Source organism: Bombus flavifrons, unplaced genomic scaffold, assembly GCF_040668555.2.
Source record: "Bombus flavifrons isolate JBK064 unplaced genomic scaffold, iyBomFlav1_principal scaffold0062, whole genome shotgun sequence".
NCBI lineage: Eukaryota > Metazoa > Arthropoda > Insecta > Hymenoptera > Apidae > Bombus > Bombus flavifrons.
In genome coordinates this window covers 25,322-97,410 of record NW_027184807.1, presented here as the reverse complement: position 1 = coordinate 97,410, position 72,089 = coordinate 25,322, and the positions used below count along the sequence as shown (strand labels likewise).

At 41.6% G+C, this 72,089-nt stretch overlaps 2 protein-coding genes across 2 annotated transcripts; both read right to left on the bottom strand.

The window, feature by feature from the left end:
- Positions 1 to 20,440: 20,440 nt before the first annotated feature.
- On the bottom strand, positions 20,441 to 21,250 carry LOC138189467 (uncharacterized). The gene has a single exon (XM_069131507.1). It carries the CDS (start codon positions 21,248 to 21,250, stop codon positions 20,441 to 20,443), a length of 810 nt encoding a protein of 269 aa, XP_068987608.1.
- On the bottom strand, positions 21,250 to 25,677 carry LOC138189466 (uncharacterized). Its single transcript, XM_069131506.1, has 2 exons — positions 24,549 to 25,677; positions 21,250 to 24,170 (listed from the first exon to the last, which is right to left on the bottom strand). Exons 1-2 carry the CDS (start codon positions 25,675 to 25,677, stop codon positions 21,250 to 21,252), a joined length of 4,050 nt encoding a protein of 1,349 aa, XP_068987607.1.
- Positions 25,678 to 72,089: the final 46,412 nt, after the last annotated feature.

The window sequence follows — 72,089 nt, the reverse complement described above, 5'->3', positions numbered from 1 at the left end:
GTTCCACTTGTTCAGTTGGAGTGTGTCAAGTTGCTGGCCTATGTGCTGGATCCACGGCTGAATTACTAGTGGATCACTGGCATCATCTGTCGGCGCCATCGACCGCGACTCGTGTAAGTTTCGAACGGCGAAACAGGAATCGAGTTACGGCCAATTCTTGGGCTTTCCGTTGAACCTCGGGGTTATCTCGTGTACGGGGGTACGTCGCGTAGGTTTGTTAGTTCTTTCGAGAGATCGCGATCTCGTCCGTTTCGGGACAGTGTCAGTAGCTTCATCTTCTTCTTTTCGTTCCAAGTTAGATAAATGTGTCTTTGATACCGAATGTTGCCAGTAGGGATGCGGATTATTGTATATTTGTACTGATCGATGTAAGCGTTGTGTGGGAGATAGATGATGCGTTACGTATGCCTTGTTCTACGTTTGTAAAGATTCATGTTAGCGCTGCGTTGGAGATATGTGTTTCGCAGTTAGACTACGAAACAACTATTTCTTTACGCAGGCCCATGGTCAAGTAGTGTCAAAACTGGACATTCTGCCAATAGGTTGAATGTCGAGATCGATGTGTAGTGTTAAATAACCCATGGGCGGGTCTCGTGCGTAGTCACCTCCTCGTGGTGAGACCTGGTAATTGGCATCGTTTTCCAAAAATTAATCAGTCGATTAATCTTTGGAAAACGATACCAAGCCAAGAACTACGCAACAGTCCAGTTTGGATCACCAAAAGCCCCTAAGATCATTTTGAATGATCTACACTGGACTGCACTATTAATTTATAACATTTAAGCCATTAATTTACAATATTTACGTCATGAATTTACAACAATAAGTCACAAATTCATAACATTTAAGCTATTAATTTTTACATTTATAACAATAATTCCTAACATTCAAACTATTAATTTATAACACTTAAGCTATTTATTTATAACATTTAAGCAAATAATTAACAACGATTAAACTATTAATTTATAACAATTGAAACATTAATTGGCACATTTAAAACATTAATTTATAAGAATCAAACCATTCCACGAGGAATCAGTAAGTCTCGCGCTAATAGCCCAATACATCGATAGATTTAACGAAGAAATACGTAACCGCGATTACAGCCAATTAGATCATATTATTTGCTACATAATTAATAACTGTATCACGTACAGCGATGCAGGCGGTATTGAAGAAATAAAGCCATTTTATGTTACAACTATAACGAGTAAATTTAATCGTTTAACTTGTGATTAATTAAAAAGGTACCTGACTTCTAAATAAGCATTAAATAAGAATCTTAAATATCGCAAACAGTGATGTAGGTGTTACTCAAGAAAAAAGAACGTTTTATTTTTTAATTAGCACGAGTAAATGAACGAATATCGATAATATAATATAACGCTTAATATGAATTTTATCTGTCTGATTATTTAATAGCTTAACTTATTTCACAGTAACGTCATCCACAATTTTTGTCCAGAATTCGATGCGCGTTTTACTCCACGTATGCTCCAAATACAGCGCACTTCAGCCTGTTTGTGCTATGTCAACTCTGTGCCCTGTCAAATCTACCATAATTGCCGTTTTGGAGATTCTGCCGCAAATATTCAATTGGACGTACCTCCTTTTCCTTGGAGATATGTCGAGAGTTCGGTGCGCGTCATGCTCCACATTTGCTGCCAGATACGGTACACGTGCTCCTGTTTACATTATGTCAACTTTGGTCGGGGTCAAATCCAATGTTATTGCAGGTTTGCATATTCATGCTTCAATTATCAATTCCACTGCTATTGGTCATATGTCTACAATACGATGCGTGTTATGCTCCAAATATATTGCTAAAAACAGCGTACTTTTCTTGGTTTACTCTATGTCAACTTTAGGCCCTGTCAAATCCAGCATTATTGCATCTTAGCAGATTCAGTCTTAAATATTCAATTGAACGTATCACAGTCTCTCTTACAGATGTCTCGACCATTCGATGCGCGATATACTCCACATTTGCTGCCAAATACAGCGCACGTCGGCCGGTTTGCGCAATGTCAACTTTGTGTCCTGTCAAACCCTTTGTAGATGCAGTTTAACATTTTTAGTCTCAAATATTCAATTAACCGTATCACCGCTGCTATTGCTGGTATGACGACAAATCGATGCGCAGTGCACTCCACTTTTGCTGCCAAATACAGCGCACCTGCACCTGTCATTATGTCAACTCAGGTCGAGGTCAAATCCAATGTCATTGCAGTACTGCATACTCAGGATTCAACAATCCATTCAACGTATCTCCGTTTCCATTATATATATGTCGACAGGTCAATGCCCTTTATACCCCACGTTTTCTGAGAAATACAGTGCAAATCAACATGATTGCGCTATGTCAACCCTGGTCCCTGCCAAATCCTCTGTAGTTGCAGTTTTGCATATTTAGGCTTCAGTATTCAATTCAACGTATCTCCGCTGATATTGGTGGTATGTCTACAATTCGATGCGCGTTATACTCCTCATTTGCTGCCCAATACAGCGGACCTGCTCCTGTTTACATTATGTCAACTCGGGTCGAGGCAAATCCAATATTATTGCAGTACTACATATCCAGGCTTCAATATTCAATTGAATGTATCTCCGTTTCCATTGAAGACATGTCAACAGTACCATGCGCGTTATGCTCCACATTTGCTGACAAATACAGCTCACCTGCTCCTCTTTACATTATGTCAACTCGGGTCGAGGACAAATCCAATGTTATTGCAGTACTGCACATTCTGTATTAAATATTCAATTGAGCGTATCTCAGTTTCTATTCCTGATGTCTCGACAATTCGATGCGCGTTATACACCACATTTGCTGCTAAATACGGGGCCTATCAGCCGGAGTTCGCCTCGGGACGTCATAGGGTGAGGACGTGTTTTGGCACGCTCCTGCCAAATGGAGGGTTACTTTGTTCAGGCGTTCTTTGGTGCAGGCGTTGCGTGTTTGGGGTTGTTACATTTGAGGGTGGATGGTGTGGATGAGTGGCTCTTTTTAGAGCGAGGAGCAGTGGAGGTGTTGTATAGGGAGGTATGGGTGTGGATTTTCGATTGTCGATGAGTCGTAACGGTCTCCGATGAGACTTTGCGTTTTGTGGGGATATTGAGGCGACGATGGCTAGTGCGTCTTGTAGAACTTGAAGAATTTATTTAGTTTTGAGAGGTTTGCACTCGCGATGGCATGACGCTTGTGAAGGCCCCAAATGCGTAATATTTTTGTTATCGTAACGAGTACTGGGTGAAATGGATGTCATTGTATGGTTGACGGTTATGTGAGGCGTACGTTTGAAAAGAACGTTGAGCAGGTGAGGGGTTTCGCCGCGCAGACGTAAGGCGGCGCCACCTTGCGGGCAACGTCTGTGGGCATGTACAGTCGGCTCGATTTAGTTTACACGAGCCGAAATATGTACGTTGGAGTGGATAAATAAGTAATGGTGTGCCGTGTAATGATGAGGCTGTAGCAGTTACGTGGCGATTAGTAGGTTGGAGTATGTAGCGGTAGATGTAGTACTGCTTTAGTATTTTAATATTTTTATTTATTTTATTTATTCTTTACTCATTTATTATTTTAAATTACTTATTTGTTTGTTTATTTATCTATTTATTTAGTTATTATTATTATTATTTATTATTTTTTTTTATATTTATGCCTTATTTATTAATTCTTTGTTGGGTACTTATTTATTTATTTATTCTTTTGAGTACGCGACAATTTTATTCTTTGATTTATTTATTTATTACTGCTCATTATTTATTATATATTTTTTGTTATTTATCTATATTGTGGCGTCTTGGGCGCGCATCGTCGGGTCTTTAGCAGAATGCAGGCGTTAGACAGGTGAATTTTAGATTGCACAATATTCCTGTATTATATTATCATTTCATTGGCTTATTGTTGACGACTTGGCGATGTACATGGACTTTCGATTATTATGTTTATCGCAGATGAAAGGACATCGGAGCCTTCCCTATGGATCTTCGGGAAAATCCCTTAACACCGTAATCGAGAATCTATCATAGGCGTAATTAAACAATTGTCGTTTTTCGATCCGATTGTATTTGTACGAGATTTGTGATAATGACCTTGGGCTCGAGGCGACAGCCAGTCGCCGAACGTAGCCGCGGTCACGAGATGAACGCTTTGTCTATCAAAGGTATGAAGTAATTCTATACCTCTCCTTAAAAGAAATATTTCTGGTGACAAGCAACAGTAAACATTCCAACGGTCTGTCCCGTGTCTCGTCACACGCAGACACTATTCTTCGAGTAAGATGATTGCCAGATGTCGATGAGTCTCCGCAGTACATATTCAGCTATCCTGAGGGCCCGTTATGTATCTTAAGATTTAGTTGGCTAAAGTCCTCCTGACAGACAAACAATCTTTGTCCCAGCTACGGGAAGATAGGAGAGACCTATTTTTCAACGAACGGCGTCTCCCACGAGCAACATTCCCCCGAGGGCGGCTAGCATCTTTTTCTAACCACCGATATGGAGTTTGACCAATTAGCAGCAACGCCATTTTCCCGCACCTTCTAAACGAAGGCTATCCTCGACGAATCCAAGGATCTCGTGTCCTTAGACACACCCCATCATAGTTTTTCTGTGCAGCATCATCGCGACGGAAAGTCATTCTCTCGTGAGGTCGTATTAGCGAATTACTTAGCGTCTGCACGTTCGGTGGATATTCCACGTTTTAACAAAGAGTCCGACTTAGATTTTGCGAGCACGTTCATCCATCATCCCGTCGACCGCGGATTCGTTATTGAACCTAGGATCATTGTCATTAGTTTCTCGAGTATCTAATTACCACGGTTACTTGTCCAATTCTATGATAATCGTATCTGCACTAGTCAATCTCTTCTCTATTGCTTATCGACAATGTGTAACCCAAACGAAGATTCGTTTCACGCCCCTAACCCTATTTCCAATGTAAACCCGACATATAAGTTTAAAAAAGAATTGAAAATATTTAATTTACTACGCCAAATCTACGACTTTAATAACGTTGATTGATTTCAATGCAACCTGGATATCGCATAAAGACATTCATAGGAGAAAGTGGAAGAAACTGTTCAAAAGTTCAGAGATGTGTACACGGTTTGCTTCATGCGCTGTAAATAATGTTACGTAGTTTTGCCATCAGCGCCAGTCTGTAGCGATGGCGTTAAGTATGAGGTGGTATGTCGTGATAGGTGCATAAGGAATACTCAGATGTTTAACGAACAACAGTTTATTAAGAAACAATTTAACAGAAGAGTCAACAAATAACTATTAACTGTTAACTACCAACAATTGACACCGAGAGTTCAATCGACGCGTTTGCTACGCAATGGCACTGAGGACATTATTATTTAACGGCTCGAGACAGACTGCTTGTCCTTTTGTTCCGGATCGAACAGACTCTTCCCTTCGTTGCCCATCGATATCCCTCACTAGCGTGCGTTCATTAGATGTGCCGCCGCGGCTGGCACGTGTATGCTCTTCCGAGAATTCGGCGAAAAGAGCGTGAAGATATCGATCCCACGTTGGGCACGTCGGTGTCGCGCTTTGACAGCGTAGCGCTTTGTATCCAGAGCCGTCGGAAAGTTCCGTGACCCGTGCCGCCACAGTACCCCCTTACCAGTGATAACGTTTTTCCTTATATCTATGTCGCAGGTAGATCTAAATGTTAGCTTATCTAAGGCCTGCCTGGAAACGATCGGGAAAGCGAACTTTCCTGCCTGCGCGTGTAGTGTGATGAACTCTTGAGTCCCCTTCGCTTTGTTCGTTTCGGACACCAGGCGATGTTGTTACATTACGCTTTTCGGTGCTATGGTGTTCAATGTTATCGTCTAGTAAAAATGCGGGATTCAATCGGTTTATGGACACTATTACGTTTTTGTTGTTTATTTTAATCGTAAAGGTCTTTTTTCCTCGCTCTATAACCTTATACAGTCCGTAGTAGGGTGGTTGTAAGGGGTCTCCGATGGCGTCGTGGCGCAAAAATACGTAAGGCGATGTTTCGAGATCACGGAACACGATGGTTCTCTTTTCGTCGTGTTGCGTAATCGGGTGAGGCCTGATCTTTTCTATTCGGTCTTTTAGGCGAGTTGCGCATTCCGAGTTGGCCTGTTGCTTAGTCGGTAAAAAGAATTCTGCCGGCAATTGTATGCCGGTGCCATAAACCATTTCGGCTGCCGTCACGTTCAGGTCCTCTTTAATAGCTGTTCGTATGCCTAATAGAACTATTGGCAAGATTTCTACCCAGTTGCTCGCAGCCTTTGGTTGTTTTAGTTGCTAACGTGGAATATCCACCGAACGTACAGACGCTAAGTAACTCGCTAATACGACCTCACGAGAGAATGACTTTCCGTCGCGATGATGCTGCAAAGGTAAACTATGATGGGGTGTGTCTAAGGACACGAAATCATTGGATTCATGGAGAATAGCCTTCGTTCAGAAGGTGAGGGAAATTGGCGTTGCTGCTAATTGGTCAATCTCCATATCGATGGTTAGAAAAAGATGCTAGCCGCCCTCGAAGGAAAGTTACTAGTGGGAGACGCCGTTCGTTGAAAAATATAATAAGTCTTTCCTATCTTCCCGTAGCTGGGACAAAGATTCTTTGTCTGTCTGAAGGACTTTAGTTAACTAAATCTTAAGATTTATGACAGGCCCTCAGGCTAGCCGAACATGTACTGCGGAGACGCATCGACATCTGGCAATCATCTTACTCGAAGAATAGGGTCTGCGTGTGGCGAGCCACGGGACAGAAACCATTGGAATGTTTACTGTCGCGTGCCGCCACAAATATTTCTTTTAAGGAGAGCTATAGAATTACACCATACCTTTGTTAGACAAAGCGTTCATCCCGTGACCGCGGATACGTTCGACGACTGGCTGTCGCCTCGAGCCCAAGCTTATTATCACAAATCTCAAACAAATACAATCGGATCGAAAGACGACAATTGTTTAATTACGCCTATGATAGAATCTAGATTACGGTGTTAAGGGATTTTCCCGAAGTTCCAAAAGGAAGGCTCCGATGTCCTTTCATCTCCGACATATCTTTTACATCCTGTTAATGCAGTGTTATATCAAAACAATCACCCCTATTGTCTTAACAGAAATCAGAGGATCGATCAACTCGTGGTGTCGATTATTATAATCGTAGCGGGTATTTACGACACCCGTTGACGTGATATCAGGCGAACGCGTCTCCCAGCGACTGGTCGAAAATACAATGACAGACATTGTCGAATACTAATTGAATAAAATCATTTAATTTTCATAGAATTTGATATTTCTACGAGGAATCAATAAGTCTCTCGCATATAGTCTAATAGATCCTTTGATAGATCTAACGAAGAAGTACCTAACCGCGATTACAGCCAATTAGTACATATTATTCGCTACATAATTAATAACTGTATCACGTACATCGATGCAGGCGATATTGAAGAAAAAAGCCATTTTATGTTGTTACTATAACGAGTAAATTTACTCGTTCAACTTGAAAGGAATTAATAAAGAACCAGACTTTTAAGTAAGCATCAAGCAAGAATTTTAAATATTTTAAACAGAGATGTAGGTGTTATTCAAGAAAAAAGAACATTTTATTTTTTAATTAGCACGAGTAAATGAACAAATACCGATAATATAATATAACGCTTAATATGAATTTTATCTGTCTGATTATTTAATAGCTTAATTTATTTCACAGTAACGTCATCGACTGCCCTTAGGCTCTGTTACGTCGCGCAAGACTTCTGCACGCTATCCGGCGCAGCTTGACCGCCGACGGTCTACGCACCGTCCTTCGACCCTCAACAAATCCAAGGAACCCGTAAAATGACAGCTTTTAATGCTATTGTTTTGACATATGTCGTCAATTTACGGAATAAGCTCCATATCCTAGAGATGCTTTTTGTTTATAGCCAGTTTAGAAAGGCCCTTGGATTTACTACACGCTATTAGGAAACCCGGAGAAAGCTGGTAGTGACTTAGTAAAAAACGAATGTTTAATCACCGGGAAATCCAGGTTTTCCGTTAAACAAGACATCAACTAGCAACATTGGTAAGAGGCTTCATCCCCTCTAGTCATTCTTTAACATTGACTTAAACCAATGGACATCATAGATCGTGCCCTCACTCTACTCACGAAAAGTGTGAACAACGAATCCACGTCCTTCATAAAAAGGGAACACCCACACCGAGCTTTCTTCTGTAATCCTACGAGAACGACCTACAGTTTTTCTACAACATTCATCCTGTCGATTACGAGGCTACTTCGGTTGCCTCTCTTACTCCTTCCTTGACTACGTCATATCTTAGCATATCGTCTACGTTACTGCAAATCAGTGTAAAAGTGTTGAAAATATATAAAGTTATAGCTCTGTTAATCACAGTGTTATACTTATTCAACCACCCCTATTATCCTAGACGAAATAAGGGGATCGATCTATCCGCGGTGTCGATTCTTGCAATCGTAACGGGAATTTACGACTCCCGTTGACGCGCACTCTCGCAAGCGCGTCTCCCCGCGATAGGCCGAAAATACAGGCTCTTTTCCCTTTTTGTTCAAACTAATTGATAGTCGAAAACTAGTATCAAGGAGGTATGAATGTAGTCTTAGTTTGTAGAAACTATTAAAATGATAAAAATGGATATCGTATTAAATCGTAAAAGATGCCAATTTACGATAAAAATTAAGAAATCGTTCAATTTGATTTTGTTACAATGGAAAAACCGTCTCCTGCTATGTCAAAAAATCGTTACCGTTTGATTAACAAACCGACGCCTTGTTAAGTTATATAAGGAACACGGAAGTCGCGCGCGAGTTCTTTTGTGCCTGAAATTCCGGAGAGTGAACATCGAAGAAGAATTTAAATATAAGGTAAATAAAGAAAAAATACCAAATAATAACATTGTAACTAGTAATTTATAACGTCTAAACCATTAATTTACAACAATTAAGTTATTAATTTATAACATTGAAGCCATTAATTTATAACATTTAAGGAGTTAATTTATAACGTCTAAACTATTAATTTATAACATTTATGCTATTAATTTATAACATACAAGCTATTAATTTATAACATTTACACTGTTAATTTATAACATTTAAGCCATTAATTTACAACATTTAAACTGTTATTTTATACATTTAAGCCATTAATTTATAACATTTAAGCAATTAATTTATAACATTTAAACTATTAATTTCTAACATTTAAGCCATTAATTTCCAACATTTAAGCAATTAATTGACAACATCTAAGCCACTAATTTACAACATTTAAACTGTTATTTTATACATTTAAGCTATTATTTTATAACATTTAAGCTATTAATTAACAACATCTAAGCCAGTAATTTACAACATTTAAAGTGTTATTTTATACATTTAAGCTATTAATTTATAACATTTAAGCTATTAATTTATAACATTTAAGCCATTAATTTCTAACTTTTGAACTGTTATTTTATACATTTAGCCATTAATTTATAACATTTAAACTATTAATTTATATCATCTAAGCCATTAAATTATAACATTTAAGCTATTAATTAACAACATCTAAGCCACTAATTTACAATATTTAAACTATTAATTTATATCATCTAAGCCATTAATTTATAATATTTAAGCCATTAACCTAAAACAATTCCTCCATTAATTCTTAACAACTACACCAATAATGTGTAACCATATTCTCCCATTAATTCAAAGTAATTGTGCTCTTAATTTATAACAGTTGCACCATTAATAGGAAGCAACTCTACATTCATTGATTTAAATCAGAACCATCAATTTGTAGTGAGTGAATTAATGATTTATATTGTTTTATTTTATTAACGAAATATCTCAGGTCCCAGGAGTGCTATTTTATTTCTATATAACATTATTTTTTAATTTTAAATATAGTACTTAATTTCTCATTTCACTATTTTGTATAAAAGCAGTGGTAACGCAGAGTGTAATTTTAAGATGTAATTTTCCATGTTTGCTAAAAACCAAGGAAACAACACCATATTCATGGAATCTAGGAAGCAAGTGTAGTTTAACCGAAGGCAACGACAACATATCTGTAGCTGCACATTAGTCAGAGGACATTTCAAATCTTGTTGTTGTTTTGTCTCGGAGTACCAAAACCGTTAGATTAGAAGTAATGTAAAAACAAATAAACTCCGGACAAAACAATGCCGCCGCTACAATGTCGCTTTATTATAAAATAATTTTACATCTCTGCTTCCAATGCGTAAAAGCTCATATGTAAATGGGAACCGAGCATAGTTACCTCCTCGTGGTGGGTCCCGGTAATTGGTATCGTTTTCCAAATAATAATACACCAAGTACTATTTCGAATATTAGTATTATTATTTGAAAACGATATCAAGCTAAAAACTACTTGAATATAGTCTGGTCTTGATCACCCAAAATAGTTTTGGTGATCTAGACTGGACTAATACCCCTCCGCGGGGGCAACGTGGGACATCGTGGGACATCGTGGGACATCGCAGGACACCGTGGGATGCGAGCGTATTAGCTTTAATTAATCATAAGATAGATACCTATGTTATGTACATTGTAAGCTCATTCTGTACAAAGATACTTATCTATCTTGGAACGACAAATAAAGATCTCGTCTCTCTTGATCCCTTCGCTTACCATACTGGAAAAATTGTTCCCACGATATATCGGTTCGCGATCACTCAGTTCTTTCAAACTGTCGCGTGGCGTACTCGCTCGCGTGTATTTCGGGTGCGTGCGGGTCAATGTGCTCTAGACAACTCTTAGGATTTGTAAGTCGCCCAAGGACAGCTCTGTCTTGGTGACTGCTCAACGTTTGCATCGGATCACGGGAGTTGTCGTCGTGCCGGTGATGCTTGCTAATCTGTTGGGGATTCAGTCGTGGATCTGCAGTCCTGTCCGATTGGTACTTCGGTACTCGGTCAGGGACCAGCAATTTCACGTCCTCCGTAATCCTGTTCGGCCCCGCGGGAGTGGACCCCACTGTTCAGTTGAGGTATTGCCTTCGTAATCCTGTTCAGCGGTCCCTCCCTGTGAGTGGACCCCACTGTTCAGTTGGGGCCTCTTGCCTTCGTAATCCTGTTCAGCGGTCCCTCCCCGGGTTCCACTTGTTCAGTTGGAGTGTGTCAAGTTGCTGGCCTATGTGCTGGATCCACTTCTGAATTACTAGTGGATCACTGGCATCATAGGTCGGCGCCATCGACCGCGACTCGTGTAAGTTTCGAACGGCGAAACGGGAATCGAGTTACGGTCAATTCTTGGGCTTTCCGTTGAACCTCGGGGTTATCTCGTGTACGGGGGTACGTCGCGTAGGTTTGTTAGTTCTTTCGAGAGATCGCGATCTCGTCCGTTTCGGGACAGTGTCAGTAGCTTCATTTTCTTCTTTTCGTTCCAAGTTATATAAATGTGTCTTTGATACCGAATGTTGCCAGTAGGGATGCGAATTATTGTATATTTGTACTGATCGATGTAATCGTTGTGTGGAAGATAGATGTTGCGTTACGTATGCCTTGTTCTACGTTTGTAAAGATTCATGTTAGCGCTGCGTTGGAGATATGTGTTTCGCAGTTAGACTACGAAACAACTATTTCTTTACGCAGGCCCATGGTCAAGTAGTGTCAAAACTGGACATTCTGCCAATAGGTTGAATGTAGAGATCGATGTGTAGTGTTAAATAACCCATGGGCGGGTCTCGTGCGTAGTCACCTCCTCGTGGTGAGACCTGGTAATTTTCATCGCTTTCCAAATATTAATCAGTCTATTAATCTTTGGAAAACGGTACCAAGCCAAGAACTACGCAACAGTCCAGTATGGATCACCAAAAGCCTCTAAGATCATTTTGGATTATCTACACTTTACTGCACTATTAATTTATAACATTTAAGCCATTTGTAATTTCCACCAATCTCGGGGAGACGCAGTCGCGAGGAGATACGTCAACGGGAGTCGTAAATTCCCTTTACGATTATACTAATCGACACCACGAGTTGATCGATCCCCTGATTTCCGTTAAGATAATAGGGGTGATTAAGTTTATATAACACTGTGATTCACAGAATTATAAAATATAGATTTCCAACACTTAGACTACACTGTTGAGTAGATACAAATCGTCGATAACAGCTTATCGCACGAATATGAGATAGATATGAATAGTAGAGCAAGGCTCGTACCGTCGAATTTCGTATATTAGTGGACGTAGCACTAGAGGATACTTGATAGACTAGATTTTGATGCTAGACTTCGACGTTGTAGTATGTAGAAGAAGTAAGTTGATTTGACCTAGCGATATTGACGAAATAAGGTGACTTGACCTTCCTGATGTAGCAGGAGAAGTCTGCGACTTGACCCTCCTAGAGTCGTAGGAGAAGTATTCGACTTGACTCTCCTAGAGTCGTAGGAGAAGTATTCGACTTGACTCTCCGAGAGTCGTAGGAGAAGTGATGAGTAGGACGCCTCCGACCAACGTGGTTCGTGAGTGACCTTGTGCATGGGAAAACCCAGCCTGTTCTATTAGGCAGATGTTCGGTTTTTCCTAATGGACGCGTACCCGCTTGTTCCGTGTTTTGAATTGCGCCTAATAAACCCAAGGACCTCTCTAAAAACCTGATGTGCGTCGCAAATATTTTTAGCCCTAAGAAATCTTTCAGGACGACGGATTGAATGAAGATACATGTGTACACAATGAAAGAGAAAGTTATGGTTGGTCCTCAGGTTTATTGAGGGTCGAAATGACGTTACGCAGGCCATCGGCTGCCCGGTCGCGAGAGCTGCAGCGCCGATGTTTTAGGCGAAGTAACATCCTCCCCCCGTTGAGAGGGTACCGATCAAAAGTTCTGTAGGTAGAGTTACTTGGAGCTGCCGCCCAACTCTTTGTTGATTGCTGATTGTCCGTGGTCTGCTGGATGGGGTCAGCTCGAGCGTAGGACGTGCTGCGTGGCACCTCGATCCGCGAGGCTCGTTGTCGTGTGGATTGTGATTGTCTGGTTGAGGCCGTCTTCGCCAGAATGTATTCGTTGATACGGCCGAGAGGCCGTTGCGTTGAGGATATGTTGTCTTCCTTGCGTTCTGGATCGTCGTGGTCCTCGGCATTGCCTAGATAGTTTCTGTTGAAGTTCACGGACCAGGAAGTATCGTGAAACAGTTCGGCCCATGAAGTGTCGTGGAACACCTCGTCCCAGGAGGTGTCGTTATATATCTCTCCGATTTCACAACGGAAAGTGAAATTCGCATGTAGATGCGTTGTGGAAACGTGAAGAAGATCTATGGTTGGTTGGGGAACAGGGCTCCCCCCGCTGACCCATTCGTGTCGCGCCGTCTTGATGATGCGTGGTGGTTGGACCGGCGTGGACCAATTATCCGCAAAAGGCAAAATCAGAGACTTGTTCGATGCAGCGATCTGTGGCCGGGTATTGGGATCCGAAGGAGTGTTCTGAAAACTATCAATATCAATTACGTAATTATTCACGGTAGCAATAACGTAGATATTATTTCGCTTCGGGTTATTCGCAGCTGTGGCCCCTGTCGGCCATGGAGAGTGAGGACTCTTCACGGAATGTCCCGGAGAATGAATGAGAGTCTCCGATACGATGTTTATGCCAAATGTTGCGTGTGACGGTATGCAGGACAGGTTATTAACCGTCGAAGTGTTGATAAAGGAACGTCTGTTCCCAGATAATTCTATCATCGTGAATTTCGGAGAGTCTTCTGTAGGTTTCGATTCTAGATTGGCTTCGGTATCCTTGACGGGATTTAACCCGCTACTCTCGTCGTTTTGAATTACAGTTGCAGGGCATCGCCCATCCTGTAACAGCTTCGGAAAGAATGTTTGCGACATCTTGTCGCCTGGTGAGGTATTCTCTCTCTGTTGATCCAGAGAATCGTGAAGTGTTGTCTTCAGGACGCGTGTAGGCGATGAGGTGCGAGTTTCACGCAATGTGCCGCGCGGATTGGGCGATGAGATCCGCGTGTCAGGCGACGATATCGACGTTGGATTCGACGCGATGTTTTCTGCCGGCGGAGTATGGCCACTGTTGTCCTGGACGGGATTGAGATCCTTCTGGTCCAGAGTATCTTGAGCGGTTTGCTGATTCAAGGCGTTTTGTGTCGTTGAATCAGATTGTTGTGATGCTGACGATGTGAACGTGGTCGTCGTCAGGTCGCGTATGGGGGGCACGCTGTGAGTGTCACGCGATGAGCTCCGCATGTCGTGCGACGGGATCGGCGTTCGAGTCGATGCGATATTTTCCGCCGACAGAGTATGGCCGCTGTTGTCCTGGACGGGATTGAGTTCCTTCTGGTCCAGAGTATCTTGAGCGGTTTGCTGATTCAAGGCGTTTTGTGTCGTTGAATCAGATTGTTGTGATGCTGACGATGTGAACGTGGTCGTCGTCAGGTCGCGTATGGGGGACACGTTGTGAGTGTCACGCGATGAGCTCCGCATGTCAGGCGACGGTATCGGCGCTAGGTTCGACACGATATTTTCCGTCAGCGGAGTATGACCGCTGTTGTCCTGGACTGGATTGAGTTCCTTCTGGTCCAGGGTATCTTGAGCGGTTGATTGATTCAAGGCGTTTTGTGGCGCTGAATCAGATGGCTGTGATGCTGACGATGTGACCGTGGTCGTCGTCAGGTCGCGTATAGGTGACACGTGGTGAGTGTCACGCGATAGGCTCCGCATATCGTGCGACGGGATCGGCGTTCGAGATGATGCGATATTCTCCGTCGGCTGGTGTTTCACGCATGAATCGCGTGCTTTTAATGTCGAAGGGGTTGTTGATGGTAGTAGGTCAAAGAGGTCCAGGATCCGTACGTCAATCTTATGATGCTCTCGCAATAAAGAGTCTGCATGAGCAATTTCCCCCTCATCTAACGCTTCCAGCTCGTCCTGAACCTCGATTATCTTCCTCCAATTCTCGTCGAAGAAGTTACGGCATGCTATTAGGGAGTTCTTTTCTACCCGTCCAGACGCTTCATATTCGTCGAGTTGACGCTTCCTGGTCGCGAGTCGGCGGACTAAGATGCTTCGTCTCCGCCGCAGTGTGCTGATCGGTTCAGCGTGGGCCATATTTGAGTTTAATGGCAGGAACGAGTTTACCTTAATCAAATGGACGTTGATCTAGGAACCTGTAGCTACTCGTTACAGTGCGGTGTGGGCTCGCGTATGTGCTGAGCGAGGAAGGAGTTCCTTTCCGAGGGCAGCTCCTTTGGTTAGTTGCCTAAGTTGTTGGAATGTGGATTTCACGTGACACTGTATAGTCACTGGTCAGTGCACTTTATAATGGCGCAAAATCCGGCTCGAAGGACCATGTAATTACGACCAATCGCGGGGAGACGCAGTCGCGAGGAGAGACGTCAACGGGAGTCGTAAATTCCCGTTACGATTATACTAATCGACACCACGAGTTGATCGATCCCCTGATTTCCGTTAAGATAATAGGGGTGATTAAGTTTATATAACACTGTGATTCACAGAATTATAAAATATATATTTCCAACACTTAGACTACACTGTTGAGTAGATACAAATCTTCGATAACAGCTTGTCGCACGAATATGAGATAGATATGAATAGTAGAGCAAGGCTCGTACCGTCGAATTTCGTATATTAGTGGACGTAGCACTAGAGGATACTTGATAGACACTAGATTTTGATGCTAGACTTCGACGTTGTAGTATGTAGAAGAAGTAAGTTGATTTGACCTAGCGATATTGACGAAATAAGTTGACTTGACCTTCCTGATGTAGCAGGAGAAGTCTGCGACTTGACCCTCCTAGAGTCGTAGGAGAAGTATTCGACTTGACTCTCCTAGAGTCGTAGGAGAAGTATTCGACTAGACCCTCCTAGAGTCGTTGGAGAAGTGATGAGTAGGAAGCCTCCGACCAACGTGGTTCGTGAGTGACCTTGTGCATGGGAAAACCCAGCCTGTTCTATTAGACGGATGTTCGGTTTTTCCTAATGGGCGCGTACCCGCTTTTTCCGTGTTTTTAATTGCGCCTAATAAACCCAAGGACCTCTCTCAAAACCTGATGTGCGTCGCAAATATTTTTAGCCTTAAGAAATCTTTCAGGACGACGGATTGAATGAAGATACATGTGTACACAATGAAAGAGAAAGTTATGGTTGGTCCTCAGGTTTATTGAGGGTCGAAATGACGTTACGCAGGCCATCGGCTGCCCGGTCGCGAGAGCTGCAGCGCCGATGTTTTAGGCGACGTAACACCATTAATTTATAACATTTACGTCATGAATTTGCAACATCTAAGTCACAAATTCATAACATTTAAGCTGTTAATTTTTAAATTTATACCATTAATTCCTAACACTCAAACTATTAATTTATAGCACTTAAGCTATTAATTTATAACATTTAAGCAAATAATTAACAACGTCTAAACTATTAATTTATAACAATTGAAACATTAATTAGCAACATTTAAAACATTAATTTATAAGAATCAAACCATTCCTCGAGGAATCAGTAAGCCTCGCGCTAATAGCCCAATACATCGATAGATTTAACGAAGAAATACGTAACCGCGATTACAGCCAATTAGATCATATTATTTGCTACATAATTAATAACTGTATCACGTACAGCGATGCAGGCGGTATTGAAGATATAAAGCCATTTTATGTTACAACTATAACGAGTAAATTTAATCGTTTAACTTGAGAAGAATTAAAAAGGTACCTGACTTCTAAATAAGCATTAAATAAGAATCTTAAATATCGCAAACAGTGATGTAGGTGTTACTCAAGAAAAAAGAACATTTTATTTTTAAATTAGCACGAGTAAATGAACGAATATCGATAATATAATATAACGCTTAATATGAATTTTATCTGTCTGATTATTTAATAGCTTAACTTATTTCACAGTAACGTCATCGACTGCACTTAGGCTCTTTTCCCTTTTTGTCCAAACTAATCGATAGTCGAAAACTAGTATCATGTAGGTGTGAATATAGTCTTAGTTTGTAGAAACTATTAAAATGATAAAAATGGACATCGTATTAAATCGTAAAAGATGCCAATTTACGATAAAAATTAAGAAATCGTTCAATTTGATTTTGTTACAATGGAAAAACCGTCTCCTGCTGTGTCAAAAAATCGTTACCGTTTGATTAACAAACCGACGCCTTGTTAAGTTATATAAGGAACACGGAAGTCGCGCGCGAGCTCTTTTGTGCCTGAAATTCCGGAGAGTGAACATCGAAGACGAACATAAATATCAGGTAAGTAAGAAAAAATGTCAAACAACAACATTGTAACTAGTAATTTATAACATCTAAACCATTAATTTACAACACTTAAGCTATTAATTTATAACATTCAAGCCATTAATTTATAACATTTAAGGAATTAATTTATAACGTCTAAACTATTAATTTATAACATTTAAGCCATTAATTTCTAACTTTTGAACTGTTATTTTATACATTTAGCCATTAATTTATAGCATTTAAACTATTAATTTATATCATCTAAGCCATTAAATTATAACATTTAAGCTACAAATTGACAACATCTAAGCCACTAATTTACAATATTTAAACTATTAATTTATATCATCTAAGCCATTAATTTATAATAATTAAGCCATTAATCTAAAACAATTCCTCCATTAATTCTTAACAACTATACCAATAATTTAGAACCATATTCTCCCATTAATTCAAAGTAATTGTGCTCTTTATTTATAACAGTTGTATCATTAATAGGAAGCAACTCTACATTCATTGATTTAAATCAGAACCATCAATTTGTAGTGAGTGAATTAATGATTTAAATTGTTTTATTTTATTCACGAAATCTTTCAGGTCCCTGGAGTGCTATTTTATTTCTATATAGCATGATTTTTTAATTTTAAATACAGTACTTAATTTCCCATTTCACTATTTTGTATAAAAGCAGTGGTAACGCAGAGTGTAATTTTAAGATGTAATTTTCCATGTCTGATAAAACCAAGGAAACAACACCATATTCATGGAATCAAGGAAGCAAGTGTAGTTTAACCGAAGGCAACGACATCATATCTGTAGCTGCACATGAGTCAGAGGACATTTCAAATCGTGTTGTTGTTTTGCCTCGGAGTACCAAAACCGTTAGATTACAAGTAATGTAAAAACAAATAAACTCCGGACAAAACAATGCCGCCGCTACAATGTCGCTTTATTATAAAATAATTTTACATCTCTGCTTCCAATGCGTAAAAACTCATATGTAAATGGGACCCGAGCGCAGTTACCTCCTCGTGGTGGGTCCCGGTAATTGGTATCGTTTTCCAAATAATAATACACCAAGTACTATTTCGAATATTAGTATTATTATTTGAAAACGATATCAAGCTAAAAACTACTTGAATATAGTCTGGTCTTGATCACCCAAAATAGTTTTGGTGATCTAGACTGGACTAATACCCCCCCGCGGGGGCAACGTGGGACATCGTGGAACATCGTGGGACATCGTGGGACATCGCAGGACACCGTGGGATGCGAGCGTATTAGCTTTAATTAATCATAAGATAGATACCTATGTTATGTACATTGTAAGCTTATTCTGTACAAAGATACTTATCTATCTTGGAACGACAAATAAAGATCTCGTCTCTCTTGATCCCCTCGCTTACCATACTGGAAAAATTGTTCCCACGATATATCGGTTCGCGATCACTCAGTTCTTTCAAACTGTCGCGTGGCGTACTCGCTCGCGTGTATTTTGGGTGCGTGCGGGTCAATGTGCTCTAGACAACTCTTCGGATTCGTAAGTCGCCCAAGGACAGCTCTGTCTTGGCGACTGCTCAACGTTTGCATCGGATCACGGGAGTTGCCGTCGTGCCGGTGATGCTTGCTAATCTGTTGTGGATTCAGCCGTGGATCTGCAGTCCTGTCCGATTGGTACTTCGGTACTCGGTCAGGGACCAGCAATTTCACGTCCTCCGTAATCCTGTTCGGCCCCGCGGGAGTGGACCGCACTGTTCAGTTGAGGTATTGCCTTAGTAATCCTGTTCAGCGGTCCCTCCCCGTGAGTGGACCCCACTGTTGAGTTGGGGCCTCTTGCCTTCGTAATCCTGTTCAGCGGTCCCTCCCTGGGTTCCACTTGTTCAGTTGGAGTGTGTCAAGTTTCTGGCCTATGTGCTGGATCCACGGCTGAATTACTAGTGGATCACTGGCATCATCGGTCGGCGCCATCGACCGCGACTCGTGTAAGTTTCGAACGGCGAAACAGGAATCGAGTTACGGTCAATTCTTGGGCTTTCCGTTGAACCTCGGGGTTATCTCGTGTACGGGGGTACGTCGCGTAGGTTTGTTAGTTCTTTCGAGAGATCGCGATCTCGTCCGTTTCGGGACAGTGTCAGTAGCTTCATTTTCTTCTTTTCGTTCCAAGTTAGATAAATGTGTCTCTGATACCGAATGTTGCCAGTAGGGATGTGTTCAATCACTCGCGGAGAGACGCGATCGCGAATAAGCACGTCAACGGGAGTCGTAAATTCCCGTTACGATTAGATAATCGACGCCACGAAATGATCGATCCCCTATTTCGTTTAGGATAATAGGGGTGGTTAATTGAGTAGTTACACTGATTCAACAGGTATAACTTTATGTTTATTTCAACAACTTCGTGAAGAAATGATTACACTGATGCGAATGTACAAGTTAATAGTTGATTGATCTGCGGTGTAAAACCCGGTTACAAGATGTTGACGGTTTGAAGAAGAGAAAAAGAGTGAGCTTCGACGATGAAGCTGTGACGGAGGAAAACTGAGGATGGGTGTGTCTAGCGCACGGGATCATCGGATTTGTTGGTGACGATTTTGGCTAATAGAGTGAGGGAAATAGGCTTCGTTGTTAATTGGTTATTTGCTATGGTGGTGGGTGAGGAAGGATGCTCACCGCCCTCAAGATAAAGTCGTTGGTGGGAGGCCTCATACGTGAGAAACAGAAACTTTCCCGTGTCAACCCGTGGTGGGCAATAAACTTTAGGAGACAATGCAGCGAAAGAATGTTTGTTAGGTTCGAAGGACCTCGACTAGGAAATTGCTGAGATTTATGGAGGGTACTTGAGAATATTGAGGGTACGCAGTAAGGACGAGCGGACATCTGGTTACCATCTTGCCCGTGGTGTGTGGCCTGGTCTAGGTAGAGTGTCGCCCGGCGTAACATCCTCCCCCCGTTGAGAGGGCACCGATCAACCTTAGATGTGGGTCAGGTGGGTGTGTGATCCACCTCCTTCGATGTCGGTGATTGTCCGGACTCGACTCGGGCTGATTGACATGGCAGGGGGACCAGTCTTTTGACGCCGCGATCCAGGAGGCTCGATGATATCTGCACCGGCGCTGTTCGAATGATACCATCGGCTCCGGGATGGATCTTGACTACACGGCCCAAGGGCCAGTGCATCGGTGGAACGTTATCTTCTGATAATGACGATGGTGCCTTCTCGTATGTCGTGATTGCCCTTGTTCCATTTGTTTCGGATGCTCAGTTCGTTCAGATACTCCCGATGCCAGCGGCGCCAGAAATGCTGCTTGAGTTTTTGAATATGTTGCCAGCTGGAGAGACGATTGGTTGGAGTGTCCCTGAAATCTCGTTCTCGAATGCTGGTTAATGAATCTCCGATGAGGAAGTGACCGGGGGTAAGGACAAGGAGATCGTTTGGGTCGGATGAAATTGGAGTCAGCGGACGGGAGTTCAGGATGGACTCGATTTCAATGATTAGTTTGTTGAAATTTTCGAAGGTTAAGAGCTCGTTACCTGCGACACGTCTGAGATGTCGTTTGAAGGATTTCACTGCAGCCTCCCACAACCCGCCGAAGTGAGATGAGTTGGGAGGGATGAAGCGCCATTCGATCCGTCGGTCGGCCAAAAAGGACTGAACCTTTACCTTATGATCGTCGGCCTGCAGGGGGTTTCGAAGCTCTCGTAGTTCGTTGTTGGCGCCAACGAAGTTGGTACCGTTGTCGGAGTAAATTGTTGCGCAGAATCCTCGGCGAGCGATGAATCTTCGCAGAGCAGCAATGAAGGCCTCGCTAGTGAGGTCGCTGACCAGCTCGATGTGGACTGCTTTAACTGCCAGACATACGAAGATTGCTACATATGTCTTGATTTTACGTCGGTTGCGATCCTTTCGTTCTTTGATGTAGAAAGGTCCGCAATAGTCGATTCCGACGTTGGTAAATGGCCGAGATTCCGTTATCCGTGCAGCTGGAAGATCACCCATCACGTAAGGTCATCCACTGGAGGTGGGTTAGCTCGGCAGCAACGGACGCACTTCTTCAGCGTGCTCCAAACTTGACTACGGCCGTCGATAGGCCAATAAGTTCTTCTTAGAACATATAAGGTGGCTTGAGTTCCAGAGTGGAGATTCAGGAGGTGTTCATGCTCGATTATGAGCGCTGTAACTGAGGACTTCGGTAGAATGATTGGATGCTTCTGACTGAAGGGCATTGGTGAGTGACCGAGTCGACCTCCGACTCGCAATATCCCGTCCTTGTCCAGAAATGGGTTGAGTCGTCGTAATTTCCCCTTCATTGCAGAATTTCGGTCTGTTCGGAGAATATGGATTTCATCTGAAAAATAACAGAACTGTAGTAGTTTGATCAATTTGTTATGCGCATTGGTTAAATCATGCGTGGTTAGAGGTCCCCGTCGATCCTGTTTCTGTCGCCATCTAAGACAACGAGCGGTAATTCTCATCAGCTTGGGCCAAGACGAAAATCGCTCCAGTAGACTGTGGTCAGCCGGAGTCACGGACAGACAGATTGCCTTCTTCTGCTCCGGAATTTCGGTCAATGGTACTGGGTTCCACGTCGGCCAGTATTCTTCAGGATGTTGGAGCCATACCGGTCCATGTTGCCAAATGGTTGGTCGTAGGAAGTCTTCGGGCGATTGGCCTCGAGATATGAGATCTGCAGGGTTGTCGGTAGTGGGAATGTGACGCCAATCTGAGGTGTGAGTCTTCTGTTGAATTTCAGTCACTCGATTAGCGACAAAGGTTTTCAGCGTATGGGGTGATGTATTAATCCAATGCAGAACGATTGTGGAGTCAGTCCAATAAACAGTCCTAGAAATGTTGCTTGGTAAAGCTTGAAGGACTGTGGTGGCCAGTGATGTGAGAAGAAGTGCTCCACTCAGTTCCAGCCTTGGAATGGTTTGTGACTTGAGCGGAGCCACCTTTGACCTTGCAGTGAGAAGTCGTGTCCAGACATGACCATCCGGAGTGATGGTGCGAAGGTAAATGCATGCTCCATACGCCCTTTCGCTGGCGTCACAGAACCCGTGTAACTCAATTTCCGCTGCGGCCTTGATTATGGTTTTACGTGGGAACCTTACGTTGTTTAACAATGGTAGCTGTGTATAAAATTTGTTCCACTCTGTATGTAAGTCGGCCGGTAGGGATTCGTCCCAGTCAATTTTTAATGTCCAAAGTCTTTGGAGCAGCATCTTAGCTCGAACGATCACTGGTGCCAGTAATCCAAGAGGGTCGTAGATCTTGGCGATTTCGGAGCTGATTGTACTTTTCGTGACTCGAGAGGCGGTTTGGTTGATTTTGACGGAATACAGGATCGAATCGTCAAAGGAATTCCAGATAACACCCAGAGTTTTGAACGTTTGCGATTCGCCTAGCAGCAGCTTATCGTTTATGTCCTGCTCGGAAAGTCCTCGTAGCAGTTCCGGGTCGTTCGATGCCCATTTTCGAATGTTTAAGCCGGCTAGTTTGAGCAATTCTGTGAGCTCTGTTCTCAATGATCGTGCCTCGCCCCTTGTATCAACTCCCGTGAGAAGATCGTCGACGTAGAAGTCTCGCTTTAAGACTGTCGCCGCTCGAGGGTACCGATGTCCCTCGTCGTCTGCCAGTTGTCTGAGGCACCGAATGGCTAGATAAGGGGCCGCTGACAGCCCGAATGTCACTGTGTTGAGTTGATAAGTGTCAACCCTTCCATCAGAGTTGCGCCACAAAATTTGTTGGAATTTCCGATCCTCTGGACGCACAAGAAATTGTCGGTACATTTTTTCAACATCTCCTGTAATGACGTATTGATGAGAGCGAAATCTTAGAAGAATGAAAAATAAATCGTCTTGTAATTTCGGTCCCGTATGAAGTACGTCGTTCAATGAAACTCCGGTGGTGGTTGGTGCAGATCCGTCAAACACAACTCGGAGTTTCGTAGTTTGGCTGGACTCTTTGATCACGCCGTGATGTGGCAGAAAATATCCATCGTCCGTGTAGTGGTCCGTGGTAATCTTAGTCATGTGTCCTAATTCTAGGTACTCTTGTATGACGGCGTGATAGTCGGCTTCGAATTGTTTGTCCCGTTGGAACCGACGGCATAGGGATGTGAGTCGCTTCATCGCCATGGCTTTAGAGGATCCAAGCGAAGGGGTTGTTTCGTTGAACGGGAGAGCGACAATGTATCGCCCTTCGCTGTTGCGCTGAACGTGGTTTCGGAAGTGTTCCTCGCACTGTCGTTCCACTTCCGAAGTGTGTACAGCGGGAGGTCCTTCGTCGATTTCCCAGAACCGGGCGAGATCCGCCTGTAAAGCCGTCGTGGAGGCGTGAAATGCGTGTGCTGGTGATTGCGAGGTTGGGCTCCCCCCGATGACCCATCCGAATTGCGTTTTTTGCAGACGCAAGTCGGGTCCGTTTGCTTGACTGATATCAAGCTGGCCGACACAGAGTGATGCTAGTGTTGGCCCGGCGCTCAACAATATTTCGATCGGAGCGGGTATGTGGAATCTTGGATCGGCTAGTTGGAGATTCCGAGGTATCTGTATCGTTGAGCGATCTATGGGTTGATCTGGGATCCAAGACGATATTGTCGGTATGATTAGGAACGTCAAGGTGCGTTCGTATCTACCGTCAATGGAGGTGATCGTGGCCGTGATGTAGCGTTTTGCGGTCGTCGATAACGTGTTGAGTGTTCCGATTGGGACCGAACATTTCCATTGATTGAGTTTTAACGAATTAGCGAGCTTTTCTGTAATAAAGTTCATGCTAGAACCGGTGTCTAGCAAAGCCCGACAACGGAATGGTTGAATTTTATTATTCAAGATGTTGACCTGCGCTGTGACTAACAAATCGTGCTGCAATGGTTCGGAGGGAAGCGAGGTCAATGAGTCTGTTTTCTGTGGTTCGGTCCCTAGCAAAGTCGTCTGATGAAGTCATTGCTTTTTTTGTTGTTTAGAACCGGGTGATATATTTGGTCCCGATCCCGTCGTTCGCGATAGCCGAGATTCGCGTTTCGGAGATGTTCGCGGAGATGTTCGGGGGGACGTTCGAGGAGACATAGATGCGCGTCTCGAACGATGTGACGAACGCGGGGTCGGTGAACTGGGCGAGGATCGACCGTTGGATGCCCGGCTGCTCGACGATCGACCGCTCGACGATCGACCGTTCGACGATCGACCACTCGACGATCGACCGCTCAATGTTCGGTCTACACGTGTTCGGATTTTGCGATGATCATGGTCTCGGTGCAGATATGTATGGTGTCGCTGTCTGCAGATGCGACATGAACCGGCGGAACATTGAGTAAGGGTGTGACCCTTGCCTAGACAATTGGTACAGAGCGACGTCCTTTTGGCCGTTTCAAGACGTTCCTTGGGCGACTGCGCCTTGAAGGTTTCACAATTCCATATTGCGTGTGGTCCTTGGCAATTCGGACACATCGACGGCTGATGTGTAGTCGCGAATGCGTGAACTCCCGGGGCGTTCGGTTGCTGACGGTTATGTCGATCGGACCCCCGTTTTATCACGGTTGATGCTGAATTTGTTCTGTCACCGTTCGTACGCGTTTTCAGAAATTCTACCAAGTGCGTGTAGGACGGTATTTTCTTGTCTGGCAATGTGCGGTGCCATTTGCGTATGATGGCTGCGGGTAGTTTCAATGTGAATATTTTGAGAAGAACGACGTTTGATGCGACTGGTTCGCCGAGTTTCTTTAAGGCTTGGAGGTTTACCTTGACCGTCTCGAGAAAATCATCTATGGCTTCGGGTGTTTCTTTAGTTATTTTCGGATTGTCAAAAATCAAGTCCCAGTGGCGCATGCAGACTTGACGGTGGCAGTCGAATTTTTCTTTAAGAATGTCGATAGCGATTGAATAGTTTAATTCTGTGATGTCTAGCGATTGTATGCTTCGCGCGGCCTTTCCGGTCAGGGAGGATTGGAGATAATGAAACTTTTGCACGGGTGTAAGTCGCTCGTTTCGATCTATGATGGACAAGAAGGAGTCGTAAAATGAATGCCAATTCTCGACGGTACCGTCGAAAATAGGCACATGAATCTCCGGTAATTTAATTGATGCAGCCTCGCGAACAGCGGCTGATTCGCCGTTTGTCGATTGCGACGGCGTAACTAGTCGTAGATTGTTTAATTGATGAATTACTCGGAGCTCTAATCTTTCGTACTCGTCTGCTATTTCAAGGCCGCGCGCGATCTCTTCTTCATCTATACTTGTAATCTCGTTTTGAATGGCGCGGAATTCCGTCTCATATGTTTCCAGACGATTTTTAATTTGGATTAACTCGTGCTCTTGCGGACAGCTGGATTGTTCGATTCCGTCCAGCTTTTTTGATAAGCGTGTAAAGTGACTGATACACTGGCCTCGGCGTCGGCGCAAGGCGGCAAGTTCATTTCCGGTTGCCATTATTTATTATATGATAGAGAATGAAATGGTTAGAACTTACTTCTGTTGACGAAGGTGATACTTGTGATGTTGCGATCTGGGATTCCCGATGCGGAGTTGTTCCGGCTGCGGTAATCGCTCGTCACTGTGTAGCGAAGTATTGTGGCGTACGTTTCGTGAGGAAGGTGATCCTTCTCTAAAGTGACGCGTTTTGTAGTGAGAACGAAGTTGTTGAATATCGTTATGTTGACGATTGTCCAGTTGCGGCGGGAGGCTGCCTGGTTGCGTTTCAACCACCGAATTATGCCTCTTCAAAGGTGACGGCCCTTGGCGTTACTGACTTCGCCGGAGTGGTAACGCTTCCGCTGCTGGTTATGTTGGATTCACGTGGCACTGTATGGTAGTGGGTGTCACTGGCGTGCACTTTTCACAGACACGTGATCCGGCTCGAAGGACCAAAATGTTCGATCACTCGCAGAGAGACGCGATCGCGAATAAGCACGTCAACGGGAGTCGTAAATTCCCGTTACGATTAGATAATCGACGCCACAAAATGATCGATCCCCTATTTCGTTTAGGATAATAGGGGTGGTTAATTGAGTAGTTACACTGATTCAACAGGTATAACTTTATATTTATTTCAACAACTTCGTAAAGAAATGATTACACTGATGCGAATGTACAAGTTACATGAATAGTTGATTGATCTGCGGTGTAAAACCCGGTTACAAGATGTTGACGGTTTGAAGAAGAGAAAAAGAGTGAGCTTCGACGATGAAGCTGTGACGGAGGAAAACTGAGGATGGGTGTGTCTAGCGCACGGGATCATCGGATTTGTTGGTGACGATTTTGGCTAATAGAGTGAGGGAAATAGGCTTCGTTGTTAATTGGTTATTTGCTATGGTGGTGGGTGAGGAAGGATGCTCACCGCCCTCAAGATAAAGTCGTTGGTGGGAGGCCTCATACGTGAGAAACAGAAACTTTCCCGTGTCAACCCGTGGTGGGCAATAAACGTTAGGAGACAATGCAGCGAAAGAATGTTTGTTAGGTTCGAAGGACCTCGACTAGGAAATTGCTGAGATGTATGGAGGGTACTTGAGAATATTGAGGGTACGCAGTAAGGACGAGCGGGCAACTAGTTACCATCTTGCCCGCGGTGTGTGGCCTGGTCTAGGTAGAGTGTCGCCCGGCGTAACAGGATGCGAATTATTGTATATTTGTACTGATCGATGTAATCGCTGTGTGGGAGATAGATGTTGCGTTAAGTATGCCTTGTTCTACGTTTGTAAAGATTCATGTTAGCGCTGCGTTGGAGATATGTGTTTCGCAGTTAGACTACGAAACAACTATTTCTTTACGCAGGCCCATGGTCAAGTAGTGTCAAACCTGGACATTCTGCCAATAGGTTGAATGTCGAGATCGATGTGTAGTGTTAAATAACCCATGGGCGGGTCTCGTGCGTAGTCACCTCCTCGTGGTGAGACCTGGTAATTGGCATCGTTTTCCAAAAATTAATCAGTCGATTAATCTTTGGAAAACGATACCAAGCCAAGAACTACGCAACAGTCGAGTTTGGATCACCAAAAGCCCCTAAGATCATTTTGGATGATCTACACTGGACTGCACTATTAATTTATAACATTTAAGCCATTAATTTACAACATTTACGTCATGAATTTACAACATCTAAGTCACAAATTCATAACATTTAAGCTATTAATTTTTACATTTATACCATTAATTCCTAACACTCAAACTATTAATTTATAACACTTAAGCTATTAATTTATAACATTTAAGCAAATAATTAACAACGATTAAACTATTAATTTATAACAATTGAAACATTAATTGGCAACATTTGAAACATTAATTTATAAGAATCAAACCATTCCTCGAGGAATCAGTAAGTCTCCCGCTAATAGCCCAATACAGCGATAGATTTAACGAAGAAATACGTAACCGCGATTACAGCCAATTAGATCATATTATTTGCTACATAATTAATAACTGTATCACGTACAGAACTGCAGACGGTATTGAAGAAATAAAGCCATTTTATGTTACAACTATAACGTGTAAATTTAATCGTTTAACTTGAGAAGAATTAAAAAGGTACCTGACTTCCAAATAAGCATTAAATAAGAATCTTAAATATCGCAAACAGTGATGTAGGTGTTACTCAAGAAAAAAGAACATTTTATTTTTTAATTAGCACGAGTAAATGAACGAATATCGATAATATAATATAACGCTTAATATGAATTTTATCTGTCTGATTATTTAATAGCTTAACTTATTTCACAGTAACGTCATCGACTGCCCTTAGGCTCTTTTCCCTTTTTGTCCAAACTAATCCATAGTCGAAAACTAGTATCATGGAGGTGTGAATTAAGTCTTAGTTTGTAGAAACTATTAAAATGATAAAAATGGATATCGTATTAAATCGCAAAAGATGCCAATTTACGATAAAAATTAAGAAATCGTTCAATTTGATTTTGTGACAATGGAAAAACCGTCTCCTGCTTTGTCAAAAAATCGTTACCGTTTGATTAACAAACCGACGCCTTGTTAAGTTATATAAGGAACACGGAAGTCGCGCGCGAGCTCTTTTGTGCCTGAAATTCCGGAGAGTGAACATCGAAGAAGAACATAAATATCAGGTAAGTAAGAAAAAATATCAAACAACAACATTGTAACTAGTAATTTATAACGTCTAAACCATTAATTTACAACACTTAAGCTATTAATTTATAACATTTAAACTATTAATTTATAACATTTAAGCCATTAATTTCTAACTTTTGAACTGTTATTTTATACATTTAGCCATTAATTTATAGCATTTAAACTATTAATTTATATCATCTAAGCCATTAAATTATAACATTTAAGCTATTAATTTACAACATCTAAGCCACTAATTTACAGTATTTAAACTATTAATTTATATCATCTAAGCCATTAATTTATAATATTTAAGCCATTAATCTAAAACAATTCCTCCATTAATTCTTAACAACTATACCAATAATTTATAACCATATTCTCCCATTAATTCAAAGTAATTGTGCTCTTAATTTATACAGTTGTACCATTAATCGGAAGCAACTCTACATTCATTGATTTAAATGAGTACCACCAATTTGTAGTGAGTAAATTAATGATATATATTGTTTTATTTTATTAACGAAATCTTTCAGGTCCCTGGAGTGCTATTTTAGTTCTATATAGGATTATTTTTTAATTTTAAATACAGTACTTAATTTCTCATTTCACTATTTTGTATAAAAGCAGTGGTAACGCAGAGTGTAATTTTAAGATGTAATTTTCCATGTCTGCTAAAAACCAAGGAAACAACACCATATTCATGGAATCAAGGAAGCAAGTGTAGTTTAACCGAAGGCAACAACATCTTATCTGTAGCTGCACATGAGTCAGAGGACATTTCAAATCGTGTTGTTGTTTTGCCTCGGAGTACAAAAACCGTTAGATTACAAGTAATGTAAAAACAAATAATCTCCGGACAAAACAATGCCGCCGCTACAATGTCGCTTTATTATAAAATAATTTTACATCTCTGCTTCCAATGCGTAAAAACTCATATGTAAATGGGACGCGAGCGTAGTTACCTCCTCGTGGTGGGTCCCGGTAATTGGTATCGTTTTCAAAATAATAATACACCAAGTACTATTTCGAATATTAGTATTATTATTGGAAAACGATATCAAGCTGAAAACTACTTGAATATAGTCTGGTCTTGATCACCCAAAATAGTTTTGGTGATCTAGACTGGACTAATACCCCTCCGCGGGGGCAACGTGGGACATCGTGAAACACCGTGGGACATCGTGGGACATCGCAGGACACCGTGGGATGCGAGCGTATTAGCTTTAGTTAATCATAAGATAGATACCTATGTTATGTACATTGTAAGCTCATTCTGTACAAAGATACTTATCTATCTTGGAACGACAAATAAAGATCTCATCTCTCTTGATCCCTTCGCTTACCATACTGGAAAAATTGTTCCCACGATATATCGGTTCGCGATCACTCAGTTCTTTCAAACTGTCGCGTGGCGTACTCGCTCGCGTGTATCTCGGGTGCGTGCGGGTCAATGTGCTCTAGACAACTCTTCGGATTCGTAAGTCGTCCAAGGACACATCTGTCTTGGTGACTGCTCAACGTTTGTATCGGATCACGGGAGTTGTCGTCGTGCCGGTGATGCTTGCTAATCTGTTGGGGATTCAGTCGTGGATCTGCAGTCCTGTCTGATTGGTACTTCGGTGCTCGGTCGGGGACCAGCAATTTCACGTCCTCCGTAATCCTGTTCGGCCCCGCGGGAGTGGACCCCACTGTTCAGTTGAGGTATTGCCTTCGTAATCCTGTTCAGCGGTCCCTCCCCGTGAGTGGAACCCACTGTTCAGTTGGGGCCTCGTGCGCTGGTAATCCTGTTCAGCGGTCCCTCCCTGTGTGTGGACCCCGCTGTTCAGTTGGGGCCTCTTGCCTTCGTAATCCTGTTCAGCGGACCCTCCCCGGGTTCCACTTGTTCGGTTGGAGTGTGTCAAGTTGCTGGCCTATGTGCTGGATCCACGGCTGAATTACTAGTGGATCACTGGCATCATCGGTCGGCGCCATCGACCGCAACTCGTGTAAGTTTCGAACGGCGAAACAGGAATCGAGTTACGGTCAATTCTTGGGCTTTCCGTTGAACCTCGGGGTTATCTCGTGTACGGGGGTACGTCGCGTAGGTTTGTTAGTTCTTTCGAGAGATCGCGATCTCGTCCGTTTCGGGACAGTGTCAGTAGCTTCATTTTCTTCTTTTCGTTCCAAGTTAGATAAATGTGTCTCTGATACCGAATGTTGCCAGTAGGGATGCAAATTATTGTACATTTGTACTGATCGATGTAATCGTTGTGTGGGAGATAGATGTTGCGTTACGTATGCCTTGTTCTACGTTTGTAAAGATTCATGTTAGCGCTGCGTTCGAGATATGTGTTTCGCAGTTAGACTACGAAACAACTATTTCTTTACGCAGGCCCATGGTCAAGTAGTGTCAAAACTGGACGTTCTGCCAATAGGTTGAATGTCGAGATCGATGTGTAGTGTTAAATAACCCATGGGCGGGTCTCGTGCGTAGTCACCTCCTCGTGGTGAGACCTGGTAATTGGCATCGTTTTCCAAAAATTAATCAGTCGATTAATCTTTGGAAAACGATACCAAGCCAAGAACTACGCAACAGTCCAGTTTGGATCACCAAAAGCCTCTAAGATCATTTTGGATGATCTACACTGGACTGCACTATTAATTTATAACATGTAAGCCATTAATTTACAACATTTACGTCATGAATTTACAACATCTAAGTCACAAATTCATAACATTTAAGCTATTAATTTTTACATTTATACCATTAATTCCTATCACTCAAACTATTAATTTATAACACTTAAGCTATTAATTTATAACATTTAAGCAAATAATTAACAACGATTAAACTATTAATTTATAACAATTGAAACATTAATTGGCAACATTTGAAACATTAAATTATAAGAATCAAATCATTCCTCGAGGAATCAGTAAGTCTCCGGCTAATAGCCCAATACATCGATAGATTTAACGAAGAAATACGTAACCGCGATTACAGCCAATTAGATCATATTATTTGCTACATAATTAATAACTGTATCACGTACAGCGATGCAGGCGGTATTGAAGAAATAAAGCCATTTTATGTTACAACTATAACGAGTAAATTTAATCGTTTAACTTGAGAAGATTTAAAAAGGTACCTGACTTCTAAATAAGCATTAAATAAGAATCTTAAATATCGCAATCAGTGATGTAGGTGTTACTCAAGTAAAAAGAACATTTTATTTTTTAATTAGCACGAGTAAATGAACGAATATCGATAATATAATATAACGCTTAATATGAATTTTATCTGCCTGATTATTTAATAGCTTAACTTATTTCACAGTAACGTCATCGACTGCCCTTAGGCTCTTTTCCCTTTTTGTGCAAACTAATCGATAGTCGAAAACTAGTATCATGGAGGTGTGAATTTAGTCTTAGTTTGTAGAAACTATTAAATTGATAAAAATGGATATCGTATTAAATCGTAAAAGATGCCAATTTACGATAAAAATTAAGAAATCGTTCAATTTGATTTTGTTACAATGGAAAAACCGTCTCCTGCTATGTCAAAAAATCGTTACAGTTTGATTCACAAACCGACGCCTTGTTAAGTTATATAAGGAACACGGAAGTCGCTCGCGAGCTTTTTTGTGCCTGAAATTCCGGAGAATGAACATCGAAGAAGAACATAAATATCAGGTAAGTAAGAAAAAATATCAAACAACAACGTTGTAACTAGTAATTTATAACGTCTAAATCATTAATTTACAACACTTAAGCTATTAATTTATAACATTCAAGCCATTAATTTATAACATTTAAGGAATTAATTTATAACGTCTAAACTATTAATTTATAACATTTATGCTATTAATTTATAACATTCAAGCTATTAATTTATAACATTTAAGCTGTTAATTTATAACATTTAAGCCATTAATTTACAACATTTAAACTGTTATTTTATACATTTAAGCCATTAATTTATAACATTTAAGCAATTAATTTATAACATTTAAACTATTAATTTCTAACATTTAAGCCATTAATTTCTAACATTTAAGCAATTAATTGACAACATCTAAGCCACTAATTTACAACATTTAAACTGTTATTTTATACATTTAAGCTATTATTTTATAACATTTAAACAATTAATTAACAACATCTAAGCCATTAATTTACAACATTTAAAGTGTTATTTTATACATTTAAGCTATTAATTTATAACATTTAAGCTATTAATTTATAACATTTAAGCCATTAATTTCTAACTTTTGAACTGTTATTTTATACATTTAGCCATTAATTTATAACATTTAAACTATTAATTTGTCGGGTACACATTGGAGTTAGGATTAGGGGCGTGAAACGAATCGTCGTTTGGTTTACGCATTGTCGATAAGCAATAGAGAAGACATTGACTAGTGCAGATACGATTATTATGGAATTGGACAAGCAACCGTGGCAATTAGACACTCGAGAAACTAATGATAATGATCCTAGGTTCAATAACGAATCCGCGGTCGACGGGGTGATGGATGAACGTGCCCCCAAAATCTAAGTCGGACTCTTTGTTAAAACGGTGAATACCCACCGAGCGTACAGACGCTAAGTGAGTCGCTAATACGATCTCGCGAGAGAATGACTTTTCGTCGCGACGATGCTGCAGAGGAAAACTATGATGGGGTGTGTCTAAGGACACGAGATCATCGGATTCGTCGAGGATAGTCCTCGTTCAGAAAGTAAGGGAAATTAACGTTGCTGCTAATTGGTCAATCTCCATATCGGTGGTTAGAGAAGATGCCAGCCGCCCTCGAAGGAAAGTTGCTAGTGGGAGACGCCGTTCGTTGAAAGAAATAGATCTCCCCTATCTTCCCGTAGTTGGGACAAAGACTGTTTATCTGTTTGAAGGACTTTAGGTAACTAGATCTTAGTGTTTATAACGGCCCTCGGGCTAGCTGATCACGTACTGTGGAGACACATCGACATCTGGCAATCATGTTACTCGAAGAATAGGGACTGCGTGTGGCCACGGGACAGAGACCGTTGGAATGTTTACTGTCGCGTGTCGCCAGAGATATTTCTTTTAAGGAGAGCTATAGAATTACTTCATACCTTTGTTAGGCAAAGCGTTCATCCCGTGACCGCGGCTACGTTCGGCGACTGGCTATCGCCTCGAGCCCAAGCTCATTATCACAAATGTTGAACAAATACAATCGGATCGAAAGACGACAATTGTTTAATTACGCCTATGATAGAATCTAGATTACGGTGTTAAGGGATTTTCCCGGGGTTCCAAAGGGAGGACTCCGATGTCCTTTCATCTCCGACATATATATATATATATATATATATATATATATATATATATATATATATATATATATATATATATATATACATATATATATATATTTAACATACAATCAAAATAAAAGAAAACCAAAATTCTTAAACAGCGAATCTACAAATACAGAGCAACTATACTAAATCGAAATCAGAACAAGGAGCTCCAGGATAAAGCTCGCTAAACTTACGCATACACCAATAACGTACGGCAGGGGAAATTCCCCTTTCTCCAGAAGCATGATGGCGAAGATGTGCCTCCAGAACTTCTTCAGGGATTTCATCAGGGAAACGCACCTTCGCGCAACGGTCAGTACCAACAACTTCGAATAGAGGAAAATCCCACTCGAGTATGACGGTTTCCGCATCAAAGAAGCTTTCGTCAACAACAGCTGAATTGTCAGAACTCGATTCCAAGGAATCAGCATCGATGTCACATAACTCCTCCAACAACTCTGGTTCTTGTACTTGGTCACAATACCTCATACGTTTGCTGGGTCCTCCCGAATCACTCATGGAGTCTTTGCTATCCCTCTTCCTCTTCCGCTAGAATGATACAATAGAGCTTAATGGAACGAAACTGGATAAATTAAGCGGACTAAAACAAGACAAAATACGCACTTGAGAAGCCTGCATAAGAACCTCTGATAAAATTGCCTCCGCAACCATCGTCCAAGCGTCAAAGTCCAAATCACCGAAATCTACGTTCAGGAAGACAGCAAAAATCGAAAATCAAATTAAATCCCGGAAGCAACCATAACATGGAAATATTCTTCAAAACCAAACTCACGGAAGATAAATCAGAAGAAATCCTTATTGCAGGAGAGTGGCGGATCGCGCGTGTTGCCGGAGCAAGTGTCGACATAATAATGAGACTCTAGTCACCGGCCCTTCCACGCGCCGAAGAACAAAATTATTCCCACAGCATTAACATAAAAATTCTCGAGAAAAGACTAGACCAGCATGGAAAGCTCCAAGCCTCCTAGACGCTACCTCAGCAGAAAATAGAACCGATGGGAACTAAGTCGAAATACAGATTTTTGCATTTTCTCACGTACCCGCGATGGGAATCTGGAAGTTAAAAGACAAGATAACGAAGCAAAGGAGACATCAACGATTACAGAATTTGCATTCTCTCACGTACGAGTTCGGGAACCCCAAACTGCAGCATCCCGATTCCCACGGAAGCGAACCACCAGTTGACCGCCACCCTGTGGGGGATGTTATTATAAATAAACGCAGCAACACAGAACATCGTCCATTATTTTGTCGCTAATTGTACGTTACGTTTCGGCTTGTTATTTTGTTGTCAATATATTGTCGTCTATCGCGCATTGCACCTCGACGGTCTCTTATTAATTGCTCAGTTTAAGTCACAATTAAATTAGAAATCTTTCTAAGTGTTCATTTCGTTGGCGAGATTTAAATCATCTTTATAAATAAATATATTTATACCCGCGACATTAATCCGAATAAATAAGCCGCACGCTTATTCAGTGTGTATTTCTAATCAAAAATAAATAAATAAACTAAAAGTTTTAATAATAATTATACCCGAGTCGAATAATTAAACCAAATAATAAATTCACCGACGACCATTACGAGGTGATGGCCCCTGACGGAACTTACTCCACAAGGTAAGAAACTTAATTTTATAAAATTTTCTTCTTCTCTAATAATTTCGCCACATCCGGGAACCGAATCCAATTTACTTATCATCAATTAACACATTCAATTTCGTTTCAATTTTGGAAATAAACAAAGGGTCATTCGCTGCGTAGGCTTGCGTAAACGGTGTCTTCAATTACTGAAACACTCATTGATCTTCGCATTCCTCCTCCCACTGTTGGCAAAACATTGCCCGTCTTTGGGCAAGGCTTGCGAAATCACACGAGTCTTACGCAGAGAAGACTATCAAATTAGATCTAATAGACCGATATTTTCATTCTTGCCATCGTTGTATACGATTATAAAATAGAATAATTCCCTTCTAAATCTTAACCAAAGGATCATTCGCTGTGTTGGGTTGTGGATAACGGTGTTTCGACTATCGAACCATCTATTGATCTTCGCATTCCTCCTCCCACTGTTGGCAAAATACTGCCCATCTTTGGGCAAGGTTTGCGAAATCACACGAACCCCACACAGAGAGGATCATTGAAATCATTTTCTCGTGAACACTCAATTCGGAAGGCAAGAAAATCGAAACGGTAAAAAATCACCCTAACAAATGAACTAAGGTCCAGTTCAATGATAGATCCATTAGCGAAATTAAGAAAGGAGGAGAAGGAAACGTAAAGATAAAATTTGCATCAAACGAAGAAAATTCAAAATCTTAACCAATCCATTAACGCGAACACTCTTGTTTTACCGTCCCTAAAACGCTATATATATATATATATATATATATATATATATATATATATATATATATATATATATATATATATATATATATATATGTCGGAGATGAAAGGAAAGCCGAAGCCGTTCCTTGGAAATTTTGGGAACATCTTCTAGTAGTCTAGCCTGGATTTTATCATAGCTGTAATTGTTCGAGATTTGTGATATCAAGATTGGGTTCGAGGCGACAATTGGTCGCCGAACGTAGCCACGGTCACGGGATGGATGTTTTATCTAACGGAGGTCTGGAGTGGTTGTATGTGTTCTCCGAGAAATGTGGTTGTGGCGGCATGCGACCTCGAGAGCGGGCCTAGCCACGTGTGATGTTGCCTCGGAGGTGCCGATGCAATGGGACATACATTGTATTAGTAATCAAAACTCCAGGCAGAAACTGCCTAGCAACGGCGTTTGGAACTTTCTCGATGCTTCCAACGAGTGTGCCTAGCAACGGCGTTTGGAACCTTCTCGATGCTTCCAAACGGGCATAGAAAACAAAATGCAATCGTACAGGGAGAAAAATCTCCACGAGACTGGCATTCGTCTTGTGACTGCTTTAGAGAGTGACACGTCGCGTTTCTGTGCTTAAGATCAGTCTGCGCTTAGTAAGGAGTCATCCCGTTGATCGTGGATTCGTTTGAACTCAAATTATTGTTTATAACGATTATTAACTTATTGTTTGTAAACCATATTATTCATTGAACTTACTATCCGTTAAACGTATTATTCATTAGCTTTATTATCTGTTAGACTTACTAACCGTTCAACTTATTATCCACTAACTTTATTATTCGTTTAATTTATTATTCGTTCAATATATTTTTCGCTAACTTCATTATTTGTTAAGTTTATTATTCTCTAGACTTATTATTTGTTAATCTTTGTAACAGACTTGTGTATAAGTGAAAATATAATCTTAGTTGTGTTAAACAATGGATAACTCACGTGAAGAATTGTCACGCGCCCAAAATTCCAATCACACCCCGACATCAGAAGTGGGATCAGTGCCGATTATGCCAATGCAAGAACGTGCGGCCATCGTGCGCGAGTTAAGTCAGACGCTGGCGCCGAAGTCAAGTGTGGAACCTAAGAACATCGTGCTACCACGTTTTAACCCCGCGATCGCGGGCGCCGATCCAGCCGCATGGTGCTCGACTGTGGACCTGCTTATGAAGGGTAATCCTCTGCAAGACAGTGCACTAGTTTCTGTTTTAAATAGTGCTCTAGAGGGTCGTGCAGCGCATTGGCTCACGCAGATAGTGACCGGCGAAGGGCTTACCTGGCCAACGTTTAGGAAACTTTTCGTTACACGTTTTGGTAGCAAAGATACGGCAACCTCGACGCTAATGAAGACGCTCAGGGAACCACCACAAGAGGACGAAAACATGGCTGCGTACGCCATCCGTCTCCGTTCCCTGCTGGAGACGAAGTGGCAAAATGCCACTACGGCTGAAGTAATCAACGCTACCGTTCTTTGTCACCTGAGCTCACGGGATCAGCGCATCGAAGAGATAGCAGCTATGAAAGATATCAAGACCAAGGACCAATTTTTAGACGAAATGAGAGCTACTGCTTTCGCGAAGAGGCCCGTATTTTCGACGAGCGACACCTCCACGGGCCCTGAAACCAAAAGACACAAGCCGTCGGCCCACCACGTGAAGTGCCTCTACTGTGGTAAACACGGACACAGAATAGCGGAGTGCCGCAGTAGGATACAGAAAGAGCAGCGAGGAAATACACAACGCCCGGAAGGAAGACGACCGGCAACATCGCCCCAGGTGGTTTGCTTCAAGTGTAAGGCGGAGGGCCATATCGCACCTGATTGTCCGCTACTGCAGCACAGAAAACCCGGCTCCAAGAACGAACGACGAGTCGACTCCTGCATGGTGGAGTCTCCAGCTGGTAGTTTAAGTCATCTGGGTGAGTCGTACCCATTTTGTTTCGATTCCGGAGCCGAATGCTCGTTGATTAAAAAATCTATATCTTCGAAATTTTCTGGCAAAACAAACGACTGATGTAGTAGTAATGCGAGGTATAGGAAATACTTGTGTTAACAGTACATTTCAGATCTTGTCCACTGTATGTATTAACGGTTTTACACTGGAGATGACTTTTCATGTCCTTGCCGATAGCTACTTAAAATACGATATCATGATTGGTCGTGAAATTTTGAGCCAAGGTTTTGACGTGAATATTACACGAAATAGCGTCGATATTTGCAAGACAAAAATGGTTAACGCCTGTAGCATAGTCGCGGAAGATGCGGTCAACATTAACGAGATCAACACTGATGTAGTTGGTAACGACAAAGATCGATTGATCTCTGTTCTCGAAAAATTCAAAGAGTCATTTATTACGGGTTTCCCGCGGACGCGTGTGAGTACGGGCCAGTTAGAAATTCGGCTGATTGACCCTAATGTCACCGTACAGAGAAGTCCTTACAGACTTAGCGGGGAAAAGCGGAGAATAGTGCGCGAGCGGATAAGTGAACTGATTAGGGCAAAAATTGTAAAACCTAGTAATTCGCCGTTCGCGAGCCCCATGTTACTCGTGAAGAAGAAGGACGGATCGGACAGATTGCGCGTAGATTTCCGGGCGCTAAATAAAAACACGGTCGCGGATCGGTATCCCTTACCCCTTATTGCTGATCAAATCGTGAGATTGCAGAGTGCGAGATACTTCATTAGCTTGGACATGGCCAGTGGATTCCATCAGATCCCTATTCACCCTAACTCCACTGAATATACAGCGTTCGTCACCCCCGACGGTCAGTACGAATATGTAACGATGCCGTTTGGGTTGAAAAATGCACCAGCCGTTTTCCAGAGAGCCATTTTCAAAGCCTTAGGCGACCTTGCTTATTCATATGTCGTAGTTTACTTGGATGACGTCTTAATTATCGCTGACTCGGTAGATCAAGCCCTAGAACGATTGAACATCGTATTAGATACCCTTATAAAAGCCGAACTACATCCCATACCTAAGACCAGCATACCTTGGCACACGGTTCACATGGACATCACGGGAAAACTAAGTGGTAAAAGCGACTCGAAGGAATATGTCGTTGTGCTGGTCGACGCCTTCACCAAGTTCGTATATTTGCATCATACCCGTAAGATAGACTCCCTAAATACCATTAAAGCGCTTAAGTCCGCTATATTTTTATTCGGTAATCCCTGCCGGGTAATAGCGGACCAGGGAAGATGCTTTACGGGTAAAGATTTCCAAAGTTTCTGTCAAGATAGGCACATTAAACTCCACTTAATAGCAACCGGTACTAGTAGGGCCAATGGACAAGTAGAGCGTACTATGAGCACCTTAAAAATATGTTTTCGACGGTAGAAACGACCGGGCGAACGTGGCAAGACGCGATTGGCGAGATACAGTTAGCCTTGAATTGCACCACCAATCGTGTAACTAAATCAAGTCCTCTGGAGTTATTAATTGGCAAGGCAGCAAGGCCCTACGGTTTAACGTTGTCTGATAGTGTCAAGGAAAAGGAAGTAGACATCTCCAGTGTAAGACAACAGGCGATACAGAACATGGAGACTTGCGCTAGCTATGATAAAGACAGGTTCGACAAAACGAAAGCCAAGGTAGTTAGGTTTAACCTTGGTGACTTTGTGTTACGAAAGAATGAGGAAAGGAACCAAACGAAGTTGGACCCGAAATTCAGGGGTCCATTCGTGATAGCAGAAATTTTGGATGGGGACCGATATACATTAAAGACCTTAGACGGTAAACGGACATACAAGGACAGACATGACAAACTAAGAAAAATGCCAAATAGTTGCGTTCCTGATGAGTTGGACGTCTGCGGCGATGACAGCGATGGTGATAATAACGATGCGAGTACACGGACCTCAGAGGATCATTAATACCACGTCGTGGTCGTACACCCAGTGTGGTGCTTTGCGCGTTCGTAATACGTCCACTGTGACCCTCTGCGCCTTAGTAATACACCCAGTGTGGTGCTGTGCGCGTTCGTAATACGTCCAGTGAGATGCTCTGCGCGTTCGTAATACGTCCACTGTGACCCTCTGCGCCTTAGTAATACACCCAGTGTGGTGCTGTGCGCGTTCGTAATATGTCCAGTGAGATGTTCTGCGCTTTCGTAATATGTTCAGTGAGATGTTCTGCGCTTTCGTAATACGCCCAATGTGGTAACACGATCCAACAATCTGAGATTCACCCGTGTGCGGAATCGAAAATGATCTGTCGTGTCGTTGCGGTTTGACTGGTGACTCACAGAATGCAACTAGCACTTCGAAATACAAACTATGACACTACCAATTTGAGTTCTCTTTCATTTCTTTGTTTGTTAAACCTTCGAACGGAATCTTGCTGTCAAACTGGACCCTTGACTTATTTGGAACATTTAACTGAATGGTAGATAATATTAGTTACAACGAGTCTAATGTTAAAAAAAAAAAAAAAAAACTCTGTATTTTAGCTACACACGAGGACGTGTGACAGTCAGAATGGCCGTGTCGGAGATGAAAGGAAAGCCGAAGCCGTTCCTTGGAAATTTTGGGAACATCTTCTAGTAGTCTAGCCTGGATTTTATCATAGCTGTAATTGTTCGAGATTTGTGATATCAAGATTGGGTTCGAGGCGACAATTGGTCGCCGAACGTAGCCACGGTCACGGGATGGATGTTTTATCTAACGGAGGTCTGGAGTGGTTGTATGTGTTCTCCGAGAAATGTGGTTGTGGCGGCATGCGACCTCGAGAGCGGGCCTAGCCACGTGTGATGTTGCCTCGGAGGTGCCGATGCAATGGGACATACATTGTATTAGTAATCAAAACTCCAGGCAGAAACTGCCTAGCAACGGCGTTTGGAACTTTCTCGATGCTTCCAACGAGTGTGCCTAGCAACGGCGTTTGGAACCTTCTCGATGCTTCCAAACGGGCATAGAAAACAAAATGCAATCGTACAGGGAGAAAAATCTCCACGAGACTGGCATTCGTCTTGTGACTGCTTTAGAGAGTGACACGTCGCGTTTCTGTGCTTAAGATCAGTCTGCGCTTAGTAAGGAGTCATCCCGTTGATCGTGGATTCGTTTGAACTCAAATTATTGTTTATAACGATTATTAACTTATTGTTTGTAAACCATATTATTCATTGAACTTACTATCCGTTAAACGTATTATTCATTAGCTTTATTATCTGTTAGACTTACTAACCGTTCAACTTATTATCCACTAACTTTATTATTCGTTTAATTTATTATTCGTTCAATATATTTTTCGCTAACTTCATTATTTGTTAAGTTTATTATTCTCTAGACTTATTATTTGTTAATCTTTGTAACAGACTTGTGTATAAGTGAAAATATAATCTTAGTTGTGTTAAACAATGGATAACTCACGTGAAGAATTGTCACGCGCCCAAAATTCCAATCACACCCCGACATATATATATATATATATATATATATATAACAACTTGAATAATTCCATATTCAAATTTAAATAAATTCTATACAACGAAATGGAACCGAACTCTCAAATAATTCCTACATACAGATATATACATACATATATATATATATATATATATATATATATATATATATATGTCGGAGTGGCGTTGGGGTCAGGATTGTGGGTGTTTGGTGAGTCTTCATTGAAATTAGCCATCGTTGCGATATAATAAAGACACAGTTTATTAGCACAGGCACGGATGATACAAGTTTAACAATCGACTGTGGTGATTAGGCACCCGCGATACTGGTAACAATGGTCTCGGGTTCGATAACGAAACCGCGGTCAGAGGGATGATGGTTGAACGTGTTCGCGAAGTCTAAGTCCGCACAATAATTCGTAAGAACGTTACTTCCTTCAGTTGACGAGATCGCGTGAAAGAATCCCTTTTCCGTCCCGATGATGCCACAGAGGAAAACTATATGGTTTATAAGGGTGTGTCTAAGGGCACGAGATCATCGGATTCGTCGAGGATAGTCTTCGTTCCGGGAGTAAGGGAAATTGGCGTTGCTGCTAATTGGTCAATTTCCATATCGGTGGTTAGAGAAGATGCTAGCCGCCCTCGAGGGAAAGTTGCTAGTGGGAGACGCCGTTCGTTGAAAGAAATAGATCTCCCCTATCTTCCCGTAGTTGGGACAAAGACTGTTTATCTGTTCGAAGGACTTTAGGTAACTAGATATTAGTGTTTATAACGGCCCTCGGGCTAGCTGGTCACGTACTGTGGAGAGACATCGACATCTGGCAATCATCTTTCTCGAAGAATAGGAACTGCGTGTGGCCACGGGACAGAGACCGTTGGAATGTTTACTGTCGCGTGTCGCCAGAGATATTTCTTTTAAGGAGAGCTATAGAATTACTTCATACCTTTGTTAGGCAAAACGTTCATCCCTTGACCGCGGGCACGTTGGCGACCGACTGTCGCCTCGAGCCCAAGCTCACTATCACAAATCTCGGACAATTACAATTAGGTTGAATAACTACAATTGTTTAATTACAGCTATAGTAGGCTCTAGGTTACAATGTTGCGGGATTATCCAGCATTCCAGAGGCTCCGGTGTTCTTTCCTCTCCGACACGGCCATCCTGACTATCACACGTCCTCGTGTGTAGCTAAAATATTGTATTTTTTTAACATTAGACTCGACGTAGCTGATATTATTTACCATTCAATTACATGTTCCAAATAAGTCAAAGGTCCATTTCGGCAACGAGATTCTGTTCGGGGGTTTGACAAGCAAGGAAATGAAAGAGAACTAGAATTAGTGGCGTTATAATTTATATTCAAAGTGCTAGTTGCATTCCGTGAGTTATCAGTCAGACCGTAACGACACGACAGATCATTTTCGATTCCGTACACGGGTGGGTCTCAGATTGTTGGATCGTGTTACTACGTTGGGCGTATTACAAAGGCGCAGAGTGTCCCACTGGACGTATTACAAAGGCGCAGAATGTCCCACTGGACGTATTACAAAGGCGCAGAATGTCCCACTGGACGTATTACAAAGGCGCAGAATGTCCCACTGGACGTATTACAAAGGCGCAGAATGTCCCACTGGACGTATTACAAAGGCGCAGAATGTCCCACTGGACGTATTACGAAGGCGCAGAGTGTCCCACTGGACATATTACAAAGGCGCAGAATGTCCCACTGGACATATTACGGAGGCGCAGAATGTCCCACTGGACATATTACGAAGGCGCAGAATGTCCCACTGGACATATTACGAAGGCGCAGAATGTCCCACTGGACATATTACAAAGGCGCAGAGCACCACACTGGATGCACAGCCGCAACGTGGTATTAATGATCCTCTGAGGTCCGTGAACTTGTATCGTTATTATCACCGTCGTTGTCATCATCATAGACGTCTAACTCAGCGGGAACGCTGCTGTCTGGCATCTTCCTCAGTCTGTCATGTCTGTCCTTATATGATCTTTTGCCGTCCAAGGTTTCTAAGGTGTACCTATCTCCTTCCAAAATCTCTGCTATCCTAAATGGACCCCTGAATTTCGGATCTAGCTTCGTTTGGTTTCTTTCCTCGTTTTTACGTAACACAAACTCACCAAGGTTAAACCTAACTACTTGAGCCTTATTTTTATCGAACCTATCCTTATCGTATTTGGCACTTGCTTCTATATTTTTTATCGCCTGTCGCCGTACGTGGGAGATATCTACTTCTCTTTCTTCGATATTGTCGGGTACGGACAAGCCGTAGGGTCTCGCTGTTTTACCGATTAACAGTTCCAATGGGCTCGACTTAGTCACGCGGTTGGGGGTACAATTTAAAGCCAGTTGTGTTTCCCCGATCGCGTCTTGCCAGGACCGTCCGGTCGTTTCTATTGTTGTGAACGTATTTTTTAGCGTACCCATGATACGCTCTACCTGTCCATTGGCCCTGCTAGCACCGGTTGCTATTAAGTGGAGTTTAATATGTTTATCTCTACAAAAGTCTTGAAATTCTTTGCCCGTAAAACATCTTCCCTGGTCCGCTATTATCCGACAGGGGCTGCCGAATAAGAATATAGCGGACTTGAGTGCTTTAATGGTATTAAGGGAGTCTATCTTACGGGTGTGGTGCAAGTATACGAACTTGGTAAAGGCGTCGACCAGCACAATGACATATTCCTTCGCGTCGTTTTTACCGCTTAGTTTGCCCGTGATATCCATGTGAACCGTGTGCCAAGGTATGCTGGTCTTAGGTATGGGGTGTAGTTCGGCTTGTATTTTGCCGGAACTGGCCTTAGAAACTCGACAAGCATGACAGTTCTCAACGAATTTGCGAACGTATTTCGCCATTCCTTCGAACCAGTAATACTCGTATAGTTTCTCGAGCGTTTTATCCCATCCTAAGTGCATGATTGACTGGTGCACATGGCTGATCACGGACCACCTAAAGCCTCTTGGGACAATGGGCAAGCAGAGAGTTCTGCCCCTTCTTTGTATTTTACGGTACAGGGTGCCGGATCGTAGTTCGTAGGTGTTCGCGATGTCTTCCGCAAGCTCGTCATTCCGCAACTTATCAACAATTTCGGTGATTTGGGGGTCGCGACGTTGTTCCGCTAAGAGCCAATCGTCGGAGATTTCGGCCAGATTGATTTCCTTTTCGGCGATTTTGTCGATCTTACGGTGATCCGAGTCTACGGGGTTCCGCGAAAAGAAGTCGGCGTGAGCCATTCGTTTGCCTTCCCGATACATAATGTCGAAGGTGAAAGTTTGCAGGTAGGCCCACCATCTGTAAACCCTGTCACTTAAATGTACCTTATTACTGGATGCCTTTAGGGAATTGCAATCAGTGACAACGAGGAATTCTCGTCCGTGTAGGTAATGACGGAAATGTTTGACGGCGTTTACAACCGCCAACGTCTCCAGTTCATAGGAATGGTATCTGGATTCCGCGGGGCTAGTCTTTTTACTGTAATATTCCACTACTCTATTTTGACCTTCGACCTTATGCATCAAAATGGCCCCATATCCTTCAGAACTAGCGTCGGTATGTAGTTCTATCGGGTAGTTGGGGTCGAATATCATTAACACCGGTGCTTCGGTCAGGACGGAAATTACCTTTTGCCTTATCTTTTCATGTTTATCCGTCCAAGCTATGCTTTTGTTACCGGAAGTAAGCGCGTACAAGGGTTTCATTATCTGTGAGAATTTAGGGACGAATTTTCGGAAGTAAGTGGCTAGACCTATGAATTGTCTGAGCTGTGTGACGGTCGTTGGCGCAGGTAAAGAGCTCAAGGCGCGTATTTTACCCGGGTTGGGGCGAACTTCTCCGTCACGGATTACATACCCCAAATAAAGTACCGAGGTCGTTAGGAAAGAACATTTTGAAAAGTTGAAAGAGAATCCGGCTTTTACGAGGGTATCCAATACGGTGTTCAATCTTTCTAGGGCTTGATCTATCGAGTCGGCAATAATTAGAACGTCATCCAAGTAGACAACAACGTATGAATACGCAAGGTCGCCTAAGGCGTTGAGAATGGCCCTCCGAAAAACGGAAGGTGCATTTTTCAATCCGAACGGCATGGTTAGGTACTCGTACTGTCCGTCGGGTGTAACGAACGCCGTATACTCCGTCGAATTAGGATGAATAGGAATCTGATGAAACCCGCTGGCCATGTCTAAGCTAATGAAGTATCTCGCCTTTTGCAATCTCGCGATCTGATCCGCGATGAGGGGTAGGGGATACCGATCCGCGACCGTGTTTTTGTTTAGCGCTCGAAAATCTACACACAGTCTATCTGAGCCGTCCTTTTTCTTCACGAGTATCATGGGGCTCGCGAACGGCGAACTACTGGGCCTTATGATTTTTGCCTCGATTAACTCGCTGATTCTCTCTCGCACTGTTCTTCGTTCTTCCTCGCTGAGTCTGTAGGGACTTCTTTGTACGGTGATGTTGGGATCAATTAATCGAATCTCTAACTGGCCCGTATTTACGCGAGTACGCGGGAAGCCCGTAATAAATGACTCTTTAAAATTTTGGAGAATAGAAATCAATCGGCTCTTATCATTACCACATACTTCGGTGTCTACTTTATTAAAGTCAATCCCATTTTCGACGATTTTATGGCAAGCATTGACTGTCTTCGTTTTGCGGATATCGAGGCCGTTGGGCGTAATAATTACATCGAATCCTTGGCTTACTATCTCGCGACCAATCATAATATCGTACTTTAAATGACTATCGTCAAGGACGTGGAAAGCTATCTCCAATGTAAAATCGCTAATACGTACGACGGACAAAATCTGGGACGTACTTTTAACGCAGGTATTTCCGATTCCTTGCATTACTATTACATCTGTCGTTCTCTTACCGGAAAATTTCGAGGCTACAGATTCTTTAACTAATGAGCACTCGGCTCCGGAATCGAAGTAAAACGGAAACGACTCACCCAGATGACTCAAACTACCAACTGGCGGCTTCATCACACAGACGTCGACTCGGGGTTTGTTCTTGGGGCTGGATTTTCCGTCTTGTTGTTGCGGACAGTTTGGTGCGATATGGCCCTCCGCCTTACACTTGAAGCAAACCACCTGGGGCGATGTTGCCGGTCGTCTTCCTTCCGGGCGTTGCGTATTTCCTCGCTGTTCTCTCTGCATCCTACGGCGGCACTCAGCTATTCTGTGTCCTTGTTTACCACAGTAGAGGCACTTCACGTGGTGGGCCGACAGCTTGCGTCTTTTGGCTTCGGGTTCCGCCGGTGGATTTCTTGACGAAAATGTCGGCTGATCGTTGTAAGGGAGAATCCTCATTTCATCATGAAATTGGTCCTCCGTCCTGATATTATTCGCGAGCGTTAGTCGCTGAAAGCGTTGATCTTGTGAACTCAGTATATAAAGGGCGAGGGCATTGATCACTTCGGGCATCGTTAGGTCTTGCAACTTCATCTGCAGCATGGAGCGGAGGCGACTACCGTACGCTCCCGGGGATTCAGTCTCCGATGGTCGTTCTCTGGATATCCTTATTAACGCCGAAGCGGCTGTCTCTCTGCCACCAAAACGCGAGAGAAATTGTTCCTTAAGCGTTGGCCAGGTAAGCTTTCCACCGCGCACCACTTGCGAAAGCCAATGCGCAGCAGAACCCTTTAGGGCGCGATTTAGAGCGGAAAGTAACGCACTATCTTGCATCGGGTGGTCTTTCAAAATCAGATCAGCATGCGCGCACCACGCGGATGGATCGGCGCCTGCGCCTTCGGGGTCAAAACGTGGTAACGTTGCATTCTTAGATTCCGCACTCGGTCTTTGCTCCCCCGGTTTGTGCGCTAGCGTCTGAATTAACTCGCGCATAAGGGCCATTTGCTCTTGTAGCGCTTTAAACGGTTCTGATCCCACTTCTGATGTCGGAGTGGCGTTGGGGTCAGGATTGTGGGTGTTTGGTGAGTCTTCATTGAAATTAGCCATCGTTGCGATATAATAAAGACACAGTTTATTAGCACAGGCACGGATGATACAAGTTTAACAATCGACTGTGGTGATTAGGCACCCGCGATACTGGTAACAATGGTCTCGGGTTCGATAACGAAACCGCGGTCAGAGGGATGATGGTTGAACGTGTTCGCGAAGTCTAAGTCCGCACAATAATTCGTAAGAACGTTACTTCCTTCAGTTGACGAGATCGCGTGAAAGAATCCCTTTTCCGTCCCGATGATGCCACAGAGGAAAACTATATCGGGGTGTGTCTAAGGGCACGAGATCATCGGATTCGTCGAGGATAGTCTTCGTTCCGGGAGTAAGGGAAATTGGCGTTGCTGCTAATTGGTCAATTTCCATATCGGTGGTTAGAGAAGATGCTAGCCGCCCTCGAGGGAAAGTTGCTAGTGGGAGACGCCGTTCGTTGAAAGAAATAGATCTCCCCTATCTTCCCGTAGTTGGGACAAAGACTGTTTATCTGTTCGAAGGACTTTAGGTAACTAGATATTAGTGTTTATAACGGCCCTCGGGCTAGCTGGTCACGTACTGTGGAGAGACATCGACATCTGGCAATCATCTTTCTCGAAGAATAGGAACTGCGTGTGGCCACGGGACAGAGACCGTTGGAATGTTTACTGTCGCGTGTCGCCAGAGATATTTCTTTTAAGGAGAGCTATAGAATTACTTCATACCTTTGTTAGGCAAAACGTTCATCCCTTGACCGCGGGCACGTTGGCGACCGACTGTCGCCTCGAGCCCAAGCTCACTATCACAAATCTCGGACAATTACAATTAGGTTGAATAACTACAATTGTTTAATTACAGCTATAGTAGGCTCTAGATTACAATGTTGCGGGATTATCCAGCATTCCAGAGGCTCCGGTGTTCTTTCCTCTCCGACATATATATATATATATATATATATATATATATATATATATATATATATATATATATATATATATATATATATGTCGGAGATGAAAGGACATCGGAGTCCTCCCTTTGGAACCCCGGGAAAATCCCTTAACACCGTAGTCTAGATTCTATCATAGGCGTAATTAAACAATTGTCGTCTTTCGATCCGATTGTATTTGTTCAAGATTTGTGATAATGAGCTTGGGCTCGAGGCGATAGCCAGTCGCCGAACGTAGCCGCGGTCAAGGGATGAACGTTTTGCCTAACAAAGGTATGAAGTAATTCTATAGCTCTCCTTAAAAGAAATATCTCTGGCGACACATGACAGTAAACATTCCAACGGTCTCTGTCCCGTGGCCACACGCAGTTCCTATTCTTCGAGAAAGATGATTGCCAGATGTCGATGTCTCTCCACAGTACGTGATCAGCTAGCCCGAGGGCCGTTATAAACACTAATATCTAGTTACCTAAAGTCCTTCGAACAGATAAACAGTCTTTGTCCCAACTACGGGAAGATAGGGGAGATCTATTTCTTTCAACGAACGGCGTCTCCCACTAGCAACTTTCCCTCGAGGGCGGCTAGCATCTTTTTCTAACCACCGATATGGAGATTGACCAATTAGCAGCAACGCCAATTTCCCTCACCTTCTAAACGAAGGCTATCCTCGACGAATCCAAGAATCTCGTGTCCTTAGACACACCCCATCATAGTTTTCCTCTGCAGCATAATCGCGAAGGAAAGTCATTCTCTCTGGTGAAGTCGTATTAGCGAGTTACGTAACGTCTGCACGCTCGGTGGATATTCCACGTTTTAACAAAGAGTCCGACTTAGATTTTGTGAGCATGTTCATCCACCATCCCGTCGACCGCGGATTCGTTATTGAGCCTAGGATCATTGTCATTAGTTTCTCGAGTATCTAATTACCACGGTTCCTTGTCCAATCCTATAATAATCGTATCTGCACTAGTCAATGTCTTCTCTATTGCTTATCGACAATGCGTAAACCAAACGACGATTCGTTTCACGCCCCTAATCCTTATTACAATGTAAACCCGACATATATATATATATATATATATATATATATATATATATATATATATATATATATAACAACTTGAATAATTCCATATTCAAATTTAAATAAATTCTATACAACGAAATTGAACCGAACTCTCAAATAATTCCTACATACAGATATATACATACATATATATATATATATATATATATATATATATAATTTTAAATAATTCTATACTGAAGTTTAGATAAATTCCGTGCGACCAAATCGAATACTTATTTTTATTCAACTTTAATCCTCTCCCGTGCCAGTATCCCTGCACATAGCAGGTTAGCCGAAAACGTGGAAATTATTTATCAGTAGCCTAACACTAGTCAACGCTATCCATAAGTAATTAATTTATCAATAGATTATATCGAAAATAAATATAAAGAAAATTCTCTATTCGAAACAGCCCTCAGACTGTTTCTGGTGGCAGCAACTACCGTGTGAGAAATATTTCTTATACAGTCAATTAAATTTAAATCTTTCCCTTCAGATTAAATTAAAATCAAAAGTTTGAATTGACTTTAAACGAGTACGTAACAATAAACTTTCAACTTAGAAATAGATTTTAATCGAAAACCTTGATTCAATATCTTAAATATAATTATATCGTGTAAATTTTCCCTTCCTGACGAAACTCAACTAAATCGAACTAAATTGAATTAAATTAAATTAAACCAAAACAAAATAAATTAAAACAAACACAAAAACAAATTAAAATTAAAACAAATAAAAAAAAAAAAAAAAATCTTGCGAATTCAACGGTTTAAAATCAATTCAAACAAACAAGAACGTAACATTAGAGAGGGTTATATTTTTGGTGGCAGCGGTGGGATACGCTCCACAGAGGATTAAAGTTGTTACATTTATCAATAAATTATATACCTAAGAAATAATGGCGACCGGACTAGAATCATTAGACGAAGACTTAGTCTTGACGTTATCGGAAAAACTTAAAGCATGGGATGCGAATTTTCGCGACATGAGTACAAAACTCGCTGAACTACAAAATGGTGTGTATGAACTCAAAGCAAAGCAAGAATCTAATACACCCGCATCGTCGCCTACGACACAATAAGAGACGGCCCAGCCGAGTGGATTTACCCAGTCAATTAAACTAAAAGACGCGATCGTATCGGTGCCAGTGTTCGACGGCTATCGACCATCGGTATTTCATTTTTTAAGAGCTTGCGAGCGCGCGCGAAATATGATTCCTAGGTACCAAGAACCACAATTAGTAAAATTATTAACCAATAAACTCCGTGGACACGCGTTCCTCGCCATCGAAGATACGGAATTAAGGAGCCTAAACGATTTTGGAAATAAATTAAAGGACCTATTCGGCCCAAGGAAATCTCTTAATGAATATAGAGGGGAATTAGGAACGATATTTCAACGACCCGGGGAACACATATTAGATTATATGGACCGAGTTAGAAACCTTAGATTGGCAATAATGGACGGAGAAAAGGGCGACTACGGAATCATTTCCCCCGATATCCAAGAAACTATAGATTGGGAGGTAAGAGAAGCTTTTGTTAAAGGACTTCCGAACGAAGTATACGTGCGAGTGAAAATAGCAGGGTACCACACTTTAGAAGATGCATATCGTCAGGCCGTTCATGCAACACACGAATTGAAACAAATAACCGATAGAACGCGACCCACACGACCGACTCCCTCAAACTATTACAGACGCAATAACGTACGTCCTCCGAACGCTAACAACAATATCAGGAATAACCCCCAAGCAGTGAAAGCAACACGAGAATTAAAACAAGTGAACGATAGAATACGATACCAGCGTCCGACACCTCCGAATAATTATAACCGAAACAACGCTCATTCCCCATACAATAGTAAGTACACCGGAAACAACCACAGGGACTGGAGATTTGTACCGCCGTCGCGGAAATATCTAAACAATCCGGGAATAGAGGAAGATGCCAGGAAAGGAGCAAGAGCAATAATCTGGGAAGAAAAATGCATAAGTAAATACCTCGACAGAAATCTAAGTCAAAAGAGGGATGACGATCATTTGAATCAATCAACTTTTCAACGCAAACACCATTCCGTTGCTGTGATAAGGGATAACGTCACTTTAAATAGTAACAGGACGCACGACACCACAGACAGGATCATCAGTGAGAAATTTTCCGAACTCCCAAACAAGATAAACAATACTAATGCCAAAGAACTTGCAGAAGAATCGGAAACTAGAAAACGGAACGACGAAACGATGGGCAACGATTATCCACTGCCTAATACCACGGAGATATTGGACCCGCTGGGAAGTGCGAAGTGCCTCTCCACGTTCGACTTGGCAAAGATACAAAAGCAAGGCTCCACGAATTTCGTGAATGTTTCAAACATAATAGAAAAGGAGATAGCGAGTGTATCTCACTCAAAAATTTTTATAAAACCATCAAAAAATAATTTAATCGGACTCAAAGCCAAGCCATTAAATTGCAAGGAAGATCAGACTACAGAGAATAAAAGTATACCTATCCCTATATCCGAAACAGAATCTATAAGCAGAAAGGTTTGTAATAAAAATTCAAAGAATAATTCTAAATCTACCGAAAATATTCCTAAACGTTCCGTACAAATAAATAATAATTTAATTATAATAAGCACTTCCAGTGAAACTATTCATCCTGAAAAGCTAGAGAAAAATCAACGTGTTGCGAATAAAGTAAATAAAGAAGAATGGATAACTAAGGAAAAGGATTCTAAACATTTTCAAGCCGAAAAAACGCAAGTTCAACGTGTTCAAGGAAATAAAAAGGGAGAAAATAGGGAATCACCAGTCGAGGATATATATAAAAATTCGAATAAGTACGCTAGCCACTGGATTATAATTGGATTAAAAATACTTCATTGGTTGTTACATCTAGCATTTGACGTAGATAACATGAGTGCTAATCTTATGATTCCTCTTGGAAAATATAGATGGTATCACACTATACTATATCTAAAATATATTTGGGTTAATATAGCTACGGCATTTTCAAAAATTTGTATTTTAAATTCTATTGGCAAGCAATTGGATAATTGGATCGGTGTCAGTAAACTTGCGTGTTGGCGCAGAATAAAAACTAAAATGAAGAAAAGGAAGTGTGACACTGTTCGTCGAATAATACAGATAGTGGAAACCTAAAAAGGAAAAAGAAAATTATTAAGTGTGCTCCGATTATTGTTTGAATATAAAATGTGTTAATTCAATGAATAATTAAAATAGTGAAAGTGAAATTTACCTTGTGAACAAGTAATCATCATACAAGAAAGTGTATGTGCAAATATAGGTTATGGATCCCTGTTTGCGGAATACAATGTACGACAGCCAGCTGAAATAAATGAATGAATTAACTTCAAGTGTTTCAATGCAAAATACAATATTACTAAATGTTATAACAATATTGTGATCAAATCAGAAGGAAGAGTGACACTGTTCGTCGAATAATACAGATAGTGGAAACCTAAAAAGGAAAAAGAAAATTATTAAGTGTGCTCCGATTATTGTTTGAATATAAAATGTGTTAATTCAATGAATAATTAAAATAGTGAAAGTGAAAGTTACCTTGTGAACAAGTAATCAACATGCAAGAAGGTGTACGTGCAAATATAGGTTGTGAATCCTTGTTTGTGGAACGTAATGTATTGCAGATACCTAAAATAAGTGAATAAATTAGTTTCAATTGTTTCAGTGCAAAATACAAGGTTACTAAATGTCATAATTATATTGTGGTTAAAACAAAAGCAAGTGTGACTCTGTTCGTTGAATAATACAGATAGAGGAAACCTAAAAGAAAAAGGAAGATTATTATGTGTATAAAACGTGTTAATTCCATGAATAATTAAAAGAGTGGAAGTGAAAATTACCTTGCGAACAAGTAATCACTATACAAAAGGTTTACGTGCAAAATAGGCCATGGATCCCCGTTTGCGGAACACCATGTACGACAGCCAGCTGAAAGTAAATAAATGGATTAACTTCGATCGCCTTAATACAAGATGCAACACTACTAAACGTCATAGCAAGACTATGAAAGTGTGACACTGTTCGTCGAATGGCACAGATAACAGGTAACCTGAAAAAAAAAAAAGGGGGGAAAGATTACTACAAGTGCTCCAATTATTGTTTGAATATGAAAAGTAATAGTTCAACGAATATTTAAAACAGTGAAGGTGCAACTTACCTCATGAACAATCAAACACCATACAAGAAGTGCACAAGCATGAATTTCACAAATTAATAAGAAGAAATGAAATAGTTGATAAGTATAGAAAGTGGTTAGGAAGATAATTAAGATAGATTAATTGGAAGCTAGTAATAGATAGAACCAGAGTAAAGGATAGTATATTGTATTAACTATTATATCTAACATGTAGAAGCATATTTTGTAATACACAATAGCGGTCGCTCACACAATATATCATACACATATTGAATTAATAAATTAAACAGTACCTTTATGATCGCAGACATAGGATGATTGAAGGCAACCATAGTAAGTATCCAAGGTAATACCGAAGAATCTGATGATGTTGTGAGAATGATCCAGGTAAGCAACGCAGCATCAAAAATCTAAAAAGAAAATTTTTTTTTTTTACAAACAATGTTAATCTAACAAATAAGACTTAATCACTAATAAAGGAACTAATTCATATCAAACATAAAATAATAACAATAGCAAACATAAGCAATAATAAAATTAATAGGGAAATAAGAAAGGTTAATAAACACAGAAATAGGTTAGAAACTAATCAAGATAGACTAACTAAATATTAACAAGTCATGACTGAACATAGTACCAAGGAATAAAGTTATGCTACATGAAAGCGACTGGTAACACAATACACAAAACACAAACTAAATTTAACGAGACTTATATAAACGCAAGTCACATATAACCAAAACAATGACCATTGAAATTCGATAACAATATAACCCATGTTATTGCATTAAAGTAACACGCGGTATTTACACACACAATACCATGAAACACAAAACAATATTACAAAACACTACTAAATAAAATCATAACCAGTTATTTCAATAATACATTACTGTTGACATTAAAACAACACCATACCAGAGATACACGCGAGCGACCATGTTGGAAAATATCCGTCGCGCACACCCCACACACACACACCTCAACACGAATAATAACCAATACAATGTAATATAGGATCATGATAGCTATGTTAGGTACTAATAAAAAAAAAAAGAGAGAGGAGAGTGAGAGAAGGGTAAAAAAAAAAAAAAAAAAAAAAAAGAGAAATAATAAATAATAACTAACATAATCATAACATATTACATATATATTATATTATATACAGGGATACAATATTCATATAAAGGAACAGGTCCGAACGAAATATAAAAAAAAAAAAAGAGAGAAAATATATTAAGTGTTTTTGTATGTATGTACAGAACGAGTGGCGAACTCATCAATTCCGACATAGAAAACCCAGACAGACCCGAGCTCGCATTCGATCTGGAGGTGACGGAGGAGGTTGAATCCTGCCTCTGTGCTCGGTTGATACGCTCCGTTTACCATTTTTATAGCGGCTATCTTTGTCAAGATTGTTTCGACAACCTAGATCCAGACGAGCAGGACCTATGTGAAGAGCCGCCCACTCATTTCCTATGCGGAGTACCTGCAAGTATACAAATATCATACTGCAGCATGTGCGATGTAAGCCTGGCGAACCTACAACCCGCTATATCATGCCTCCAATGCATGATGGTCTACAATGATCTGACTCACCTTGAAAGAGAATTTTTAGTTCAAGGAATGATACTCCGCACCATCGAAATATAACGTACTTGTATACTTATGCTATCTACCTGTAAACAAACAACATTAATAACTATACATATAATTTTCATTCATGTTTACCAATATATATACACGCATGTTTTAAAGTAGATGATATTTGCAACACTCACTTCCATTGACAATGCAAGTGACTCATAAAATAAACTGTCATATTTATACACACATATATATATATACGAAACCAAGCTACATTTGTGACATTTATACCTATTGATAATATATACTTATATATATTTATAACGATAAAATAAATCCCATTTATATTACTCACCAAAACGTATGCATATATGTATATAATTATAACTCAAGTAGCCTTCATAAAATTATCTTCACTGATAGCATATACATCAAACCTAAAATAAAACAAAGTTGTAATAAAGAAAAAAGGAAAGAAAATGGAGGAAAGGGAGAAGAGAAAATGTATAAATATGATTTCCTTTTCTATACACATATATATATATATAATAAAAGGTTATTCTTATTTCTAATAAACTCAAGAGTAAGAAACAATTTAATAAATTGCTAATAGCAAGATGAATCACCTGGTCATCGTACTTACCCTTATCAAAATAACATGTGGCCTGGTTGGATACGACTGCAATGACAATCACCTCAACGTTACCACCATCTCTTTAAACTCCATCGGGGACTGCAGCATACAACCTGCAACGACAGAAACCCAAGATATTTATATTCAACTACTGCAACTCTCAGAATTCGAATTTACCAGTGTGAGGCAATGCAAGGTGCAAATAACTCGAATTATATATTACTGTGGCATGCACTCCCACACGTCGGCAGTGCATAATGGATTCGCCGAATACCTCCATGAAACAACTGCCCAACAATGTGCAAGGATGCACCAGGACGCCGGCAAGTTATCAGACGGCGGCAGCTGCCAGGGAACACAATATGTAGACCCATACGGGAGCTGGGAAAAGGTCGTTGTACAAGCCACAGTAAGGCGAAGAAACTGTTTAGACGCAAAGGACGGACACACTTATTGGCAACCACAACCACCCTCACCATGCAAATTTGATCAATACGACGTATTGTATGAGAGAATCGCCACAAAGATCCAGGAGAAAAGGACCAACGGGGAACCAGTGCAACCAGTTTACACACTAACAACACGGGAAGTAACATTCGCACTGACTAAAACTGGAGAACAACCAACGGCATCTGTATCCGCCTTGAGCGAATTCAGAGACGCCCTCAGTCAAATTTCCTCCGGAAATTTGAACTCCAAGGGCGGGGGTGTCACGTCCCGCGCTCCGCACGTGCCGTAACGAAGATACAAAATTACTATACGCAAATCAGCGCGAGAAAAATTTGAATACACCAAGGAACACACGCTGCTACGAAACAAAATAAAAAATTAACAAATGAGGGCGACAAATAAATCCAACTATCAGTATAAAATAAAGTAAATAAAATCAATTAATAAACTGGACTAGATACGAACCAATCAAATAAATCAAGAATAAGAAGGATTATATATGACAAATTTGCAAAATAAAGGAAAAGGAGCAACAAGAAGATATACTACAATCAATCAACGAAGACGGAATATGTAAAATACAAAAGAAAGAATTTAAATCAGTAAATAAAAATTAATTAATGAATTAAACGAGTCGCGAACCAAACGAGTAAATCAAGAAATAAGAATAACTACAAAAGGAAAATAATTGAAACACCAGGAATATATGTGTATATAAATATATTTTATTCAATCAACGCAGCAACAACTTGGAGAGTTACATATAAATATAAACATATATGCCAAACATGTAATAACCCAGAAAATATTAGAAACAATACTTCCAATACTATACTAATAATACAAATCCAACATTACCAAACTATAAATATATAAGTATATAAAATCAATGTAGTCTAACGAATACATAAAACATACAATATTGCATTATTAAAGAAATAGAGGTTACATCGTCAGAAATATATATATATGTGTGCGCACTCTACATTATTAAATTAAAATTATGAATTTAAGGTACATACTTATAACTAGCCAACATTCGGGTAAAATAATTATAAAATGAGAACTACATTACGTAACATGCATGTCTATATATATAAATATATAAATATATAATCTACACTCTAAACCAAACTACTACTAATAATCTAAATGAATATAAAAGAAATAGAACACACAACGCAACACTAGGGACTAAGTAACAACCTATCGACAGGCTAAAACGTTCAAAAATAATTAACACCGCCTCGACTGGGAGAATTGCGTACAGCATAAATATGTAAACCATATCAAACACATAATAATCTGGTAAACGATAGAAATAAAACTCTCAATACTACGTTGTCACATTACAAAACATATATGTATATATGAAAACAAATAATTGACATATAACCTCAAATACACAATTAAAGAATTTATATAAGAAAGTCACACTATCAGAAATATATACATATATACTTATATGCGTGTGTGTGTATGCGTGTTCTATTCTACTAAATCAAAATTAACAATCTAGTAAACATAAAATAAACAATTAACATTTCACTTCGTATGAAACTACACCACTACAAGAAACATGTATATGCATATATATATATATATATATATATATATACGTTGTGTGTGTTTTATATTATTGAACACTATAAAATAAACTACTTAGCACAATAAATAACACTATCAAAAAAAATTACAAAACATTAGTCACATTAAAATGACACACAATAAATATATATATATATATATATATATATATATATATTCACATGAACAATACTATTGTCATTTTAACAATAATAATAACAATAAATATATAGTCTAATTGCGGTAGAATAAGGGAAAACGAGCGATAGACAGAAAAATCAGTTCGATAAAACTAAAGACCCGCCACTGTAACCTCACTGATGACATTTGCGAACAGCCATATTAAATTTACACGCGCGCGCCGGCACATACGCAATGATTGTACGCATTGGATAAATACGAAATACTATATTTTTCACTTCGACTATACGTCAAAAACGCCGAAACAAGATTTACACATAATCGATAAATAGATCCGAGATCAATAGAAGTCACTGTATGCGAGGGACATTCGCGGGCGGCCATTTTGAAACATGCGTGGACTGATTCGTACGTGTTACAAAAATAATAATAATAAAATTATACTTTCGATAGAAAAAAGAAAAGAAAAGGAAAAGGAAAGAACAGCGAAAATAAATATTTAATACAAAATGGAACGTCGTGCCGAGGTAGCAATAAATAAAGACACGGGACAGGAAGGCCGGGGATTGGTGGAAATCAGCCGCGAGAAATGAATCATAAAACACATTGTTAACAATTTTATTATGCGAAAATTACTTTGTATAAAAAAAATATATATATATATATATAATCGAGTAAAAAGAAAATATAAAACTAAACAAATATATTTAAAATGTATAAATAAATAAATATATATATATATATATATATAACTAACATATGAACGGGGTATATCCAAAGCGGCAAAATCGAAATCAAGAAGCTTCAGGATGGAACTGGCAACGCGTCATGCGCTGAATACATCGTTCGGAATCACACACGGTTCTTCGGAATCCCACTTTCTCTTGCACTGAAACAACAAAATAGGAAAAGAGATCAAAACCACGAAAACAGCAAAAATCGAAAATCAAATTAAATCCCGGAAGCAACCATAACATGGAAATATTCTTCAAAACCAAACTCACGGAAGATAAATCAGAAGAAATCCTTATTGCAGGAGAGTGGCGGATCGCGCGTGTTGCCGGAGCAAGTGTCGACATAATAATGAGACTCTAGTCACCGGCCCTTCCACGCGCCGAAGAACAAAATTATTCCCACAGCATTAACATAAAAATTCTCGAGAAAAGACTAGACCAGCATGGAAAGCTCCAAGCCTCCTAGACGCTACCTCAGCAGAAAATAGAACCGATGGGAACTAAGTCGAAATACAGATTTTTGCATTTTCTCACGTACCCGCGATGGGAATCTGGAAGTTAAAAGACAAGATAACGAAGCAAAGGAGACATCAACGATTACAGAATTTGCATTCTCTCACGTACGAGTTCGGGAACCCCAAACTGCAGCATCCCGATTCCCACGGAAGCGAACCACCAGTTGACCGCCACCCTGTGGGGGATGTTATTATAAATAAACGCAGCAACACAGAACATCGTCCATTATTTTGTCGCTAATTGTACGTTACGTTTCGGCTTGTTATTTTGTTGTCAATATATTGTCGTCTATCGCGCATTGCACCTCGACGGTCTCTTATTAATTGCTCAGTTTAAGTCACAATTAAATTAGAAATCTTTCTAAGTGTTCATTTCGTTGGCGAGATTTAAATCATCTTTATAAATAAATATATTTATACCCGCGACATTAATCCGAATAAATAAGCCGCACGCTTATTCAGTGTGTATTTCTAATCAAAAATAAATAAATAAACTAAAAGTTTTAATAATAATTATACCCGAGTCGAATAATTAAACCAAATAATAAATTCACCGACGACCATTACGAGGTGATGGCCCCTGACGGAACTTACTCCACAAGGTAAGAAACTTAATTTTATAAAATTTTCTTCTTCTCTAATAATTTCGCCACATCCGGGAACCGAATCCAATTTACTTATCATCAATTAACACATTCAATTTCGTTTCAATTTTGGAAATAAACAAAGGGTCATTCGCTGCGTAGGCTTGCGTAAACGGTGTCTTCAATTACTGAAACACTCATTGATCTTCGCATTCCTCCTCCCACTGTTGGCAAAACATTGCCCGTCTTTGGGCAAGGCTTGCGAAATCACACGAGTCTTACGCAGAGAAGACTATCAAATTAGATCTAATAGACCGATATTTTCATTCTTGCCATCGTTGTATACGATTATAAAATAGAATAATTCCCTTCTGAATCTTAACCAAAGGATCATTCGCTGTGTTGGGTTGTGGATAACGGTGTTTCGACTATCGAACCATCTATTGATCTTCGCATTCCTCCTCCCACTGTTGGCAAAATACTGCCCATCTTTGGGCAAGGTTTGCGAAATCACACGAACCCCACACAGAGAGGATCATTGAAATCATTTTCTCGTGAACACTCAATTCGGAAGGCAAGAAAATCGAAACGGTAAAAAATCACCCTAACAAATGAACTAAGGTCCAGTTCAATGATAGATCCATTAGCGAAATTAAGAAAGGAGGAGAAGGAAACGTAAAGATAAAATTTGCATCAAACGAAGAAAATTCAAAATCTTAACCAATCCATTAACGCGAACACTCTTGTTTTACCGTCCCTAAAACGCTATATATATATATATATATATATATATATATATATATATATATATATATATGTCGGAGATGAAAGGAAAGCCGAAGCCGTTCCTTGGAAATTTTGGGAACATCTTCTAGTAGTCTAGCCTGGATTTTATCATAGCTGTAATTGTTCGAGATTTGTGATATCAAGATTGGGTTCGAGGCGACAATTGGTCGCCGAACGTAGCCACGGTCACGGGATGGATGTTTTATCTAACGGAGGTCTGGAGTGGTTGTATGTGTTCTCCGAGAAATGTGGTTGTGGCGGCATGCGACCTCGAGAGCGGGCCTAGCCACGTGTGATGTTGCCTCGGAGGTGCCGATGCAATGGGACATACATTGTATTAGTAATCAAAACTCCAGGCAGAAACTGCCTAGCAACGGCGTTTGGAACTTTCTCGATGCTTCCAACGAGTGTGCCTAGCAACGGCGTTTGGAACCTTCTCGATGCTTCCAAACGGGCATAGAAAACAAAATGCAATCGTACAGGGAGAAAAATCTCCACGAGACTGGCATTCGTCTTGTGACTGCTTTAGAGAGTGACACGTCGCGTTTCTGTGCTTAAGATCAGTCTGCGCTTAGTAAGGAGTCATCCCGTTGATCGTGGATTCGTTTGAACTCAAATTATTGTTTATAACGATTATTAACTTATTGTTTGTAAACCATATTATTCATTGAACTTACTATCCGTTAAACGTATTATTCATTAGCTTTATTATCTGTTAGACTTACTAACCGTTCAACTTATTATCCACTAACTTTATTATTCGTTTAATTTATTATTCGTTCAATATATTTTTCGCTAACTTCATTATTTGTTAAGTTTATTATTCTCTAGACTTATTATTTGTTAATCTTTGTAACAGACTTGTGTATAAGTGAAAATATAATCTTAGTTGTGTTAAACAATGGATAACTCACGTGAAGAATTGTCACGCGCCCAAAATTCCAATCACACCCCGACATCAGAAGTGGGATCAGTGCCGATTATGCCAATGCAAGAACGTGCGGCCATCGTGCGCGAGTTAAGTCAGACGCTGGCGCCGAAGTCAAGTGTGGAACCTAAGAACATCGTGCTACCACGTTTTAACCCCGCGATCGCGGGCGCCGATCCAGCCGCATGGTGCTCGACTGTGGACCTGCTTATGAAGGGTAATCCTCTGCAAGACAGTGCACTAGTTTCTGTTTTAAATAGTGCTCTAGAGGGTCGTGCAGCGCATTGGCTCACGCAGATAGTGACCGGCGAAGGGCTTACCTGGCCAACGTTTAGGAAACTTTTCGTTACACGTTTTGGTAGCAAAGATACGGCAACCTCGACGCTAATGAAGACGCTCAGGGAACCACCACAAGAGGACGAAAACATGGCTGCGTACGCCATCCGTCTCCGTTCCCTGCTGGAGACGAAGTGGCAAAATGCCACTACGGCTGAAGTAATCAACGCTACCGTTCTTTGTCACCTGAGCTCACGGGATCAGCGCATCGAAGAGATAGCAGCTATGAAAGATATCAAGACCAAGGACCAATTTTTAGACGAAATGAGAGCTACTGCTTTCGCGAAGAGGCCCGTATTTTCGACGAGCGACACCTCCACGGGCCCTGAAACCAAAAGACACAAGCCGTCGGCCCACCACGTGAAGTGCCTCTACTGTGGTAAACACGGACACAGAATAGCGGAGTGCCGCAGTAGGATACAGAAAGAGCAGCGAGGAAATACACAACGCCCGGAAGGAAGACGACCGGCAACATCGCCCCAGGTGGTTTGCTTCAAGTGTAAGGCGGAGGGCCATATCGCACCTGATTGTCCGCTACTGCAGCACAGAAAACCCGGCTCCAAGAACGAACGACGAGTCGACTCCTGCATGGTGGAGTCTCCAGCTGGTAGTTTAAGTCATCTGGGTGAGTCGTACCCATTTTGTTTCGATTCCGGAGCCGAATGCTCGTTGATTAAAAAATCTATATCTTCGAAATTTTCTGGCAAAACAAACGACTGATGTAGTAGTAATGCGAGGTATAGGAAATACTTGTGTTAACAGTACATTTCAGATCTTGTCCACTGTATGTATTAACGGTTTTACACTGGAGATGACTTTTCATGTCCTTGCCGATAGCTACTTAAAATACGATATCATGATTGGTCGTGAAATTTTGAGCCAAGGTTTTGACGTGAATATTACACGAAATAGCGTCGATATTTGCAAGACAAAAATGGTTAACGCCTGTAGCATAGTCGCGGAAGATGCGGTCAACATTAACGAGATCAACACTGATGTAGTTGGTAACGACAAAGATCGATTGATCTCTGTTCTCGAAAAATTCAAAGAGTCATTTATTACGGGTTTCCCGCGGACGCGTGTGAGTACGGGCCAGTTAGAAATTCGGCTGATTGACCCTAATGTCACCGTACAGAGAAGTCCTTACAGACTTAGCGGGGAAAAGCGGAGAATAGTGCGCGAGCGGATAAGTGAACTGATTAGGGCAAAAATTGTAAAACCTAGTAATTCGCCGTTCGCGAGCCCCATGTTACTCGTGAAGAAGAAGGACGGATCGGACAGATTGCGCGTAGATTTCCGGGCGCTAAATAAAAACACGGTCGCGGATCGGTATCCCTTACCCCTTATTGCTGATCAAATCGTGAGATTGCAGAGTGCGAGATACTTCATTAGCTTGGACATGGCCAGTGGATTCCATCAGATCCCTATTCACCCTAACTCCACTGAATATACAGCGTTCGTCACCCCCGACGGTCAGTACGAATATGTAACGATGCCGTTTGGGTTGAAAAATGCACCAGCCGTTTTCCAGAGAGCCATTTTCAAAGCCTTAGGCGACCTTGCTTATTCATATGTCGTAGTTTACTTGGATGACGTCTTAATTATCGCTGACTCGGTAGATCAAGCCCTAGAACGATTGAACATCGTATTAGATACCCTTATAAAAGCCGAACTACATCCCATACCTAAGACCAGCATACCTTGGCACACGGTTCACATGGACATCACGGGAAAACTAAGTGGTAAAAGCGACTCGAAGGAATATGTCGTTGTGCTGGTCGACGCCTTCACCAAGTTCGTATATTTGCATCATACCCGTAAGATAGACTCCCTAAATACCATTAAAGCGCTTAAGTCCGCTATATTTTTATTCGGTAATCCCTGCCGGGTAATAGCGGACCAGGGAAGATGCTTTACGGGTAAAGATTTCCAAAGTTTCTGTCAAGATAGGCACATTAAACTCCACTTAATAGCAACCGGTACTAGTAGGGCCAATGGACAAGTAGAGCGTACTATGAGCACCTTAAAAATATGTTTTCGACGGTAGAAACGACCGGGCGAACGTGGCAAGACGCGATTGGCGAGATACAGTTAGCCTTGAATTGCACCACCAATCGTGTAACTAAATCAAGTCCTCTGGAGTTATTAATTGGCAAGGCAGCAAGGCCCTACGGTTTAACGTTGTCTGATAGTGTCAAGGAAAAGGAAGTAGACATCTCCAGTGTAAGACAACAGGCGATACAGAACATGGAGACTTGCGCTAGCTATGATAAAGACAGGTTCGACAAAACGAAAGCCAAGGTAGTTAGGTTTAACCTTGGTGACTTTGTGTTACGAAAGAATGAGGAAAGGAACCAAACGAAGTTGGACCCGAAATTCAGGGGTCCATTCGTGATAGCAGAAATTTTGGAAGGGGACCGATATACATTAAAGACCTTAGACGGTAAACGGACATACAAGGACAGACATGACAAACTAAGAAAAATGCCAAATAGTTGCGTTCCTGATGAGTTGGACGTCTGCGGCGATGACAGCGATGGTGATAATAACGATGCGAGTACACGGACCTCAGAGGATCATTAATACCACGTCGTGGTCGTACACCCAGTGTGGTGCTTTGCGCGTTCGTAATACGTCCACTGTGACCCTCTGCGCCTTAGTAATACACCCAGTGTGGTGCTGTGCGCGTTCGTAATACGTCCAGTGAGATGCTCTGCGCGTTCGTAATACGTCCACTGTGACCCTCTGCGCCTTAGTAATACACCCAGTGTGGTGCTGTGCGCGTTCGTAATATGTCCAGTGAGATGTTCTGCGCTTTCGTAATATGTTCAGTGAGATGTTCTGCGCTTTCGTAATACGCCCAATGTGGTAACACGATCCAACAATCTGAGATTCACCCGTGTGCGGAATCGAAAATGATCTGTCGTGTCGTTGCGGTTTGACTGGTGACTCACAGAATGCAACTAGCACTTCGAAATACAAACTATGACACTACCAATTTGAGTTCTCTTTCATTTCTTTGTTTGTTAAACCTTCGAACGGAATCTTGCTGTCAAACTGGACCCTTGACTTATTTGGAACATTTAACTGAATGGTAGATAATATTAGTTACAACGAGTCTAATGTTAAAAAAAAAAAAAAAACTCTGTATTTTAGCTACACACGAGGACGTGTGACAGTCAGAATGGCCGTGTCGGAGATGAAAGGAAAGCCGAAGCCGTTCCTTGGAAATTTTGGGAACATCTTCTAGTAGTCTAGCCTGGATTTTATCATAGCTGTAATTGTTCGAGATTTGTGATATCAAGATTGGGTTCGAGGCGACAATTGGTCGCCGAACGTAGCCACGGTCACGGGATGGATGTTTTATCTAACGGAGGTCTGGAGTGGTTGTATGTGTTCTCCGAGAAATGTGGTTGTGGCGGCATGCGACCTCGAGAGCGGGCCTAGCCACGTGTGATGTTGCCTCGGAGGTGCCGATGCAATGGGACATACATTGTATTAGTAATCAAAACTCCAGGCAGAAACTGCCTAGCAACGGCGTTTGGAACTTTCTCGATGCTTCCAACGAGTGTGCCTAGCAACGGCGTTTGGAACCTTCTCGATGCTTCCAAACGGGCATAGAAAACAAAATGCAATCGTACAGGGAGAAAAATCTCCACGAGACTGGCATTCGTCTTGTGACTGCTTTAGAGAGTGACACGTCGCGTTTCTGTGCTTAAGATCAGTCTGCGCTTAGTAAGGAGTCATCCCGTTGATCGTGGATTCGTTTGAACTCAAATTATTGTTTATAACGATTATTAACTTATTGTTTGTAAACCATATTATTCATTGAACTTACTATCCGTTAAACGTATTATTCATTAGCTTTATTATCTGTTAGACTTACTAACCGTTCAACTTATTATCCACTAACTTTATTATTCGTTTAATTTATTATTCGTTCAATATATTTTTCGCTAACTTCATTATTTGTTAAGTTTATTATTCTCTAGACTTATTATTTGTTAATCTTTGTAACAGACTTGTGTATAAGTGAAAATATAATCTTAGTTGTGTTAAACAATGGATAACTCACGTGAAGAATTGTCACGCGCCCAAAATTCCAATCACACCCCGACATATATATATATATATATATATAACAACTTGAATAATTCCATATTCAAATTTAAATAAATTCTATACAACGAAATGGAACCGAACTCTCAAATAATTCCTACATACAGATATATACATACATATATATATATATATATATATATATATATATATATATATATATATATATATATGTCGGAGTGGCGTTGGGGTCAGGATTGTGGGTGTTTGGTGAGTCTTCATTGAAATTAGCCATCGTTGCGATATAATAAAGACACAGTTTATTAGCACAGGCACGGATGATACAAGTTTAACAATCGACTGTGGTGATTAGGCACCCGCGATACTGGTAACAATGGTCTCGGGTTCGATAACGAAACCGCGGTCAGAGGGATGATGGTTGAACGTGTTCGCGAAGTCTAAGTCCGCACAATAATTCGTAAGAACGTTACTTCCTTCAGTTGACGAGATCGCGTGAAAGAATCCCTTTTCCGTCCCGATGATGCCACAGAGGAAAACTATATCGGGGTGTGTCTAAGGGCACGAGATCATCGGATTCGTCGAGGATAGTCTTCGTTCCGGGAGTAAGGGAAATTGGCGTTGCTGCTAATTGGTCAATTTCCATATCGGTGGTTAGAGAAGATGCTAGCCGCCCTCGAGGGAAAGTTGCTAGTGGGAGACGCCGTTCGTTGAAAGAAATAGATCTCCCCTATCTTCCCGTAGTTGGGACAAAGACTGTTTATCTGTTCGAAGGACTTTAGGTAACTAGATATTAGTGTTTATAACGGCCCTCGGGCTAGCTGGTCACGTACTGTGGAGAGACATCGACATCTGGCAATCATCTTTCTCGAAGAATAGGAACTGCGTGTGGCCACGGGACAGAGACCGTTGGAATGTTTACTGTCGTGTGTCGCCAGAGATATTTCTTTTAAGGAGAGCTATAGAATTACTTCATACCTTTGTTAGGCAAAACGTTCATCCCTTGACCGCGGGCACGTTGGCGACCGACTGTCGCCTCGAGCCCAAGCTCACTATCACAAATCTCGGACAATTACAATTAGGTTGAATAACTACAATTGTTTAATTACAGCTATAGCAGGCTCTAGGTTACAATGTTGCGGGATTATCCAGCATTCCAGAGGCTCCGGTGTTCTTTCCTCTCCGACACGGCCATCCTGACTATCACACGTCCTCGTGTGTAGCTAAAATATTGTATTTTTTTAACATTAGACTCGACGTAGCTGATATTATTTACCATTCAATTACATGTTCCAAATAAGTCAAAGGTCCATTTCGGCAACGAGATTCTGTTCGGGGGTTTGACAAGCAAGGAAATGAAAGAGAACTAGAATTAGTGGCGTTATAATTTATATTCAAAGTGCTAGTTGCATTCCGTGAGTTATCAGTCGGACCGTAACGACACGACAGATGATTTTCGATTCCGTACACGGGTGGGTCTCAGATTGTTGGATCGTGTTACTACGTTGGGCGTATTACAAAGGCGCAGAGTGTCCCACTGGACGTATTACAAAGGCGCAGAATGTCCCACTGGACGTATTACAAAGGCGCAGAATGTCCCACTGGACGTATTACAAAGGCGCAGAATGTCCCACTGGACGTATTACAAAGGCGCAGAATGTCCCACTGGACGTATTACAAAGGCGCAGAATGTCCCACTGGACGTATTACGAAGGCGCAGAGTGTCCCACTGGACATATTACAAAGGCGCAGAATGTCCCACTGGACATATTACGAAGGCGCAGAATGTCCCACTGGACATATTACGAAGGCGCAGAATGTCCCACTGGACATATTACGAAGGCGCAGAATGTCCCACTGGACATATTACAAAGGCGCAGAGCACCACACTGGATGCACAGCCGCAACGTGGTATTAATGATCCTCTGAGGTCCGTGAACTTGTATCGTTATTATCACCGTCGTTGTCATCATCGTAGACGTCTAACTCAGCGGGAACGCTGCTGTCTGGCATCTTCCTCAGTCTGTCATGTCTGTCCTTATATGATCTTTTGCCGTCCAAGGTTTCTAAGGTGTACCTATCTCCTTCCAAAATCTCTGCTATCCTAAATGGACCCCTGAATTTCGGATCTAGCTTCGTTTGGTTTCTTTCCTCGTTTTTACGTAACACAAACTCACCAAGGTTAAACCTAACTACTTGAGCCTTATTTTTATCGAACCTATCCTTATCGTATTTGGCACTTGCTTCTATATTTTTTATCGCCTGTCGCCGTACGTGGGAGATATCTACTTCTCTTTCTTCGATATTGTCGGGTACGGACAAGCCGTAGGGTCTCGCTGTTTTACCGATTAACAGTTCCAATGGGCTCGACTTAGTCACGCGGTTGGGGGTACAATTTAAAGCCAGTTGTGTTTCCCCGATCGCGTCTTGCCAGGACCGTCCGGTCGTTTCTATTGTTGTGAACGTATTTTTTAGCGTACCCATGATACGCTCTACCTGTCCATTGGCCCTGCTAGCACCGGTTGCTATTAAGTGGAGTTTAATATGTTTATCTCTACAAAAGTCTTGAAATTCTTTGCCCGTAAAACATCTTCCCTGGTCCGCTATTATCCGACAGGGGCTGCCGAATAAGAATATAGCGGACTTGAGTGCTTTAATGGTATTAAGGGAGTCTATCTTACGGGTGTGGTGCAAGTATACGAACTTGGTAAAGGCGTCGACCAGCACAATGACATATTCCTTCGCGTCGTTTTTACCGCTTAGTTTGCCCGTGATATCCATGTGAACCGTGTGCCAAGGTATGCTGGTCTTAGGTATGGGGTGTAGTTCGGCTTGTATTTTGCCGGAACTGGCCTTAGAAACTCGACAAGCATGACAGTTCTCAACGAATTTGCGAACGTATTTCGCCATTCCTTCGAACCAGTAATACTCGTATAGTTTCTCGAGCGTTTTATCCCATCCTAAGTGCATGATTGACTGGTGCACATGGCTGATCACGGACCACCTAAAGCCTCTTGGGACAATGGGCAAGCAGAGAGTTCTGCCCCTTCTTTGTATTTTACGGTACAGGGTGCCGGATCGTAGTTCGTAGGTGTTCGCGATGTCTTCCGCAAGCTCGTCATTCCGCAACTTATCAACAATTTCGGTGATTTGGGGGTCGCGACGTTGTTCCGCTAAGAGCCAATCGTCGGAGATTTCGGCCAGATTGATTTCCTTTTCGGCGATTTTGTCGATCTTACGGTGATCCGAGTCTACGGGGTTCCGCGAAAAGAAGTCGGCGTGAGCCATTCGTTTGCCTTCCCGATACATAATGTCGAAGGTGAAAGTTTGCAGGTAGGCCCACCATCTGTAAACCCTGTCACTTAAATGTACCTTATTACTGGATGCCTTTAGGGAATTGCAATCAGTGACAACGAGGAATTCTCGTCCGTGTAGGTAATGACGGAAATGTTTGACGGCGTTTACAACCGCCAACGTCTCCAGTTCATAGGAATGGTATCTGGATTCCGCGGGGCTAGTCTTTTTACTGTAATATTCCACTACTCTATTTTGACCTTCGACCTTATGCATCAAAATGGCCCCATATCCTTCAGAACTAGCGTCGGTATGTAGTTCTATCGGGTAGTTGGGGTCGAATATCATTAACACCGGTGCTTCGGTCAGGACGGAAATTACCTTTTGCCTTATCTTTTCATGTTTATCCGTCCAAGCTATGCTTTTGTTACCGGAAGTAAGCGCGTACAAGGGTTTCATTATCTGTGAGAATTTAGGGACGAATTTTCGGAAGTAAGTGGCTAGACCTATGAATTGTCTGAGCTGTGTGACGGTCGTTGGCGCAGGTAAAGAGCTCAAGGCGCGTATTTTACCCGGGTTGGGGCGAACTTCTCCGTCACGGATTACATACCCCAAATAAAGTACCGAGGTCGTTAGGAAAGAACATTTTGAAAAGTTGAAAGAGAATCCGGCTTTTACGAGGGTATCCAATACGGTGTTCAATCTTTCTAGGGCTTGATCTATCGAGTCGGCAATAATTAGAACGTCATCCAAGTAGACAACAACGTATGAATACGCAAGGTCGCCTAAGGCGTTGAGAATGGCCCTCTGAAAAACGGAAGGTGCATTTTTCAATCCGAACGGCATGGTTAGGTACTCGTACTGTCCGTCGGGTGTAACGAACGCCGTATACTCCGTCGAATTAGGATGAATAGGAATCTGATGAAACCCGCTGGCCATGTCTAAGCTAATGAAGTATCTCGCCTTTTGCAATCTCGCGATCTGATCCGCGATGAGGGGTAGGGGATACCGATCCGCGACCGTGTTTTTGTTTAGCGCTCGAAAATCTACACACAGTCTATCTGAGCCGTCCTTTTTCTTCACGAGTATCATGGGGCTCGCGAACGGCGAACTACTGGGCCTTATGATTTTTGCCTCGATTAACTCGCTGATTCTCTCTCGCACTGTTCTTCGTTCTTCCTCGCTGAGTCTGTAGGGACTTCTTTGTACGGTGATGTTGGGATCAATTAATCGAATCTCTAACTGGCCCGTATTTACGCGAGTACGCGGGAAGCCCGTAATAAATGACTCTTTAAAATTTTGGAGAATAGAAATCAATCGGCTCTTATCATTACCACATACTTCGGTGTCTACTTTATTAAAGTCAATCCCATTTTCGACGATTTTATGGCAAGCATTGACTGTCTTCGTTTTGCGGATATCGAGGCCGTTGGGCGTAATAATTACATCGAATCCTTGGCTTACTATCTCGCGACCAATCATAATATCGTACTTTAAATGACTATCGTCAAGGACGTGGAAAGCTATCTCCAATGTAAAATCGCTAATACGTACGACGGACAAAATCTGGGACGTACTTTTAACGCAGGTATTTCCGATTCCTTGCATTACTATTACATCTGTCGTTCTCTTACCGGAAAATTTCGAGGCTACAGATTCTTTAACTAATGAGCACTCGGCTCCGGAATCGAAGTAAAACGGAAACGACTCACCCAGATGACTCAAACTACCAACTGGCGGCTTCATCACACAGACGTCGACTCGGGGTTTGTTCTTGGGGCTGGATTTTCCGTCTTGTTGTTGCGGACAGTTTGGTGCGATATGGCCCTCCGCCTTACACTTGAAGCAAACCACCTGGGGCGATGTTGCCGGTCGTCTTCCTTCCGGGCGTTGCGTATTTCCTCGCTGTTCTCTCTGCATCCTACGGCGGCACTCAGCTATTCTGTGTCCTTGTTTACCACAGTAGAGGCACTTCACGTGGTGGGCCGACAGCTTGCGTCTTTTGGCTTCGGGTTCCGCCGGTGGATTTCTTGACGAAAATGTCGGCTGATCGTTGTAAGGGAGAATCCTCATTTCATCATGAAATTGGTCCTCCGTCCTGATATTATTCGCGAGCGTTAGTCGCTGAAAGCGTTGATCTTGTGAACTCAGTATATAAAGGGCGAGGGCATTGATCACTTCGGGCATCGTTAGGTCTTGCAACTTCATCTGCAGCATGGAGCGGAGGCGACTACCGTACGCTCCCGGGGATTCAGTCTCCGATGGTCGTTCTCTGGATATCCTTATTAACGCCGAAGCGGCTGTCTCTCTGCCACCAAAACGCGAGAGAAATTGTTCCTTAAGCGTTGGCCAGGTAAGCTTTCCACCGCGCACCACTTGCGAAAGCCAATGCGCAGCAGAACCCTTTAGGGCGCGATTTAGAGCGGAAAGTAACGCACTATCTTGCATCGGGTGGTCTTTCAAAATCAGATCAGCATGCGCGCACCACGCGGATGGATCGGCGCCTGCGCCTTCGGGGTCAAAACGTGGTAACGTTGCATTCTTAGATTCCGCACTCGGTCTTTGCTCCCCCGGTTTGTGCGCTAGCGTCTGAATTAACTCGCGCATAAGGGCCATTTGCTCTTGTAGCGCTTTAAACGGTTCTGATCCCACTTCTGATGTCGGAGTGGCGTTGGGGTCAGGATTGTGGGTGTTTGGTGAGTCTTCATTGAAATTAGCCATCGTTGCGATATAATAAAGACACAGTTTATTAGCACAGGCACGGATGATACAAGTTTAACAATCGACTGTGGTGATTAGGCACCCGCGATACTGGTAACAATGGT

Coding starts and splice junctions, on each gene's coding strand:
- LOC138189467 (XM_069131507.1), bottom strand. CDS start 21,250: ATGGGTGATCTTCCAGCTGCACGGATAACGGAATCTCGGCCATTTACC.
- LOC138189466 (XM_069131506.1), bottom strand. CDS start 25,677: ATGGCAACCGGAAATGAACTTGCCGCCTTGCGCCGACGCCGAGGCCAG. Junction 24,171..24,548: donor CCTTACTCAATGTTCCGCCG/GTTCATGTCGCA, acceptor CGACTTTGCTAG/GGACCGAACCACAGAAAACA.